At 44.0% G+C, this 51,362-nt stretch overlaps 2 protein-coding genes and 2 non-coding genes across 8 annotated transcripts; 2 read left to right on the forward strand and 2 right to left on the reverse strand.

The window, feature by feature from the left end:
• Nucleotides 1–9,854: 9,854 nt before the first annotated feature.
• On the forward strand, nt 9,855–9,926 carry trnae-cuc (transfer RNA glutamic acid (anticodon CUC)). The gene has a single exon. It is a non-coding gene; the product is annotated as a tRNA-Glu (tRNA).
• Nucleotides 9,927–10,749: 823 nt separating this feature from the next.
• On the forward strand, nt 10,750–10,821 carry trnae-cuc (transfer RNA glutamic acid (anticodon CUC)). Its single transcript has one exon. It is a non-coding gene; the product is annotated as a tRNA-Glu (tRNA).
• Nucleotides 10,822–23,964: 13,143 nt separating this feature from the next.
• Nucleotides 23,965–42,803, reverse strand: cyld (cylindromatosis (turban tumor syndrome)). Of its 5 annotated transcripts, none has more exons than XM_086174620.1 (17): nt 42,398–42,803; nt 41,024–41,566; nt 38,725–39,015; nt 36,764–36,869; nt 35,596–35,697; nt 34,902–35,018; nt 32,130–32,431; nt 31,172–31,337; nt 30,950–31,091; nt 29,859–29,981; nt 28,858–28,949; nt 28,666–28,732; nt 27,646–27,778; nt 26,194–26,302; nt 25,928–26,046; nt 24,899–25,115; nt 23,965–24,254 (listed from the first exon to the last, which is right to left on the reverse strand). In XM_086174620.1, exons 2-17 carry the CDS (start codon nt 41,513–41,515, stop codon nt 24,070–24,072), a joined length of 2,763 nt encoding a protein of 920 aa, XP_086030746.1. In that variant the 5' UTR covers nt 41,516–41,566; nt 42,398–42,803; the 3' UTR covers nt 23,965–24,069. The 5 variants fall into 5 exon arrangements, with proteins under 5 accessions (XP_086030746.1, XP_086030745.1, XP_086030747.1 ...); XM_086174619.1 differs by having other exon boundaries at nt 32,043–32,431; XM_086174621.1 differs by lacking the exon at nt 34,902–35,018 and having other exon boundaries at nt 32,043–32,431.
• Nucleotides 42,804–43,346: 543 nt separating this feature from the next.
• nod2 (nucleotide-binding oligomerization domain containing 2) lies at nt 43,347–49,168 on the reverse strand. Its single transcript, XM_086174624.1, has 10 exons — nt 48,576–49,168; nt 47,475–47,601; nt 45,571–47,347; nt 45,399–45,482; nt 45,235–45,318; nt 45,076–45,159; nt 44,907–44,990; nt 43,913–43,996; nt 43,688–43,771; nt 43,347–43,487 (listed from the first exon to the last, which is right to left on the reverse strand). Exons 1-10 carry the CDS (start codon nt 49,047–49,049, stop codon nt 43,415–43,417), a joined length of 2,955 nt encoding a protein of 984 aa, XP_086030750.1. The 5' UTR covers nt 49,050–49,168; the 3' UTR covers nt 43,347–43,414.
• Nucleotides 49,169–51,362: the final 2,194 nt, after the last annotated feature.

Here is a 51,362-nt window from a genome sequence, read left to right on the forward strand (position 1 = left end):
CGGCGGGAGAAGGAAGTCCTGACCGGATGACGTGCGGAGCACAAGGAACTCCCACGAAGAGTGTGTTTGCACGATGTAGCAGCGGAGGAGGCTTCAACGGAGGTTTTCATTAAATATTTGTTTGTTTTTTTTCAGTGGGGAAGCGTTCATTAACATGTGACCACCGCTGATGTTTGTCCAGCTCTTCCACAAAACACCGGAATCAACCCGCTCAGCGCCGGAGGAGGAAACGTGACATCACCCCGAACACAACTGGACACAGCGGGCGTCCTGCCTTCAGCTGCGCACAAAACATAACAACGTGTGTGTGTGTGTGTGTGTGTGTGTGTGTTGTCATGCAGGTCTTTGTGTCTCTCCTGGAGAACAGGAAACCTGAGTTGAGAGGCCTGAAAGTGACGGCGGAAGTCCTATGATGCTGTCATAGCGGCTCAGGCGGCGCTCCGGGTGAAGGCCTCCCTCCGCCCGAAGCGCTCGCCTGTTTGCGAAATTACATTTTACCTTTTTTTTTTTTTTTTTTTTTTTTTTTTGAAGAAAAAGCCCCGGTGAGGAATAACGGCGATAAGAACCAGACTTATTTTCTCCCGCCGTGTTCACGGCGGCGTCGCCAAATGAATCATCAATTGTCCGCTGTCTCCGCCGTCATCTAAATTGTATTATAAAGTCAAAACACAGTACAATACATCTTCAGCGGCGCCATTGTGGCAAGTAATTGAACATATCAGTTCACAGAAGCTAATAAGGCCTAGTTTTGTAATGTAGGAGTAGTACATTGACAAACGGATTGCATTTACTTCCCCCTGCCCTGCTTATTATCAGTAACTTGTAATATAAATATGCAAATCCGCTGCTTGAACTTTACAATCCTCTGCCGGGGCTATTCATCTCCGTTAAAGTGTTCATTTACATGTGGAGAGCCCTCATGCATCACGCCGTGTCATTTTGAAAGCAAATATTAATCAATTTTGCATTGTGGATTAGCCTCCGGCGCGGTGTGTAGTACACGCCGATGGATCTGTGCGCGGATACTCCAACTTTTGATGATAACGGAGGGGAGTCGGTTGCGTTAGCCTCATTTAGCGCTATCGTAGCACGGGGAGGAGGGGGACATGCCCCTCGAGCGCGCTCGGACTTTCAGAAAGTTTTGTTTTGTGCAGGACAACGCTAGCAAAATGTGCTAAACGCTAACAGGTGCAGTGTTGTCTGGGTGGGGTTCCTCAGGGTTCTCCGGGTTTCTCCCACAGTCCAAAAAGGTTCATTGTAGACCCGGCATTGTCCAGATGTGTCCTTCTAGGACGTGAATGAAAGAGTGAATGGTTGTGTCTCTTCATGACCCATGAATGAGTGAGTGAATGGCGATTTTCCTCAAAATCAGGAGTGTACAATTGAGAAATCTGGGCCAAACAAATAATTAAAGGGAAAGCAAAACACTTGTTTTTTCATTCATGTTGTGATTGACCTCACGGAGACAGGACAGGGAAGTCCAAAGGGCTAAATGTGGCCCCCGACTCTAAACAAATGAATGGTTGAGTCCAAAACCATGTAGGAAATGTTTGAATCGTCCAGACATGTGAATGAGTGGATGAATTGTTGTTTGTTATGGTCAATGCACATGTTTAACTTACTTATTTTAAGACAATCAGACCTTTTAAGACGTTCTTGCGGGCCACATAAAATGAGGTGGCGGGCCACATTCGGCCCGCGGGCCTCGAGTTTGTCACATGTGCTCGATGTCAGTGGTACCCAACTCAGGCAGGATCAATTGGTACCGGGCCACGCAAGAAATAATCAATTATTTCCGTTGGATTTATTATCTGAGTCTGAACAATCTTTATTTTGAAAAATCTTTTATTTCCAAAAATGACCGTAATCTCTTGGTTCCATCTCGGTCACTTGAGCGCCAAAAATGTAAAAACAGACGTCAGATGGAAAGTTTCTTTTCTTTACATGATGTGATGATGAGAGGGTGACTTTCTCTATATGAGAGAGAATGGTTGTATCTTTTTATGTTGAGTGAATGAGAGGGTGAATTGTATGTCTCCATATGATTTGTGAATGAGAGGGTGAATGGATGAATATGAACCCCACCTCTCGCCAAATGACAGCAGGGAGTGTTGCCAGCCTGAATTCAGGATAAGCAGTTTTGATAATGAATGAATGAATGAATGAATGAATGAATGAATGAATGAATGAATGAATGAAATACTTATGATGCTGTTTTTCACGTCTTTGACCTAGTAACCTTCTTGTTCCCCGCCTTTCGGTTTGGATCCTTCCAGGCTGGAGCAAATGACCCTGACGTTCTGTCAAAGATGACAATAACAAATATCTGAACCATCAGGGTCATGTGACCGGGGTCGGCCACGCCATCTTCTGGAAACACAGTGGGTGAGAGGAAGTACTGTGAAAGTTCTCTGCGCTTCTGTACATGGACAGGAAATGCAGGTACAAGAAAACACCTGGATGTTCTAAAGGGGGCGCAGGTGAGCACCCACTAATTACGTATGAAAAGATATTTATTTACTCTGAATTTACATATTTATGTATATATATGCATTGCTTTTATTCACCATTGTTCATTCTTCTATGGATGTTCGACTGGGTGCAGGACATGTATGCTTGCTGCGAGACAGTGAGGTGTGTTGTAGGTGTAACAGAGAAGTTCAAGGTGGAGGTGGAGCTTCATCAGGGATCAGCTCCGATGGACAGGCTGACAAATGAGGTTAGACAGGAATCTCCATGTTTGCAGATGACATTGTAGTGAGAGCAGAGAGCAGGTTGAGGAAAATCTAGAGAGGTGGAAGTATGCTCTGGAAAGGAGAGGAATGAAGGTTAATCGGAGAAAGATGCATGTAAGAATGCAAAGTATATGTGTGTGAATGAGAGGAACAATAGCAGTTAGCACATCATTTCTCGGCCTCTTTCCAGCGACCCGTTGATCACTTTTGGCTCGCGGCTCCGACAAGTGGCCGCATTTCTTAGCGGTGAGCGTGTTAATCCCCCCCGCTGTGGATGCATTCGGGTCCGGTAACACAGCTTAAAGCGGGGGAATTAATTTTAGCACATTTAACAAAGAAATCCCGCGGGTTTTAGACTTTTCTCGCACCGCCAGTAATCTCACGGCCAGCTGGCGAAGTCGGGCTTTACCGGCATCGGCATCACGTGACGCTGACTCATTCCGCGGCGGAGGACGGGCACCTCGCGTCCGTCCATCCGTCCGTCCGTCCGTCCGTCCGTCGCACAATGCCGCCGATTGTGGCGATAATCTGTGGAAAACAAGCCGGAGTGGGTGTGAGTCAGGCGAGCCGACACGCTCGGTTAACGTTAACTCATTAACCCCGATCTGCAGAGGGGCCGCGGCGCGTCTATTCAGTTTCACAGGAAGCTACCAAGACAAAAACAAAACAAAAAAAAAGCGATAATAATAATCACTGGTTTGGAATAATAGCGTGATTTCCTGCACGTGATTAGCATCTGGGGCTCCTGATGGCGTGTTTTGCTTTGGTGGATCCCGCCGTTACACCCTTTCCCTTAAACAAGGAAATAGTCGTGACTCTTCTAAATTTCACACAAGGATGTATATAAATTATTATAAATCCACGCCGTGTATTTTTATATGAACAATTATGTCATTGTATTTTCGAAGCTAATCCGACAAATTGCCCTTCATCATGTTGTTGATTGGCTTCCAATGAGGCGCGAAGATACAGTAACTCTGCTGCCGAGTTCCCCGAATCCTGAAGAGGTAGTTGGAGTTTGCAAAAGTGACGGGACGCTTTGCAGAGGACGTGAACTCACATAGATAGATATGTTTATGTATATAAAATGAAGTTAGTTAATATATACAGGACTGTCTCAGAAAATTAGAATATTGTGATAAAGTTCTTTATCTTCTGTAATGCAATTAAAACTACAAAAATTACTTTTTCATGATATTCTAATATTTTGAGATAGGATTTTTGAGTTTTCTTAAGATGTAAGCCATAATCAGCAATATTAAAATAATTAAAGGCTTGCAATATTTCAGTTGATTTGTAATGAATCCAGAATGTATGACATTTTTGTTTTTGTAATTGTATTACAGAAGATAAAGAACTTAATCACAATATTCTAATTTTCTGAGACAGTCCTGTATATATAATTTATATAATATACTATATACAAATATCATGTGTATAGTGTATATATGTATAATTATTACATATTTATGTATATATATCATTCATGTATATATAGTATATAATATATATATGCTATTTATAATATATATTCATTAATACATACACATATATAAAAGTATATAGAGATCTGTGTATCTGTGTATCCCCATATGGGAAATTCATATATATATATATATATATATATATATATATATATATATATATATATATATATATATGTATGTATATACACATATATACATATATACATATTTATAGCGATTAGTATATACATATACATATATTTATTATAATATATATGGTATATATAAAAAGTTGATATATAATACAATATAAATATATAAACATACATAGACACACATATGAATATATATCCTTCTGTTTGTGTATATATATATATACAGTAAATACCCATCTCATTCAGTGTACATAGAAATACATGTATGTACAGGTGTGCATATATGTATGCGTGTATATAAATCATATCTACATATATATCATTCCTTTTTTTACACCTCTGTTTAGGTTTTGCCGCCTTCACCTTCATACCTCGACTATCCATCCATCTATCTCGGGTATTTATTACCATTCGATTCCCCAGCAGAGGATGACGTTCTCCCCCCCGCGTTGCGTTGAACTTCCACAGGATCCGAAGCCTTTTGTCATATAATGTGATTGCGGGGCCTCGCGGGGCGGCTTCAACCGCATGACAGGCCGTCACGCAGATAGACCTCGGGAGGCCCCGGCGCCGACGCTTTTATGAGCCGTGCGGCGCGTCTTACTCTGACGAGTCGGGACAACGATTCTTGATATCGCCGAGCGAGTAAAAACCGAGCATTACAGCAAAGCCGGCGTCCGGCCCCCATTTCCCTAAGGGCCGCCGCCTACTCAATAGTGTCAGACACCGCCGACAAACGATGATAAAGTGATCCTCTCATGACTTTGACAGGCGCGACAGACGGCGGCAGGCCCGGCCCGCGCAATAACGCCAGTCACCCGGGCGCGTGTCAAACGGCGGCGGCGGTGAGACGCGAGTTGCACCCGCGGAGGGGAAAAAAAAACGCCACGCTCGCCGTAATTACTGTCTTGTTAATAGATACGAGCGCCTTCGCCACTTCAGCTGCGGCGAGGCCTGCAAACACGAACGCACCGGCCTGAGGACACTTTGGAGTTTATTATTTGGTCCTCAATCAGTCATGAACATGACACATATATATACATATATATATATGTACATATATATGTGTGTGTGTGTGTGTGTTTGTGCATGTATCATATGTAGTTTGCAAGTGTTAAACATTAAATGAATCAAGTAAATCAAAAACAAACAGGTTACAATCTTGAATATTCAAAAATACCAAAACATAAACATATATATATATATATGTATATAAATGATCACTGCAACAACATTAATTAAATAAAATACACAAAATATTGACAAAAATTTTAATATATGATAACATTATATGAATGAAAATAGACAAAAGAAATTGATTAAACATTTCTTATAATGTTAAACAATGCCTTATAATATAAATGTTTGGTAATACACTTTTGTCATATATATATATTTATATATATGATTTTCACAACATTCAATTAAAATACCAAAATGATATGGTTAAATTACTGGTGCACTTTCATCATATATATATTTTATATGCATGGTCCCCCCTGACAACAATAAATGAAAAAAACAAAACAAATTGCCAAAACAAATTGATGAGTTTTTTTAATTAATGTTCAACAATGCCTACCTGTATCCTGTATGAACTGTTTCCTATTTATTTTTTAGATTTTTATTACTTATGATGGCCTTGCAGATTGAAGGGTTGTATGTGAGTGAGTGAGTGAGTGAGTGAGTGAGTGAGTGAGTGAGTGAGTGAGTGAGTGAGTTATTGGGTGATCAGGGGGTTAAAGAGTGAGTGAGTGAGTGAGTGAGTGAGTGAGTGAATGAGTGAGTGAGTGAGTGAGTGAGTGAGTTAGTGGGTGAATGGGAGGGTGATTGGTGAGAGAGTGATTGAGTGAGTGAGTGAATGAGTGAATGTGTGTGAGTGTGAAAGAGTGGGTAAGTCAGTGAATGAAAGGAGTAGTGAGTGAGTAAGTTAATGAATGGGTGAGTGAGTTAGTGAGTGAGTGAATGAAAGATGGAGTGAGTGAGTGAGTGAGTGAGTGAGTGAGTGTGTGTCTCTGTCAGACCTCTGAGTGAGTAGGTGAATAATCCATGGCTCCATATGACGTGTGAATGTGTGTTTTTCTGGCATCTGAATGCCTGACTGAGTGAACCGTCGAATGTCTCAACCTGAGATGTGAATGAGAGGGCGGCTCCAGGTATTTTTCCGTGAATAATTGAAAATGTGGTCATGCCTGGAGCATCATTACCTTTTATTTTATTTTGAAAGTCCCCCGTACGCCGGCGACCGGATTAAAAAGAGCTTTCCGATCACGGTATCATTCACCAGTTCGCCATCGAGCACGCCGACGCTGGCCGTTTCTCCACAAAACACCGACGGCCATGTTAATCCCTCTCGATCCTATTAATCCTTCTTAAACAGCCTGTTTACATGGGGGGGGGCACAACATATTAAGCGTTTTTGACCCCGGAGAGAAGAAACACGGGGCGCGGGGGGTTCGGGGGGGTTCTGGGGGTTCGGGGTGGCAGGAATGTGTTGCAGCTGCTGCTCCGGCACAGCGGGAGCTGCAGAAGGTCACCCGGGAAAAATCAGGAAAGATGTGGAACAATAAAAGATGACGGCCCTGTTAAGTGGTTTTATGCAAATCATGAGTGGCTTTAAATACATAAAACATGTGCTGCCTCATGATCGACTGCCTGCAGGACTGCTATACTTCAACTATACATGCAGATATATATGCATAAATATATCCATAAACATATACTTATATATGTATGTATGTATATGTACATGTACATGTGTGTATAAATATATATATATATATATATATAAAAAATCAGCTACATTTACATGTAAATATATGTGTATGTGTATATATACATACATTAATATATGTTTACGTGTATATATATGGATATTTATGTGTGTGTATATACATACATAGTGTGTTTATGTATACATATATACATATGCATGTATTTATTTATGTACATGTATACTTGTGTGGTTGTATGTATATATGTTAATATGTGTGTGCATATACATATATACAATTATTTATATATGTATGTACATACATATGTACATGCGCATGTATCAGTGTGTACATATATATATGAGTGTGTATATTTAAATATATATATATATATATTTATCTATGTGTTCATGTATAAACATGTGTGAATGTATATACATATATTTATGTATGTGTTTCTATATGTTTGTATGAATTTATACATATATATGTACATATATATTTATCTATACTTACATGTGTATATGTGTGTTTTTGTAAGCATACAAACATATATTTATATATGTATGTATATATATACATATGTAAATGTGTTTATGCATTAAAATATGTATGTAATTACAAACATGTAAATAGGTGTGTATGTATAAATGTGTGTGTGTGTGTATGTATTTACATATATATTTATGTGTGTATGAATATATGTATACGTGTGTGTATGCATACATAAATACATTTATCTACGTATATATATATAGATGTATATATATATATGTGTGTGTGTGTGTGTGTGTGTGTGTATATACATATATTTACACATGTGTTTATGTATTTATATATAGGTATGTATTTACTTATGTATATATGTATGTATGTATGTGTGTATGTATGTTTGTGTGTTGCATGTTGCATGTTTATGGTTGTTTGTATACACATACATCTATTTATAAATGTATTTATATACAACGACAAACACACACACATACATACAAATATGTATGTATGTGTGTGTGTTTATGTTTTTGTGTACAAATGAATATCCATGTATGTGCATGTATATATGAGTTTATATATACGTATATAAATGTGTTTATGCATATAAATATGTATGTATATACAAACATGTATATATGTGTATATGTATATATGAGTGTGTATATATTTACATATATATTTATGTGTGTATGAATATATGTACACATGTATGTATGCATACATAAATACATTTATCTATGTGTGTATATAAATGTCTCTCTCTATATATATGTGTATGTATATACATATATTTATGCATGTGTTTATGTATATATATAGTGATATTTTTTATCTATGTATATCAGTATGTATGTGTCTATGTATGTATGTGTGTATATTAACACACATATATTTATCTATGTGTTTATGTATATATAAATGTGTGCGAGTGTATATACACATACATATATTTTATGTTATTTACACGTGTGTATGTATATATGTATACATGCATCCGTGTATATACATACATACAAATAATTTTAGATATATGTATCTATGTATGATTGTCTGTTGTATGTGTGTCTGTATGATACATACATCTATAAATATATTCATAGATATATGTATGTATATAAGTTTTTGTATATATGTATGTGTGAATATATATGTACATATATTTATGTAGGTACATATGTATATGTGTAGATTTACGTTCATAGGGTTAGGTTAACACGCATACATATAAACAAATTCATTTCTCTATGTATTTATGTATATGTATGTGTGTGTATAAACATACACATATTTATGTGTGTTTATGTTTATATATGTGTGTGCATATAATTCTACATATTTATATGGTTATATGTATATAAGTGTGTGTATATGTATGTATGAATATAAACATACATATACATATATATACATATGTTTATATTTGTTTATATATATATGTGTTTGTGTATATACACATACAGATATTCATATATGTGCTCATGTGTACATATTTACTCATATATATTGATATTTGTACATGTATATATGTGTGTGTATATATATATGTACATGTATATATGTGTGTGTATATATATGTATGTATATATGTGTGTGTATATATACATACAAATATTATATATGTATTTATTTATATACATGTATATATACATATATATATATATATATATACGCATGTATATATGTATATCTGTGTATGTATATATGTACATATGTATGTGTGTGTATTTACATACATATATTTATAAGTGTATTTATATATATATATATATACAATTATAAATATAGATGTGTGCGTGTGTATATACATATATTTTGTATATGTATGTATATATGTGTACATATATATGTATATATATGTACATAAATATATGTATATAGCCACATGTATATATATATAAATCCATGACAACATTACATTAAAATTAATTTCTTCGTATTCATTCGGCCTTTCTCTTCAGGGGTCTCCACAGCAAAGCCGACTTCCCCATCTCACCCTATTCTCTGGATCATCCTCTCTCACACCAACTTCCTTCATATCCTTTCTCACTACATCCATAAAGCTTAACTTTGGTCTTCCTCAAGACCTCCTGCCTGGAAGCTCCAATTCCAGCGTCCATCATCCAATATATCGACCATCTCTTCTCTGTCCATGACCCAAACATCTCAGCCTGGCTTCTTTGACCTTCTCTTTAAATCTAACATGTGCTGTTCCTCTGAAAGACCCATTCCTGATCCTGTCCATCCTGCTCGCTCCCCAAAACATTCTGCCCCAACAGACACTTGACATCATCCCTGGTGGTCTAGTGGTTAGGATTCGGCGCTCTCACCGCCGCGGCCCGGGTTCGATTCCCGGTCAGGGAACACTCATTTCTTTGGGTGGCATGAAGCACGGAGCACAAGGATTTGATATATGGTTCTTGGCACTGAATGTTCCAGGTTGGTCTCCTGGAATACCCTTCTCTCTGGAAGTGTTCTAGAGCAGAACACTGAACCTCTAACGCTTTCCTTGGTGCTACTCCTAAGCTGTCTTCTGCTCACTGTGGTGTATCAATGCAGTGGTCAAAACACTCATGTGTTCTATGTATGACTGTGAGACAATAAAGGATATATCATATATATAAATGATAAAAGCCCTTATTATCTATATGTGTATTCATTTTCACAACAGCATCAAGTTAAATGGGTAGAACACTTTCAACATATATGTATATATATACATATTATACAGTATGCGTGATCCCCATGACAACAATACATTTAAAAAAGGCAAAATAAAATTGAATCTTTTTTTTTTTTTACTGTTTAAGATATGTATGTTTTCAAATATATGTTCATATATATATGAATATGCATATTGGTATCTTTGAAGAGTGGTATCTTCAATATACAATATGAATAGGTTCGCAACATTAAATATGAATTCAAGAAATACATATATATATCCAAGACACCGAGTGGCCTCTGGTACACTTTTATTATATACATATATATAAATATATATCAATAAATATATTTCAAATATAAATTTAGTTATGTATATATACATACATATATTAATATATGTATGTGTATATATATATATGTATGTATGTATATATGTATGACACATGTATATGGAGGTATAGAGAATATAGATATGTATAATGGGATTCGTGAACTAATCATATATATATAACAACCAACATCCCTGGTGGTCTAGTGGTTAGGATTCGGCGCTCTCACTGCCGCGGCCCGGGTTCGATTCCCGGTCAGGGAACCTTTTCCTCATGGTTAAATATTGCTGAGGTGTTGGATTTTGCATCCAGTGTCATTTTTTCTTTTTTGTGTGTTTATGCGTCTACATCATCAAAATGAAAAAATTAAAAATAAAATAGTCCTAAAATAGTGATTCAAATTGTAAACTTATGTTAAAGTTTCCAAAAATGCCTGAGTCTCCTCTATAAATCACTTTACATATATATACCTACATATATATGTTCAAACATACCAAAATATATATTATATAAACTGTTTGCAGGGGAAAAAAAGGCAAAAACGTTATATATATATATATATATATATATATACGACCACCAGGGCAAACTTTTATTAAGAAAAAGTTTTAAAAAGAAATCGATAAAATATACATCTGAAATGTTCAGAAATACCTAAATATATCCAAAATAAAATACATTTTCACCGTTGCACTTTCATTTAATATACGTAAATATATTTTAGATATGTATGTCTATAAATTTGTGTATTTATATGTGTCCCTGCAACATTAAAATTATAAATGAAATAAAAATAAAATGATAAAATATATACCTATATACATAAAACAACTAAACATATCCTATATAAACTACATGTCTGCTGGTCCACTGTATGTATATAGACATATATTTATAGATATGGTTAGTGTGGCAACATTAAATAAATAAAAACAACCTAAAAAAAAATTGATACAAATTTGAAATATACATTTGAAATGTTCAAAATACCTAAATATATCCTATATAAACTCTACGTCCACCGACACTTTTGTTATTGATATATATATATATATATATATATATATATATATATATATACACATATATATCAATTCGTATATTTATATGTATATGATCAACGTGGCAACATTAAATAAATAAAAACAGCCCAAAAAATTTACAAATTTTGAAATGTAAATCTAAATATTCCAAAATAAGTAAATTAATTCCATATAAAGTGTACAGACAAAACGGAGAAAGTATAAAAGAAAATACAGAAGTCTGTGCGGATTAAATTTTGAAATATGCATTTAAAATATTCCACAGTAAAAAAAAATCAATCATATATGAACTAAAGTGTACAGATGAAACAAATAAAAACGAGAAAAGGAAATCAATAAATCTGTTCATTCGTCTATCTATCTATCTATCTATCTATCTATCTATCTATCTATCTATCTATCTATCTATCTATTTCTTTTTGTATCATCCAGCTTATAACACAATAACCCAATTTTTGCGCAGCAGCCAAACATGCCATGTTGCCCTCCGAGGTAATAACTGTATTTACTTCATATAACCATCCGATCACAGTGTTTTGTTTCTGTTTTGTTTTCTTGTGTTTTTTTTTTTTTTGTTGTTTTTTTTCCCCGTCCTTCGCCGAGGCGTTCTTTGACGTCAAGGATCCGGGGGTCGAGCGGCGCCCATCGATTCGCCGCTTAATTATAGTCATATCGCGGCGCCCCGGCGTTCCTTAACATATCCTTTGTTTTGAGTCCTTTGTGTCTTCAGGTAATGGCGCGTCAAGCCCGAGGTGACCCCCTGTCGCCGCCCCAACCAGCAAATCAATACAGTGGACGGGGCCCGTTAGGGAGGCAGCGACAACATATAATAAATGACAATTCATTCGAGGGGGCGGCCATTTTTCGCGCGATGCCAAGCTGTTATGTTCAAAGTGGGATTCATTTGCCAGGACTATCTTCACACAGATGCTGATATTACAAGGCTGACTTGTAAGCACCTCGCCCCCCCCCCCCCCCCCCAAAAAAAAACCCGCCCGTCCCGGCCAAGTGCTGACAGAGGTATTACAGTTGTATCTTTTTATTGTTGTTGTCTCTCAAAGGGACCTTATATTGAAGGCAATTTTCCTCTTAGAGGTGCAAAAAAAAAAAAAAAAAGAAAATTGTGACTGCCATTGCTTGGAGATGATTGGCCGCCGTGGCGGCGGCGGCGGCGGTAGCAGCCAAGAATGGAAGGATTTCATGCGCGGGGTTGGGGGAGAGAGAGGGGAGGGGGTTGAAAGGAGAAAGGCAAAAAGGAAAAAAGGGAGCAGTGCATATTAAACGACGTGTTGTGAACAATGAGTGTGAAATTTCACACGCTCCGGAGGATGGAAATGGCTGCTGTTCCGCCAGGTGGAGGGGAAATAGAAATCCGATGCGCTTTGTTGAAGTGCAAAGAGGTTGGTGGAGGTGGAGGGGGGGGGTCGGAGATGCTGTTTTTATTATAAACTACATGGCGGGGGCCCATCAGATCCACTGAGACCGGCAATTTGCCCCGGTGTTTGGCAGCTTTGCGGGGATCAGCGAGGGCCGGGGGGGTGTTTGTGTCTGCTGGCGGACTGCCCGTCACCCGGAAGGAGAGGGGAAAAAAAAAAAAAGGGAAGCGGGACTCCGCCGAATGTCCGCCTTGTAGCGCGGTTTAAGAATTACCGAAAGGAAAGATGGGTTCCTCCAGCGGCGGCTTCAGCACCTGACAGGTGGGATTTGCAGCTTCGCCCTCAAAGACGCTCCTTCACGTTTGCACTCGGACTCTCGGGGGTGTAAAGTTATCTGGAGGCCCCGAGAGGAGAGTGAGTTTGGCTTTGTTTTCTTTCATGTGTTCTTTCTGCAGAGCAAATACACTATCGTTTGAATGTTTTTGTTTTATTTTTCATGCCTTTTAGGGATAACATTTCTAACACTAAAGTTGTGATGAGATGTTACAACATTTTTAAAAAATGTATTTTATTTTCTTTCATTCAAATATTTTTCATAATCCTTTCAATTATTATTTTTTTATATTATTACATTTTATTCTGATTTAATATTTTAACTCAAATCTTTTTTCTTTATTATTAATTTGTTTTTTAATTTATTTTTTCATTTCATATTTTTTATTATTTTATTCATATTTTGCTTGACTTTATGTGTAATTTATTTTTAAATTTTATTTCATTTCACTATTTTTCATTATTAATTCGCTTTTATCATTTATGGTTTGTTTCCTTTCATATCATCATTTTTATAATATATTCAATTTTATTTATTATTTATTTTATTTCATTTAACGATACTGTAAATCGTGCACTTGATTTTATTTAATTATTTTTATTTTATCTATTTTATTTTATTTTTTTTACAACTTTAAATCTAGTTGATGCATATTAGGAAGTAATGCAGGGTTGATGTTCAGATCCGAGTCCCTGTGCTGATGTTCTGCCTAAAAGGGTGCAGGCATGCAGATGATCGGCGTCAACAGGAAACGCAGCGTTCCCAGCAACTTCCTGTATTTTCACCCCACTGCTGGCACACACACACACACACACACACCAACCAACAGGTGCCTGCAGCTGCTGCCAATTACCCCCACCCTGACATTTCTCTTTACTATGGACATGATGAATTATGAAAGCAGCGGGAGTAACCCCCCCCTCCCCCTATACACACACACACACACACACACACACACACTTGGTACCACACCTCCCAATAAACCTGTTTGTTGTGCGCGGACCTGCCCCATCCATTAGTTGTTATTGTTTTCCCCCCCAAACATGACATTGATTCAATTTAGCGGCAATCAATCCCGAGTGGTTCTGACATTCAGATATGACCTTAAAGCCGGGCAGGCCGAGAACTATGATTAGGATTAAACTTTTGTTAATGAGGTGATTTCTCTTCACGTGTGTGTGGGGGGGTGACACGATCCGAGAGGAAGGGTCACTAGAAATTAGATCAATTATTGTGAACGAAACCGCTTTAAGTTGATTACCTCTGTGCCCGCTAATTTGCGTAATTAATAACCTTCCCTGGACCGCGGCGAGCAGTTTATTAATAACAATCTATATCGCGGCCCTTGATGAAACAGCGCGGGCGCAACCATCCGTTCTCCAGGTAATGTCATAATCAATGGCGACCAACACGCGTTAATTACCGCACTTATTAATTGTTACAGTTGGATGCGAGCGCTACATGCTGTCAGCTCCTTTGTCCCGCCATGTAAAGCAATCAGCGGATTGAAAATGGCAAATCTAATTAGCCATTCAGCGCGCGGGCCGGGAATCCAAATGAGACGGTATCAGCCGTGACAGCTGGCAGCCGAGGCGCCGCACACACTGGGCCGCGAACAAAACCGGCATTATCCCGTGCCCCGGGAACAACAGGAAAAGACATGTATCGCAAACTAATAAATACATTGACAGCGGCGGCCTGCCATATCACACAATGGTCTAATGAAATGCCCGCTTGATGCCTTTGTTTGAGTACAAGGAGTGTTTATGCATTTATCAGCGCGGGCTGCGCCTCATCCATCCAGATACTGCTCTCACTGGCAGCCCTGCAGAAAATATTTAATAACAACACTACTTATCTCATTTCTCTTGATTATAAACCCATTTTCAATTACTAGTTAACCTTTTCAAAGTTTAAAGTGTCCCATGCAAACGTAGGCTAGCATCCCCCTCGCATTAGCTTGTTGTGACTCTTTGAATTTTGTGTCCAAAGTGGTATTGGATGAAAAAAAGAGAGAAATAAAAATTCAAATGTGAGCACAAATGATGTCGGAAAACGTGAAAAACATCTTTGTTTACAACTGACAGGTGTCGTTTACAGTTCCCACCACTAGCGGGTGCTAAAAACAATCTCTTCATATAAATGCAAGTCAATGCTAGGTTAAGTGCAGAGGATTCAAAATGTTTTACAGTGGAACCTTGACTTGAGTTTTCCGAGATTCAAAACATAACTGTGTTTTTTATGTTTGTGAGCGTTCGACATGGCTGCCGCTATACAGGAAGCGGCGTTTGAAAACAGTCGGACGTGCCGCCCAAAGCTAGGCAGGGAAAAACATGAACGAGGAGTGTGTGTGTCGTGGACTCCGTGAAGAGACGTTTATGGGGGTTTGGTGCGGGGGACGATCGTTTAAAGCCGGGCGGAGACGGTTCCACGGTTTTAAAAAGAGGAGCAGCTTCACTCCAGCACTAACGTGTAGCAAAGTGTGCAAGTTCCATCTAGCAACACATTTTAGCATTAAGGGTATTGCCAGTAAGTTAAGGTAAACAATAAAGCACCAAATGAAAAATTCCTAAAACCGCCTCCACAGAAAAACCTCTCCATTTCTTTCCATTCTCTTCTAATTTAATTTAAATTGTTTTAAATACAATTTAAAATACAATAAAAAATAATTTTTATTGTAACTTGGGGAAATTTCTTCTCTGCAATTAACCCATCATGGCTGAACCATGAGCAGTACGCTGCCATCCATCAGCGCCAGGGGAGCAGCTAGAAATATTGAATTCTATTATTCGTATTATTTTTTTCTACATTACCTGTTATTTATAAATTACATTTCCTGTTCAAAACATGTAGCGAAGGCTGGGACGGATTAATAGCCCTTCAGTTAATACAATGGGGAAATTTGTTTTGCCATGCGTTACTGCAGTCCAGGCAGAAGGTCGCCAGCCTGGTGCTGAATGGCGGTTCGGATACTCTCTAGGTGGAAAGTGTCATCGTATGTCAACTGTGACGAACATCTGACGTGACTGATCTCCTCTTATGAGGACTCGAGGTCGTTTGAGGTCAAATCCGACATATTTCATGGTCTTCTGAAGTTGTTGGTCGGGGATGGGATGCAGAGACCAAGCCCGTCAGGTCAAACCGGAACATCCGCACATGAGGACTCTTGAGGTTTGAAGGCATGCGGTCATAAATATTCCATCCTCGCCACAATAAAAGTCACTAATATGATACATGGCCGTGTAATATCGTCATTTCTAACCTAATTTCACGGGAATTATAGTCATTATGTTAACGGTCCAGTGATTCGACGACGTAATTCCCTGTTTATGTAGCAAAATGTTATTACAGTCAGAGGAGAAATATTTGTACATGATCGGCGGTTATCGGATTATCGCCAGTTATTACTTTATTGGCCCGAACGAGCTTCAAGTCTCTCCTTCCGAGCGCTGAAACAACCGTCTGCTTGCAGATTAGCTTCAGCAATTCGGATCCAGCCTTGGAATATACAAAAACATGACACGCTTTTTTGGACACACTACAGCTCCAGGAAGTAGCCTCCTCCAGAGGAACGTTTTAGATTTGCATTTCCGGAGGCCGTCAGGGGCCGCGGTAGGGAGCGGTGCGACGCTAAAAAAAGAAACCACCGAAGAATTAGAAGGAGACGACACGGACAACATGGAGGTGGAAGCTGCCACAGCGTTCTTGATTAACAACCACGGACTATCAGCTGGGTTGAGGTGTTTTTATCTTCTCCATGCGCTGCTTCACCGTGTGAAAAACCCCGTGAACATTAGCTAACTCAGGACCCTGGAAACCCCTCTGTTAGCTCGGACCTCTCCGTCGTTCCATTTCTTGCTAGTTCTGTCCATTTTGTTGCAAAAAAATCATCCAACCGGTCACCACAAGTTTTAAAAATGGCACTCCTGCATCTGAGCAGGAGCTTAAATGGTCCCACGAACTGAAGGTCTGTGGCTCCTCTCCTGTCCCAATGCAGGGGAAAAAAGACTGAAAAGCTTCTAAGAACAGCAAAGAGTTCCCACAGCTCCAAAACAACTCCCGATGTTTGCAAAGACACCGTGATCTTTAGCAAGAGCAGGGAGGAGGAGGAATGAGGGTCAGCCGCAGCAGATCTGCATGAGAGGAACCAGGTGAAGGTTCTAGGAACTGCAGTGCGAAAGCGGCAGCAATTTGTTTAAGGAAACAAACTTTTTTGGATTGATTATCTGCATTTCGACGTGGTTCAAAGCTGAAATCGGTACGATCACCGTCTCGCACAGCCTCCGCCCAGTGAGCACCTGCGAAGGATAACCGCATCACCGGGCAGCTATGGACCGACGCCTCCGCCCGCACGTCCGCCCGCACGTCCGCCCACGCCGCGCTCTCCCTCCTCGTGCCCGCCGGCCAGCGATGGGCAATAAAAACACTTCACACCTTAAGTGAAAGATACGACTTTAAATATTTTACGCACATTCTGCATATGCAATTTATCCACACCTGGCTGTTTGGAGCAACAACATCTGGTAGCTGTTGCTTTAGAGGCAATTAATTCGTCATCCAAGTGGCCAGGGTCCTTTCTGGAAATATAGGCGAAGGACTTATGTGTTAATGGGCACAAATACCTACTGGTGAATCTAATATTGTTGCAGTTTCTTGGGCATTTACATACATTTTATTGGGCCCCGACACCTAGGGAAACCCTGCAATATGGGATCGGATCGTAATAAAAAGCCGCGTGTAGCTCGCCTTCTCTGCATTTTAACAAAACCAGGAGGTTCTTCTGCTAAAAAAAAAAAAAAAAAAAAAAAAAAAAAAAAACTAGTGGGAAAAGTTCTCTTAGTTAATGAACTATGAATTGAATTAAAATGCATTAAAAAGAATTATAAACCGAGGGAGCGGAGACCACACCTAAGTGGTATATTGAGTTAGGAATGATTGGTTTAAAACGGACGAGTTTGTCTTTGGTGTCGGAAATCGCCGCTGCCCTCCTCCGTCTCGCCGCCGTCCTTCCTCGTCTTTTCCCGTGGGAATGAAGAGAGGATTGGCGGTTGGACGCCAAGCGGGAAATACTGCAGAACAACAGCGAGCCGTGAATTATCTCGTGAGATGGTGTTTACTGTGACCCGAACTTTTCTTTTCTTTCTTTTTTCTCGTTCCTCCTCCCAAGGCCCCGTGTCCGTGGCACCGATGTGAGAAACTGCGGCAACGAAACACCGGCAAGGTTATGAAAGAACACAACAGTCCTCCTCAAAAAAACAGGGAAGTCAGATATTTCAAAATCGGCACCAAAATATTGAGCCGCTGTTGTGGGAAAATTTTGCTGTTTAAGGTCGTGGCGCGGAAAAAAATAAGGGAGAGAAAAGTACTCCAGAATCCAGCGGGAGATCCATAGGATGCAGGAAAGCACGTCGTACTTCCTGTCTGCGCCTGTTTGGGTTTGCCAGCTGTTTCAGTGAACGGCGGAGTAACAGGTAAAAGCTGAAACTAATCTAATCTCACTCCCTGCGTGTTTGTGTGCAGGGCGGGCCGAGGCGCTGGACGGACACTGGTTGTACTGGCTGTTTATCATAAATACAGCCTAGCCCAGAGAGGTCCATCTGCTTTGATTTTATTTAGTGACTCCCCCCAGGGGCCCTGAGCTGGAGCGAGAATAACAATACTTGAGCCCATCTGTTCTCGCAGAACCGGCCCCGGCTAAATTACCACGCGCTACGAGCACTGGGCATATGCTGTGGCATAAAGCTACAAGAGGGCATTGTGTACCAGCTGTTCTGTTGACAAATACTTATCAGGCACTTCTGAAGTCAGCTTGCTAAGCTGGTTTCAAGTCTGACTAACATCTAAACAGGGCAACATGTAGACAAGGGTTCCTGTGGGGGAGATGCATGTATAATACAAGCTAATTTATCCCGGAGTGTCACTTCACCGGGCGATTGTCAGCAGAAGTGGGTCACTGGATGTGGAATTAATCCCAACATATAGGGCAGATAAGTATTGTCTGACCAGACAATACTTAATCTTTCTTATCCCCCGGTAAGCATAATAATCTGCGGTCGTATTGTTGATTAGGCTGATTACACCGACTGTGATTTCATCAGAAACTGACCTTTGAGCGCGTCTAAATAAAACAGGTTATCATGATGGACTTGAAGCGACACCTAAGTGGAATATTGAGTTAGAACTGATTGGCTTAAAGAGGACTTTTTCATCTGTGGTGGCGGAAATCACTCCTTTCCTGTCGTCTCATCAAGCAAAAAAATTTACCTTCTTTCCATCCCTGTTAGAATCTCTTTGTCTTTGGTCGCCGGTTCCCATGGGAAGCAGGGATCTGGAGGCGAAAGCGAAGTGAGAACTGATCTGCAGCCGCGTTGATTATTTTTACAGGCCGGTGTTTACTACGTCCATAATGTCCACACATTTTTCCATGCAAAAGCTGCGGCAATGAAATCAAAACAGACTAATCTGCCTTATCCTCCGTTGGGCAAAACAATCTGCAGCCATATTGGCGCAGCATGTTTACAAGTCGGCGGATGATCAGTGTTTCTGACATCTAAATTGAACCCGATCGGCGTAATCCTATCAGAGAAGATCTTCTCGAGGTGGTGAAGACAAACTCAAAAGCACAAAAAAAAAAGTACAATCAAATAACAGTTTGGAGGATTTGCTGCAACTGATAGGGGAATCAATCTTTTTCTGCCAATATTTTACAAAAATCACCAGTAAACTGTTTTAGTAACCCTTAAAACAGCATAAGTATTTCGCAAAATACTCATTGACAGAAATTAATCTAATCATCGACACATAATTCATTTAAACAGAACACATCCAAACGGGCTGCAAAGCAAAAAGTAGGAAACACTGGTTCCTGCAGCCGCACAAAAATGCATCGCAACAGATTATCAAACCAAAAGGTTTATCGGACTTGACAGTTAGAAAATCCTTTTTTTCCCCTTTAAAAGCTTTAGATGGAGACTGGTTTTATTTGATAACATTGCACTTTATTACAAACAATATAATTTTGCAACACTACTTCTCATGCTACATATACATTTATTTATTTAAGAAAACAAGTTAAAGGCTGTTTTTTGTTTTGTCTCCACAAATTTAATTTTAAATATTGCTTTTATAATAGGCTATTGTCACAGCTAGCTTAGTTACATCGTTAGCTAAACAAGGAGTAAATAATGGCGGACGGCGTAGTCGAGCGACGTCATACCATGCTAAATGTTAGCCATGTTTCGATACGGCGGCGACATCGTACGGACTACTGGGTTTTCTATCATGCCGGATTGTTTTACCCGGAGGCCACATGATACCGGAGGATCACCGAAGATTTGACTCACGTTATTTGGTCGACTTATAATCCAATTATCGTTGTTCATCGGTATACATGCTAACGACTTTAGCTCGCTAGCAGCACAGCTTCCGGCAAAACCGGAAGTGTCCGACCGGGACTAAGCGAGATTATTTTCGTTGCGTCATTTAATTTAAAATCAAATCATCATTTTCTGCTTAAACCTTTCGTGCAAGCCACGAGGGATACTGTAAAATTATGAATTTGAAATAGATTTGAATTTTTGCGCGGAAAAAAAGGAAACCCCCTTTACTGTGATGTCACACATCATGATCTTTCTGATTGGTTGGCTGTGCGTATTTACGTCTGTGGACGTTCTCAGTCATGCAGGTCATGGTGAATTCTTGTCAAAATGTTCTTGTCGTGGCAACTGCACTTGAAATTTCTCCATTTTAATACATTTCACCCCTCATCCGGGAGGCTTCTTCAGTTCCGAGAACATCCAGAAGCGAAGAAGCCTCTCTAAGCGGCAAGTCAGGTCTGAGAGCTTCTAGGACTGAATTTTGTTCCAATGGCGCGACATATCACAATTTCCAACAATAATTCAAAACTCGCATTTGGTACAAAAGTACCTCTGTAACTCATCCATGCTCCATGCAACTCATCATAGTTGATTTCATCGGAGTCTATCCTTTCACGTTCGCTTTTTATCGCCCATGATCATCCAGTTGTACAACTTTGTAACCAAGAAACCGTCCAATGTTTGTTTGGGCGAAACACCCGACAAACATCGGCTGAACGTTTTACTATATCTAATTTCGCTTCACTGTAGATGGATTTCCTTTACTTCAGAGCACTTACACTTAGGAGCCATAATGAAGTTCTCAAAGAAAACACAAATAAAAACAAAAAACAAAAGTAGATCCAGCGAATGTAAACAAAGCATTCTTCCGTGACGATATACTGAATTCGCTAAAATTTGCTTTGACGTCACAAACCGCGTACGTCGGATGATGGAAAAAGTCCTTCTCAATAAATCTATGGGATATGGCTAAATAACCACAAAACACCGTAGGTCAAAATGTCGCAAATCGACATCTGCGTATTCATGACATTTGATCTTAAAGTATGCTCATTTTTAGGGAGGCAGAAGCTAATGGACTTGAGCATGACTCGCATTGGTGCTAGGAAACAGGGACAGTCTTTACCCTCCAAAAATGGCATTTATTTTTGTTAAGATTTACAGGAACATCACTTGACATTAATTTCCACCTGTTACACATCTCTTCTGTACAGATGCAACAGAAAAAAAGACCCCGGCTCTGAGATTCAACAGTGCAGAGGAGGGTCCACACAACAACAGTCCCTGGGACAGTGACAACGACCACAGAGCAAAAAGGAAGTTGGTGACGGGAAACCTTAGTTATCTTAAAAAAAAATAATAATAAAATAAAAAAAAAAGACACCTGTTAAGACATTTTTGTTTATCCACAAAGGTGTGGATGATTTACGGAAAATTATGAACAATGCCAACGCCAACAGCTGCTGTTTATTTTCCAGCCAGTTTTTGTTTGATATATAAAAAGAAAAAAAAAAACAACACATCCCGATCCAAGGTGTGATTGAAACACTTTCAAGTATTCTTCAAAGTCGGAATACAGTGGAATCAAGGATCACATTTTTCGATTCATTTGTTTTTCTGAAATGCGTGTCCGCGTATACCGGCCTCATGACTCCTTGTTGCCCGGCGTGTCACTATAAACATTCAGTAGTTGCAAGGAGACAGCGTGGACGACAATATCTAGTACGCAGACCTTACAGTATCTGTAACCCTGTTTTCGTTTTCTTTAAAAAAAAAGGGGACAAATATGAGTATCTATGTAGATTAGAATATAATAAATAATTATATAGAAGCCCAAATGTTTTGCTATCCGGTATCTGGAAATGTCGCATGTTGCGTCTTCATGCAAGGCGGCGGGAGTCAACGCTCGCTCCTCCTCGCCCCCTGGAAATGTGTTCCCGCTGCCACGCGGGGCAGAGAAACAGGCTTTGTAAACATACAATATCATTTAGATTTAGTCGACGACACGACGGGTCAGAGAGCGGCGACCGCTCCGTGCGAAATCCTTCACGTCACACTTTGAATAATATACCTTAAAGGAGAGGGGCCGACTGGTCGCTCCGAGTATTTCACCTCATTGACCCTGTGAGTGTGCGGGCAGCTTTACAACAGGAGCCCATTGTACAAATCTCCCTTCACACATTTATCTGGCATCTACCCTGCATTAGCGATGCAGAGCTTTCCTTACAGCTACAGAGGAGAAGCAAATTTGTATTCCGTAACACAAAACGATGTCTCCCAACCAACAAATTAGCACTCACGGCGACTTCCAATGGCGGTGGCGGTGGTGGGGAGCAAAACCTAAAGGTTTCCTGATAGGTCCACTTGGGGGGAAAAGCAAAAGTGCAGCATTAATTTTTTTTTTCCTCTTTTTTTTTTTTTGGAGCAAATAAGCAGTAAAACATGAGACTTTTACAGTGGCTACATCTGTTTCTGCCAAACATATACTCTAAAAAGACTCTTACACAGTGTGATGGAGAAATAATGCGGACCGGCTCTGGTCAGTTGCACAGTAGGTTGACATCAATACTGTCCATGTTACTACCTGGGAAAAACTCTATGCTACCAAGAGATTTGACACGAGGTTCTTTTTTTTTTTGGTATGTTTTTGTTTTTTTAGAAATAGCACGCACGCACACACACACACGCACGCACGCACGCACACACACACACACACACACACACGCACGTCGGATGAGGATTTGCGCGCTGCATTCATTACATCCTTAATGAGGCGTTATGAAAAGCTCCCGTCTTTTACAGTGATTAAGAATAGCAGGACTCCTCTTTTCTTAAGGTAAATGAGGTGGTGGCCGAGGTCCTCCCGCCAGCTCAGCTTGTTTTTCCTTTCTGTGACATGAAAATGCGCCACCTCCTCCTCCTCCTCCTCCTCCTCCACTCCCACTGTCCAAACCCTCCATAAACGGGGAGTGTGTCTTCATGAGGCCGGGCTTAGCTTCGACGTCCGACCGCAAACACTCCGTCGGGAGACATGGGAAAAAAAAAAAAAAAAAAAAGCTACATACGACTACATGAAGAGCACGACACTTCAACAAACGCACAGTGCAAATAGGCTTCTCCCCCCCACCCGCCCGCCCAGCCCCGTCCCCTCTCTTCCAACCCCACCACCACCACCACCACCACCTTAGGGGGGGGAGGAGGGCCGGGGCAGAGAGGGGTTAACTCTGGACAGTACCTCCCCCGCCCCCCTGCTGGCAGCCAGCCTTTCTTCTTTCAGTTTATTTTTCATTTTTGGTCTTTCTGGGAATCTCCTGCCCTGAGGGAAGGGACGGCGGCGTGGCTGCGGGGCAGGGGAAGGCTGCTTTTAGGGAGGGGGGGGGTTCTACTTGTACAGGCTCATGGTGGGGCTCTGGTACATGCACATGTAGGCGTCGCACAGCAGACGTCGAGCCTGCCCTTGGATGCTCTTGGGGTCCAAGGTGTGCAGCTCCTCGGGGGTCATTTTCAGGTAGGCCTCCACCTCGGGACAGGCGGACACCTGGGGGATGTTGAATCCGTTCTGCCCTCCTGCGGAGACACATTTACAGCTGTGAGGAAAAACACACCGTCGAAGGGCAAAGCAAAAAGAACACCATCTCACACAAACGCACATGTTGTGAAACAAAGGAGATAAAAGCGGCAAATGCCGGGTTTTTTATTTTTAAGAACTCTCAAGTGTTTTGTTTTTTTTGGTTCCTACACATTAAACTGACTTAGTCACAATGTGACATATGGAAATAAGTTTTGCAAAGGTTTTTATTATCATCTGGAATATTATCAGAAATTCTTTATTGGCCAAGTGGTTTTCACGCAGTGAAGCGGCACCTAATGGACAATGAAAAATAAAAATAAAGTTTAAGTGAAAAACAAACCAAAAGAAAATTAGAATTAACAAATGCTAATTTGTATATACCTGTCCAAAAAAGAAGTTAATAGCATTTATATAATAAAGTACATAAACAAACTACAAAATTTACAGTACAATCCATGAAATAATAGATTTGATGACTGTTTCTGACTGAATATTTTTTCAAGTAATAAATAGCCCATTCATTTACACAAGATCTCGTACCACTGAACAACAGTGAATGCGGTATTCGTAAACCCCTGTCACGGATTAGTGCGTGTGTGTGGGAACTCATCACGAAACGTAAGAAATCCGTGACACCGACCGTCGCGGTCCGCCATGCTGTCGAAGAAGAGCCAGGCGGAGTCTGCGGTGCCGTACTTGACGAAGGCCACGTAGTGACTGGTTTCAATGCACAGCACCGCGAACAGCTCCATCCTCTGGCGGGGGAAGCTGGCCTGCCGCCCCGTACCGTCTTGCAGCTCCTTTGGGACGGACAGTTTGCCGTGTCGATGGGCTTTTCTTCTCGGGTGGAGGTGGACCTAAATCAAGTCCGGGCGAACACAAATTATTTTATACCGGGGGGCTTTATACTTCACGTATACTCGGTAAAAGTACTAATAGCACTGGAGGGAAACGTACGCGGCGGCTCGTGTTCAAGTCAAATCTCCTGCATTTAGACCTCGTAATGTCTTTGGATTTGGCGCCACCAAATGGATCTTCCAGACTGGCACTTCTTTTCCTGAACATTCTCAAATCGCAGCCAAAAGCGTGACCTCGGTGACGCTGCCTGTTCTACCCTGAAGGGATTCCACGCTCCCAGCTAAGACTCTCTTCAATATACTTAATACTGTCGAGTCTATGCATTACCTCTACATTCCTATTGCTATTATATTGCGTACTTAGCTCACAATAACTTCATTTATCATGTCTTGCTTGAGATGAGATGAGAACAACTTTATTTATCCCGAAGGAAATTGTTGAAAAGAAAAACAATTGTTGAAATTGTTGCTTGTGCATATGAATATATACGCACACCTTTTAATTACTTTACAAACTGTATGCCTTTATGTTTTATTGATATAAATTGGTTCCTGTTTTCCAGGCGTGTAAAGGTGAAGGAAAAGTGCAGCCCTAATTCATTAAGTGTCACATTTTTTTCTCCAAAAAGCTTAAACAATCAACGTCCTCACGCTTGTTCAAAACGATCACGTCTATAGCTGGTTTAGGCTTTTTTCGCCTGCAAATAAATCGCATCCCCCCGTCGAAAGCGACATATGTTAACATGTGATGGGTTGCTCGTACGTTCGGTTTTTGTCAAAGTAGCGTTGCGCCGGTGCACTCTAGTGGTTACCTGTGTATTGCACTTGTCACAGAACTGTTTGATTTTCCCAGCCGTGATGTCTCCGTCCTCGTAGCAGTCTCGGCACTCGTAGAGGGCCAGGCCGCCGCAGATGCGGCACTCCCTGGGAGCTGAATCATAAAACACACCGTCGCCATTGATGAGATAATTGGGGAACGAGGACAAGCGCTCACGGAGCTGCACTGACAACCGCGACGGAGCTTTTGGGCAGGCACACAATGCAAACTGGAAGCAACGGCTATTAGCCGCGAACTCACTGTCTTCCAGGAGGTCTGTGATGTCTAACTCCAGCGAGGGGAAAATCTTGTTGAACATTTTGAAGTCCTTGCCAAAGCGCGGCATCTGGATGATAAGGCAGGAGGGAGCCTGGGGGGGAACGGAAAGAAAAATATGATGTGGTCATCAGCAAAACAATACAGACGTATCAGCATGCTTGGTGGTCATGGGATCGTGCTTGAGGCGAGATGGTGGCCAGAAGTGGATGAATGATGTAGATGATTAAAAAAAAAAAATGGCAAAGTAACAAGGATCTGGCGTTCTGGGTGCGGGGCATGAGCCGCCGTCCACTGGGATCTGTGTTAAAGGTGTTGTTTACAAGGTGTCTGATCTGCAGTGGAAGCTGCTTCACATCCTGGGAAGTGTGTGTGTGTGTGTGTGTGTGTTTGGTCATGTGTTTAGAGCCAGCAGCTCCACAGCTGCGGGGCTGCTGGCTCTGGTTACGAAGGCAGGACATGGACTCGGACAAGTTTATCTGTTTCAAAACATTTCTGCTCTCAACCAAACTCCCCTCCTCATCCCCTTCTGCTCGGCTGCATGTGGAGATATTGTGGGGGGAAAAAAAAACAAATCACGTTTGTTTTTGTTATCAAGCCCCCCAGAGGACCTGGATAGGCAAAGTGTCTAGTCAGCATTTATTAGTGATTTCAATCTGAACTAAGAATGCAAGATTTTCTGTTCATAAAGAATGGAAAGAAAATAACACATCTTCAACTATGACCTAATTTTCATATCATTTCTCTTTAACATTGCCCGATATTAATAAAAATAAGTATATTACTGCTCTGACACTGCTACTGCAGTGCGATACCAGATGTTACACTGCTGATGTCACCATGTGGTTATAAGAGGTAAATCTTGCTAATTTAGCTTGTAGCATCACAATGTGTTCTCTACGTCATCCCGAGACAGATGATCTATCAATCCCTGCCAAAACCTCTCGGTCATTCTACGGCCGACTAGTCAAAAGAAGCGGAACTAGTCAACATTTACACGGTCTAGCTGCTGTTGAATGAATGGCGCCTCCCCCTAGGTAGCTAGTGTGATTCCGGTTAAGCAGCACCAAGTTAGCTAGTTCACATGGACTCAGCTCACTGACCCCGTTGGTTAACTGTGAACTTGTTTGTTGCCAGTTGAGTCGAAAATACCCACTATTTAAATTTGTGGAAGATACTAGTTGAAGTAGTATCAGAGTAGTACTTCGAGCCGTTATAGGTAACTAGTTGGACCTGAAATGCTCACTTATTAAAAATGACAGCTTCAATGTCGCCCTCGCCTTTCATTGGTAAAGCAGGTTCTCCATGGGTCACTGTTTAACAGATGTTTACCTCACCGGTTAAACGGTTGAGGACATTTGGGAAAGAGAGGGGTCTTCTCCCCCGATCACCGGACAGTTCCAGTTCAGACGAACACTATCAAAAGGAAATGATTACCTCTGCAAACTTGAGGTCACTGTTGATGAAGGACCACTCCAGGAGCTGCTGGATGGTGGGAACGCCAACCTTGTCTTTCTTGTCCATGAAGATCTGGTAAAAGTAGCAGTCCTGGACCTTCTGGCCGGCTGACCTACAGGGACAACATTTATTACGTATCATTTTTTTTTTTCTATTCACATATATTGAGGACTTCCTGTCCATTATATCTACTCTGTTTTTAATAAGAACATGGATTTTATGCGTCATGTAAAGGAAATTCTTTTCAAATATAAAAATAAAAAAAACAGATTTTTAGCTATCCTGAACATTAATTTATTCTTAGGTTCTTTCATTCATTCATTCATTGTCTAAATGGCTTATTCTTTCCCGGATCAGGACTCGTAACTTGAATAATTAGACATACGCTGCTGGTTTAGCAGATATTCCTTTTACTTATTAACCAACAGTTTCTGATAAAACCAGGATAGAAAATGTAGGAGAGAAAAAAAAAAAAACAGACTGTGGAGGAAGTTCAGCAAAGTTATTTTGGCATTATAAGTAAAACCTGAAACCAAAAGCTCCGGCCCTCGGGCCCAACGCATTTACAACTTTGAGGATTAAACCCAACAGCCTCTCATTTTAAAATCACAGCGGATATCTCGGAGCGGAGAGAGCCCTAAATCTCTCAACCGTGAGTTCTGTTAAACAAAAAAAAAAAAAATGTTCGCACTGTTTGAGAGCTGCGGTGCAAACAGGCTACAGACGTGAGACTTAATCTGACAGAATAAATCTACATGTGATTTAAAAAGCAGCTCGGTGGTGGTTTAGCTGTGACCCAGCTGGGTCTGGTGCCAGGGCTCTGTGGAGATAAACAAAAATACATTTCCCCCCGTGTTTTTGCAGCTCAGCGAATAAATGAATAAAGCAAATGAAGTGCGTCGAACTGTCAACATTGCACCTCCGCATTCGGCCACTGAGCGTCACCAAAGAAACCTCCTGAAGTTTTGGTTAGTCTTTTAAAGAAAGAGCAGCGCTCACCTTAGCTTAAGTAAGGGATCCACCCTCAGTATGTGATGGAAAAGGATGTTGAGGAACTCCTCGGGATCTGCAGCAGTAGGTGGGACTTAGTTATGTGTTAAAAAGCTGCCAAACAATGAACGGTGACCACGTTTAACGCGGGTAAAATCGGTAGCCACCTCTGCGGATGGCACGATCAGGCGTGGGCCTCACCTTTCTCCTCAGAGGTGAATCCGGAGGCGGCTTCCACCTTCTCCAGTATCCTCCTCAGCTTCATCACTTTGGTGGCGCACACGTATCCGTGTCTGCAGAGGAAGAAAGGTGACACCCAGAGGTGGATAAACCTGTGCAATCATTTGCATCATAATTCACATTCGGTTTGGGAGGGAAGGGTGCCTTGACTTACGAGTTTAATTCTTTCTGTGACCGAACTCTATTAGCTTTATCAGATGGAATTAGAAAATAAATAAAATGTTCCCGTTGAAATCAAAAGCTATTAATCCGCATGGGCTGTCTTTTTTTGTTACATGAGTTTAAATAAGAAAAAAATATTTTATGAAGAACAAATAATGTAAAAAATAAGAATAATACATGATAAAAGAGAATGGAAAGAAATAAACTGGTTCTTTAAGTATATTTACCTTGAAGATCGGATGAAGATACCTGCAGTTTTTCATTGGGTGCTCCGTCCTTAACTTACTGGCTACAAACTTAACGCTACAATGCTATGTTAAATGTAACGTGCACACCTTGCTACACTTTCGGTCTAAATTTCATTTATGGACTGAGTGAAGCCGCTCCTCTTTTTAAAACCATCAAACCGGGTGTGAATAACAACATGCAAACCTCACTTGTGTTTTTCCATGTTTTTTTCCGGGCTACCTAGTAGCAGGTAGCTCGTCTGCTCGCACCTCAATCAGAGCTTAGCTCATATCATAACGCAAAAAAAAAAAAAAAAAAGCGAATGAGCGACTGCTCGTATTTCGGAAAACTCAAAAGTTGACGCACGCATAAGTGAAGGCTCCGCTGTGCAGAACGTTATAGTTTCATAGCGAAGTTCTCCATTGTGAATAATAAAATGACTTGCGTGTGAAATTCTGCCATCATGACTGCGTCAAAGAAACTACAGCGGTTTCCGAGAGTGTGTCACCGGTCTCAATGGAAACATTCGGAATTCATGAATGTAAAATGGCGTCGTCGGCCCGCGGACTCACATGCGCAGCGGGTTGACGATCTCGGTGCGCAGCAGCTCCTGGGTCTCCCTGTAATACTCCACGTCGGTCTTGGAACGCGGCCGGAGCAGAACTGTGTCCAGGACGGAGCTGAAAGAAAAGAGGCTGCGGAGAAGAACGCGCATCATTCCAGACGCAGCACATGTAACGACAGACATGAGGAAAATGGGTGCGTGTGTGTGATTTGCATGTATTCAAATTAAATCGGATGAAATAAGGAGATTGTTCACACACTACATGCAAATACAGCAGCTTGGTCCGTTTAATCCTTTGACTATTATTGTAAATTTTTTAAAATAAGACCGCATCCTGTGTTTTTAAAGCACATGACTGAGAGGGGAGATCAGATCCTGAGACTGCACAGGTCTGTCACAGTCCCGCCTGTTTTACATAATGAGCAAACTTCACATAGAACCACAAAGACCTGGCCGTTAGCAGAAAGCACTGACCATGAAGCGAGTGTGTGTTTGTGCGTGTGTGTAACACTTGGTAAAACTCTAAACCCACGGATGGATGATAGGTCTCACAGCCGAGAAGAAGAGGTCTGGTTTTGTCATCTTAACCCCTCAGATGTGCAATCGGTGTCTCCAGGTTCTGCCCCGACACGTTTCAGCTTTTAGCGCTCAAATCCAATATTCAGATTCTTTCAGGGCATTTCTGGGCTCTGCATGCTTTGGAGTCCCAGCTCCTACATTACAGCTGTTTTTTTTTTTTTTTTTTGGATTCAGTTGCCGGGTTTTCGGACGCTCGGTTGGAAAGGCCCTGTGGCGGTGCTGGAAGAAGTCGCGAACACCGCGCAGCAGCTGCCGGCTCACAGCTGGAACACACCCTCCTGTCGGAGCCCACGGTCAAACAGTTCACTAATGAGCCTCCGCCTCTGGGCAAACACACCACTGCCGGCTGAGGACACACGACGGTGGTCGCGGCGTGCATTAAACCAGATCCAGCTCGGCTGCGAGACCAGAAAAGTAGACCGGTCGAGTCAGAGGTTATTTCCTCCGCGCCGAATCTCAGCCCGGTCGTCTGATGACGCTTTCCATGCGGCGGGCGGGATAGGAAACAAGAGTACTGACCAGAAGAGGGTGGAGTCCAGGTAGCAGGAGTTATAGTGGCCCTGGATGCCTTTCTTTTTTCCCACCATGACATCCAGGCCGTCACTCTCTGTGCGGGGCGGCGTGTTTTCGTGCACGATCTCGCTCAAATATCCGCCGAACGCTGCGCGAACACAGAAGGGCGACAACCGTGAACCCCGCGGCAGACGGTCGCCCCGGAGTGGGGAAAAACCGCGGACTCACCGATGGAGTTGCAACGCTCTATGGGGTTGGAGGAGTGATGCAGCGACGGGAAGCGCGAGTCGGGCCGGCAGCACTTGAGTTTCACGAAGAGGGCTTTCTTGGGCGGGCAGGTGAAGTACCGCGTACCTTTGAAGGTGCCGTCGGTGCAGCCCGGGCACTCTTCTTCCTGGAGGAGAATGTCAGCGTGAGCACAAGAGGAGAAAGGAAAAGCCCCGGGCGTTTTTCAAAAACCTTCCCCGCCCCTCCATCTTCTTCTTTTTGCGGTTTTACCTCCTCATCGTTTTGACTTGGCGTTCTTACCTGAACCGCGGCTAACGCCCCAGCTACGCTACATGTTAGCGGATGGAAAAAGGAGCAATGTTATAAAACTGTTAAGAAAAAAAAAAAAAAAAAAAAAAAGAGTAGCACCGGAACAGAACAGATATATATTCAACACACGTTTTAAATATTAACACAGCTGTTTGTGTGAGTATAAAACAAAGTCACAGCATCACCAATTAAAATTCAAAATCATGGAGTTAGAATTTTTTTTTGTTTTTTCTTGCTATTTTTGTCCTCCATGAGTTTACTCAGGGATATAGTGACCTGGAGGAGGACAATTTTCATTGTTTCAAGAAACCCGTAATTTACAGTTAAGATGAATATCCTGAGAATCCTGCTTTTGGTGAACTTTAAATTACTTGAATATCCAACCAACACAGTCCAATAAAGGGCTGTATTGGATGTTTCTCCTGATTAAACACTAAATATTCAACACACCGTCTCCTGCTCGTGATTAAAGCTTCAAAACCTACGGGTGTTTCGTTGTCCCCCCCCCCCCCCACATGACTCTTGACGGCAAAACGTGAATCTGACCGCCGTGTCGCCTCACCAGCTCCAGCCCTGCCAGGGGCTCCGGCAGGCCGGGAGGCAGACCCACCCACCGGATGACACCGCACAGAGGGGGGTTCTCTTTCACCTCCACCAGAGAGCCCACCTCCAGGCCCGGCTGTCCTCTGGGCGGCGTCGGCGGCCTCGGGGAGGGAGGGGCGGCGGGTGACGGGGGCTCTGGCTGCTCTCCCATCACTGACTGGACAGACAGGGAGAGAGGCCCATGACTCATGCTGTCATTCGGCCCGGTCTTGCGGTTCAAGCTGAAGGGCAGAGAGTGGAACTTGTTGTCACTGGACAACGAGGTGGAGGGCGGGGCCCGGGAGGGCGGGGAGGACTGGTTGAAGTCGGGGGGTGTGTCAGTAAGGGACTTGGCAGGGTCCTCCCCAACTGCAGGAGAGAAACCAGACACCAAAACATCATGTACTTTCCGTCGTAAGAAAACAACAACAGACATTTACTACTCTCAATGTTTCTGACGCGGAAGGGTAACTTGACACCGAGCTGAACGTCCTCCTCTGGAAACGCCTGGCGGGGCGTATCTGCGAAGGCACGGCAGGTGATCTTCAGATATCTGAGATCGTGAGTCATTCAGCTGGCGTCAAGCTGCTCTTCCGTAGGTCACCGTCCGGCGGAAAAGAGCGGCACACAGATTAAATTCCTACATCTCGTGGCTCCTGGTTTAAAAATCGGGTATTTTTAAACTGCATCTGAACAGGGAGTTTTCTTCTGGGTAGTTTTTTTGATAAATCCCAAAATGGTTGTGTGCCGCTTTTATTTCTCTGTAAGTTACTGATATAAATGCTGATTATTCTCATTATTAATGTTTTTCTGCCTGGAGTCTGGGCCTGCGTCTGCAAGGAGACCCCTGGATGAGCATCTGTGTGCAAGCTCGTCTTCCCACCAGATGGTGCTGTAGAATATTCCAACCTGTGTTTTTTATCCCCCCCACCTTATTCACACAAACACAACAGAATGTACAAGTTGTTTTTTTTTTTTTTTTCAGTTTTATGATCAAATAACATGAGGACCCACTGGACCTTTTGTTTGTTTTGGGGAAGCACCGTCCGTTTGAGAATTCAGGAGGAGACGAATGAATTCGCGTGAATGAAATCATTTTTAATTCTTAGTCGAAGCAGATTATTGGATTCATTTATGATTTGCATCAGTCCGTCACCTTTAAAAGAGCAGAGACTCTGAAGCAAACCCTGAATTCTTGCACCGGATGGCGTTCCCCTTTCTCAGGCCGCAAAAACAAACAAGACACAGCCGGCTGCCGCACCGACAGCCGGGCCACCTCACGAGCGAACGGGGAAATCCCTCCGACATCGATGAGAATGTGAAACACGGACGCCAGGCAGATGGAAGTGATCACACAGATGGGTAACCAGTTGTGAAAGTTCCACTTTGACAGACCTTCCCTAATTTCTGTGAGGCAAACATTAAAACATTTGCTCTGGCAGATGGCCGGGGCCAGAATTTTTCCGCAACGGCGCCAGAATGCGGCACACGCGAAAAACGTCCCTATCTCGAGCGGCTTCTCTCGGTTTTGAAAATTTTCGTGATGGTTTCATTGGTTGCAGGTGAGAAAAAAAAAAAAAAAAAAAAAAAAAAAAGTTCACGCTAGCATGATGTTACTCAAAAGTTTGGCGACAAGTCAAAGAAAAGCTGGAATATTAACAGATATATAAGATAATTGTGGTCACACTATTCCTTTCTGCCATCCTTCCCAAGCACCTGCAGCACCAGCAGCTATAATCTGCCGCTCGAATTTAATTTTCTTCACAACTGACACGTCGATGACGGTGATGATAACACCAGAGATGGTACATCCTGGAGAGGTAAAAACAAACAACAAAAAAAACAACCCTGACACCAGATGGAAACATGAAAATAACAACCACGTGACAGAGTGAGTAGTCAGTCCTTAGCTGAGTCCCGACACCAAGGTGTTTAACTAATGCTTTTACTGACACTTTGAGCGAATAACGCGCAGAGCATGACGTCCCTGACTGCGTCCCATCAGCCTGGTTCAGGGCTTCTATTTAAAGATCTGTGCGTTAATAAAAGCATTAGTCATTTCGATCCATGCAGGTGGAATTTCACACTGAAATGGTGATGAGCGGGACCGCCGGAGGTCTTTGTGGCAAGTTACTGCAACAAATTACTGGGGTGCGTTTGTTTTTGCAAAATCCCATTCGTGACGCGTGTTTACTTCTCCTAGCGCCGAGACAAGGGGGTCTTTTTGCCACCTTGCATCGGTTGCAGGCGATGACCTACTTACTGTAAACATGATTAAAACAGTATTTGCTCGCGTCAGTGCAGAACTCCGTTTCCGAGATGCGATTAAGAAATACAAGATCCAGTGAACGCCGTTTCATTTTGCGTTCAATTCATTTCAGCTTCACTTGTCATTTTGACCGACGCGTCTTACGGGCAATTTGAGATTCTATAAATAAGGACGTTTTTCCAGTCGATTCTGGTGGATCCGGAATTACGATCCCCTTTAAACGTGAGGTTTTACATTTTCTATTCATGAGTTCTTTGGGAAGCGCCGGAGAACTTGTGAAAAGATACAGATGAAAACTTCAAATCTAGATCACCTAATAACGATTCGACGAAAGGCAGAATAAGTGCATTTCACTGGATCATCAGCAGGACAAAACAGATTCCTGCGCATGACTTTTTCCATCTAGAACGGCTACGATGACACGGCGTGCCATACAGGGTCTGCGACTAACCCCAGCTTCTCCCTTCAAAACCAGGAGGGGAACAACTGGGTGAGCCAGATCCGCAAGCAGCTTGTCAACAGTAACTTGCCAGTGAGATCGGTCACGTCCCATGAGTAGCCGCATTTTACCTTCGTCAATGTACCATGTGCTTTTGGATTTGGACTGGACGGGTGGATCGACAGAGCTGCCATTTAAAGTATAGTAAAATTCAGACTTGCTCCTACTGCCACACTGATGACCTAAGCCTGGAAATAACACAAGTACATGAAAACAAGGACACAGAGATAATAAAATAAAAATAGATATAGATATATGTGTTTGTGAGTGTGTGCGAGCAACCCACAATAAGAAAAAAAAAAAAAATACACTTTGGGAAAAAAAAAGGAAATCACCATAAAGACCCCACCATTTATTTAGAAAACCATCATCAACAACAGATTTTTTTTTTTTCCTGGACAAAAAAAAATAAAGCCAGTGATAGTGGGACATTCCAGGACTGTGTGTTAAGTATTAGAGCATGCGCTCTTACTATTATTATCATTATTATTATTATTATATAGTTAATATTATTATTCTTGCTGTGCCTTCTAAAGGGACTTTCCACCTGATGTATTTTGAAGGTTGTTGTCATTCTTCTCACTACTAGCAACTCCGTAAGCGAACGGCTTGTACGTCCTTATTCGTCACCTACGGCGTTGCAGAGGGAGTCTAGGGGACAACAACCAGAAAACCTGATGGAAAGCCCCTCGGCGATTCAGCCTCACCGTCAGACCAGGTTAAGGGTGAGTCTGTTAGCTTTGCATCACAACAGCCATGCGGTACCTTTGCTCTTTGGTTTGCTTTGGCCAGAGGACGACTTGTCACTGTTGGTGCCCCTGGGAGCAAAACTGTGCTTTTGCAGCCTTTGGTCCTGCATGGAGTACTCTGTGCAGCCCAGAAATACATGAGAGTTAGAGGTGCAGAGCTACTGCCAGCAACCGCCTCACTACAACGCACGATTATTCCTCGTACGCCAGCTTGCGGTTCGATCTCCGAATTCGTGTCGTGCGTCTCCGGTCGACCTTTCAAGGTTCCTTTCCAACAACGTCACGTTCACGCGTTCATTAATTGTTGGCAGAGGCCGCCTCGCAAGGCGCCAGACGACTCGTACGTCGGTACGCCGATGACGCAGCATCGGGACGCTCGGGTGCGCTCTCGCCGAGGACCAAATCAGTTCGCCCGAGATCGTGTTTAGTGAATCCTTTTGTGTTGTTTCCTGATTCGGCGACAGCTAAAGCTAAACGGAGCGGTTGAGGCATCGCACAAGCAACATGTAATGGTCTTGAAACAGGAAAAGAAAACAAAAAAGGAGACGACAACCGTATTTCTGCTGGAAGGCTCTAGATTTAACATACTACATTTAGCCGCATGCAAACACCGCCACTATCTCTATGCGCAAGTAACATGTTGCGGTTTTCTTCGGCTCCGTTATTGCAAACAGATTTACGGCCACAAATGACATTTTTGGAATATTTATCATGGAGAGCATGACAAATGGGGAGATTATCAATTACTAAGTCTGGGTGGGTTAGCGCCGCGGAGGCTACGCTTCACGACAAAAGTACAAATCATAGGTTTTGAATAAAGGGAAGTATGCGAAATGACCAATCCTGAGTCTCTAAGCGTTCCCGATGCGAGTGTGGGGAAGGCAGAGAGGCGGCTGTAGCGCGCACAAACAAATCAATATGCCAGTGTGGCAAACAAAAGCCCGAGTATCTCACTTGATTTTCAAAACAAGTGAGCCTTTGACACAAAAGGCTCTCTGTTCCCACTGCAAGCGAAATACAAACTGGGAACGCTCGGAGGGAGCCCAGAGCGGTGGCCGGGGGGGGGTTGGAACACTGAATGCTTATGGGGGAAGAAAAAAAGAAAAGGGGGGGAAAATAATAATAATAAAAGAGTAAGATTAGATGATGCCGGAGAAGATACGGAGCTGCGGTGGGTGGCTCACCTGGCATTAAGTCACAGATGGGGACAAGTCGCGTGTGCTCCGAACTGGCAAAATTGCACAGTAGCTTCCCATCAAACACACCGTCCCAATCCCCGATAGGATTGTCCTGAAAGAGTCGGAGGCATGACAACCAGGTAACCTTGGCAGGTGTTCAACTCCTGACCCCACCCCCTCCGAGTGTCCTCACTCCAGTCCCAAGTTAGAGGTCCTGGCACTTTTATGCGAAAAAACAACAAAAACACACACACTTGAGCTCGATTCTCCGTGCAGCGATAACCCCGACCGCTTGTCATCGCCACATCAACGGACTCCCCGAATTTCTCCGCCGGCACAATCGCGCCATTCTTCTTCTTCTTCTTCTTCTTCTTCTCTGGTCGTCCTGCTTCGGAGGGGATGAGCGAGGAGGCAGGCAGGGCGAGGCTGGACGCAGAGTGAGGCAGAACGGCGGGCTCTCCTCAGCTGCCTGCTGGCCCCGAGCCACGCTGTTGGGTCATACAGCGCTAAGTCTCTACCTCATTCCCCGCGTGACCGCCGTGCCATTCGTGTGGGCGGCTCAGATGCACTGAGTGGGCCTCGGCTGCCGTTCCCGGAGCCGCCGCCAAGCGATCGGCGGGCGGAACGCCTCAGTTGCGCGTTTTCAGGCCTCCCGGTGACTATGATACACTCGCTCTTGACAACAGTAGTCATAGATACGGGCTGCAGTGAGCCCGAGCGAAACCGGGACCGGACGCACGGACCCACGAATGAGTTGTCGCGGGGGAAAAAAAAAAAGTGTTGGCAAGGGGAGGCACAGAGGTGTCAGGACGAACTCCGACGTCCTTGCCGCCTCTGATTAATCCGACCCCCTGCTTTCTGCTGGTGACTGAATCATCAAACATCAGGGCAGAGAGTCCTGGATCCTACAGATGTGTGTGTGACATCACTGTCCTCTTTTTTTTTCCCCCCCGTCTTAATGCGACACACCACAGTATTCACAAGAAAACAACGAGTGCGACTATTAAAGTCTGAATGACTGAACTGGTCCGTGAAAGCGACGTGGAGTTATTAATTCTGGCTCTTTTCCTGTCACTGTTTTTGACAGTCGGAGCATCAGAGAGGCGTCAAACTCGAGATTAGGAACCTGAACATCATCAAACTGTGTAGACGTTACACAACAACGCCGAGAGCTATTATATAATTTCTGATTTTGCTTTTTGAGAGGGTTTTATGTCTTCCTTGTTTGCACAAATGTGATCAAACGCTGTGAGAAATGTGCTGATTATAGCTATACTGTGGGATAAGAGGAAATGATAAGGCTAAGAATTTATTTATATTCTATTTCCTACGAGGAGCGATGTTAATGCAAGATTATATTGTGTTTTTTTTTTTTAATTGTGGCCCAAATATGTGGCCCAAAATAGGGCCACATCTCTGTACGGTTGACATCCCAAGCCAAATTCATCAATTTGCGCTCCTATTTATAGCTAAACAACATGAGTAAATTGGCAATTAGCCCGCATTACAAAAAAATTAAACCGGCAAATTGCCAAATTAATTGGCACAAAGCAAGAAATTAAAATAAAATGAAAAACCAAAGCACTTGCTTGGAATTATTTTAAATAATAGTAACCAAATAATTATCTGAAAATCAACGAGAAGTTGCACCCAAAATGAGCAGAAATCGAATCCAATTCGCACAATATCTAAAAAAGAAATAATCGAACTTGAATATAACACCAGATGTGATCAGTATTCACATTTCCGCTGTTGAAATACTTTGTACTGGGTACAATTTAAGCACGAAGCCCAGTTTGATATGCATGCCCTGTACTTTTGAACAAAAGTCCAGTTTGATCATTTGAAATAATTAGCCTGTGCAAAAAAACAAGTGCAATAATATGAAATCAAAAGACAAAACAAATCCTCAAGGCATTTTTGCGGGCTCACAGATAAACATATCCATTAGAGTGACGTGTACTCACCATGTCAACTCCCACGTAGTAGCCCAGGCTCTCGTTGCCCGGCAGGAAGTCACAAAAAATGATGGTGCCTCTCTCGGGCCCCTCCCGCGTCTGCACGATGACCCGGGAGTTGATCTCCAGCCGGGGGACGTCCGGGTCGTCTTCCTCCAGCTTGCCCAGGTCGTCCTCGTCCTCGTCCTCCCACAGCTCCAGCTTGTCCAGAGCCACAAACACGCCGCACTCATCCTCGCAGCGGAACAGCTGGCGGCCCTGGTAGGAGCCGTCGGTGAAGCCCTGGCCCCGGCCCTCCTCCTGGGAAGAAGATGCGGAGCATTAAAAAAACAAAAAAAAAAAAAACACAGGTGTAGCAGGAAAGACAGGAGAGGAGCAATATATCATCACGACAAAGAGGGAAGGCAGGTAGAGCTAAGCTCAGCATTCTTCGGGGAGGAGACGTCGACATCATAGAGCGGCTGATCGATCGCTGCAGCGAGGTCACAATGAGACATACTGCGACAATACGGCCGCACTTTTCAAGCACCGACGGCGCCGTCCTCGCTTAATGCGCACGCATTGGCGCTGTTCCTTCGAAGCCGCGCGTTTGCGCAATCGCGCACTGATCCAGTATTATCCACGCACGGCAAATTTATGCTGCGCACAAAATAAAATCCAAGCTGAAGTGTAAATAGAATAAATGTGTTTAATTGATTTACGGTTCAGCTTTGTTGTGCGCGGAGAACGCTGGAGCAGTGCGCGATAGCGCAAACTCGCGGCTCAGAGGGAACAGTGCAGATTGGCAATCATGAGCTTCCTCTTTTTTTTTTTCCACTTTTCACTTTTTTACTTGTTTACATTTTCCTTTCTATATCTATTTATTATTTTAGATGTGACTTATATTTTTGTCTTATACATTTTCCGTCTTATACCTCTAACTGAGAGATGCTTCAATTGTTGTATTGTTTTGTGGTGTCCTGCTTTTTAAGGTCGTTTGTGTCTGTTTTGATTCCACTGAACCTGAGAGCTGCTATCTCAAAATTTTGTTACACTCTGTGTGATGACAATAAAAGTCTTGCATCTTCCTCGCCGTGATGAAAGTGCATCCATTCCCGCTGCACAAAAAGGACAAGTAAAGATATTTATATTGTTTGACTGATTAAGCTAGCTCCATCAGTCCACCCACAAAGAGGACGGCTGAGTCCCTCTGAGGTATGACCACCTAATAATCAGATTAATGCTACATTTAAAGGACTCATTAAGGACAATGAAAAGAGCCTGCTGTTATTATTAAATGTATATATATATTCATTACCAGCGTGGGTCAAAAAAAAAGCATATAAAAAGGCGCAAATCAACCATCAATGCAACCCGGCACAAATGAACTCAGTCTAAGAAGGTAAACAGAGCAGAACGCCAAGACAAAGACACTGGGCAAATCTTGCGTGGGCTGAAAAAGAAAAAAGAAAAAAAAAAAAAGGAAGAAATCGGCTTTTCATTCTGCCTTTGAAAAGCTTGTTCGTGACAAATAGTCATCAAAATAGCGTCACACCTGTCAGCGAAAAACAAAAAGCAATTGCGTTCCTTCCAAGGTCCTGTCTGTTCCTGACTCGCAGCGACTTCTCGGGTTTGCGCGTTTCTAAGTCAGTGCACGAGCTCCGACCTGACAGGGCGCACATGAAAGCGGCACAACACTTGAATCTGTCAGCGGGGCCACGAACGGACGGGTCCGCCGTCTATCTATCTGTCAGGCTCGCGAGAGAATCGATCGAGCCCAAAAATAGCTCTGAAAAAAAGTTTCACTCCGGCAACTTCGTCTTACCGCAAAATAACTTTCCTCTTTCGGCCTTGCTTATTCAAGAATAGGCGTGGAAAATTAATTGATCCATATCAGTCCTGAGAGCTTCCTCTGCTCAAGATAATGCTGATAATTCTGCGGCACTGTTCCTAATCACTCACCGGGAACATTTTCTTTTTTTTAGGTTTCTGAACACTCAGCATAATGCTTTCATTATACCCCGGAGAATCTCTTCCTCAGTTTGAAAGAAGCTTTAGCTACCTACAGCGCTTGAAATCAGTTCAGTATATCAGCCAAAGATGTACCTGCTCCCGCCTTTCGACGTATTCGAGCACAAGCTTTAGTAAAATCAACTTTGTTTGACTTGAGTCAAAGGTTTCAGTCTTGGTTCTCGAAGAAAATTAAACTTAGCGCCTCCTTCTCTCTCCTGCTCCTTAAGAAAACAGTGGTATGTGCCGAGAAGCTAGCGAGATGAAAAACACGGGCGAAGCGTCGACACCATCGGCGATTTGAAGAAACGTGTCTCACCAGCAGCTCCACTCCGAACCAGATTCCAGAGAGGGCTCTGTCTGGCAGGAGCGAGCCCTTGAACCGGACCACGCCCGGCAAAGGTTCGTCCCCCGAGCGAAGCTGGACGCGCACCTTGGAGCCACAGTCAATGTCGCGGATGCGTTCTAGCCGTATCTTGTTACACAGCAGGGCGTATCGCTCCTCGCAGTTGGTAATGGGGAACAACAGCTCGGCCAGCTTCTCATCGATCTCCAGCACATCTTGCTCATCCAGGCTGAGGACCACGTTGGTCTGGTCCAGTATGCGGAGGCTCTTCTTGCCCTTGCAGGGGGGGAGCGTTCGCCCCAAGCTGTTTCGCTCCTGGCAGGCCTGGCCGAGACTTCCGCGGGGGATCCTTAGGGTCTTCTGAGGAGGCTTCTCCACCGTGCACTCCTTCACCACCATATAGAAGCGCCAGTCCTCCCTGAAGCCCCCGCTGGACTTCTCCTGGCTCCACAGCGTAGAGCTCATGGCTGCACGCTAGGAAGGAGGGGCACCATCGAGGCAGGCTTGACCGGCTGTCTGCGGAAAACAGCAGCACATTGATTATTTCACAAAAGTCGTACGCTTCGAAGAGATACGCAGGAGTGGCTGTGGTAATATACCTGTTTACATGTTTGTTAGGCATTTTTAAAACAGCCTTTAAAGTTAAACTTTGTGTAAAACAATGCATTGGGGCGAATATACGGCAATGCAATGACGAAGTGAACATCATTACCGGATCCCTGAAAGAACCTGAGTGTCCTGCAGACTATTTAATGCCGTATTTATCTATGTCTTTGCATTAATATTAAATTTCGTGGAGTCACGGTGGTCTGTTTGTTTTCGCTTACGTTGCCCACGGTTCTCCGTGCAGCCTGATTTTTTAAGCGACCTTCTGCGAAAATTACTCATCGCCGCTGATTTGAATATGCTAAAAATACACACGCGGCTGACTTGTGCTAGCACCCGAGGCAAACTCGACACACACACACACACACACACACATGCACACACACACAAAAGAGATCCCCCACTACGTCCATCACCTGTTCAGGGACTAAGGTCGCCGTTGCAGCGCAACAACATTCGGGCGACGGCGACCGTCTCCAACTAGCACAGGTGACCACAGGTAGATGAGAGTCGTTTCCCTCCCTCGGCGTTCAACGACGGGATACAACGCAAATATTTTAGGGGTGGTTGTTGGTGGGGGAGCGACGGTCCTGAGCCCTGACAGCGGTTACTCGGCGGCGGTGTCACGTCAAAGCTGTCAGTGACGGGGCCCGCTGACAGCCGGAAGTGGCTAACGGCTCATCTGCTAAAATGCATCCCGTTCGCCTTTTATGCTACATGCTAACGGCGTGAACGCCTTACCTTTGTGGCGCGTCAGTCCAGACGAAGATTACACACGACTGTCATCCCGAATATCCATCTCCCCGTTAGATTCAGGTTAAAAACAAACTGGGACCCCCACCACCACCACCACCACCCACCCCCCTCCTCCGGATAGCCGCTTATTAGCTAAGTGGCTAGCTTAACGCTGGCGTCCTTAACCAGCCGAGTATCACCGTAAACTTAGCTTAACAATTTCACTCCCCGGGAAGCAGGCTGGCCAGGCAGGCGGGCAGGGCGACTGCCACCCACCGCGGAACGCTAACAGCATTTAGATAAATCTGTTCTCCGCCGGAGGTACATAAGACAAGGCGGTGTAACGTTACAGCTATGATTTATAATATTTACAGGAGACGAGCCTTCAAAATAAATAAATAAATAAAGTAAAGGGGCGTGGAGGGGGAAAAAAAAAACTCCACGTTCTACGTCATCATATTCCAGGCCAGACATTGGCCACGGGGTTTGTTCTTGAGTGCTGATTGGCTGTAGAGCCTGTCAGTCATCAAGACCCACTCTGTGGGGTTTTCCCATGGAGGGCAGCTGTGTAGTTCGGTTGAAGTGTAGCTTCCAGGGCGACTAAATGTAATATATTTGTTAATAATTGTTAATATTTGTATCAATATACGTAGATATGAATATAGAGAGAGCAAGAAACAGAGAGATTTTTAAATAATAAGTACTGACTTTTCGACTTTATTCAACAAAGGAACAACTATAATGGTCAAATAACTCCACCTCAGTCATAAAAAACAAAGTAATTAAAAATAATGTCTTCTGTCTAATGTCTAATGTCTCAGTACTTTCTTCAAAAGCACAATATATTTAATGAGCAGACTGTGCTTCCTACCATCCTTTCATTTTGTTAGTTAATACTGATTTATGGTATTGCGAGACTATTATTTCTAGTGTAGGTAGAAACACCAGACCAACCTTTGGTGAACAAGATAGATTTTAATAAGAGCCGTATATTTGTGCTCATGGGTGGGAATTTAAAATAAATCAGAAGATCAGTCTGGCCTCACGCTGCTTCATCTCTTCGACCTCCCCCGATGTTAGAGCGTTGTTCCTCAACCTGCAGAGGACCAGGAAAGTCTGGCATCAATCACTGACAACATCCAAATTTGGCAACCGGGACTTTTTTTGTTCATTTTTCATCACCGACTTTCACAGTAACTGCGACAGGGAACACGAAAAACACACATTAATGTGAAAGAATTCAAAAAGCAATGTATTTTTCTACTGGAGGCCTATGACGGGGTGTTTACCACCTACCATACTGACTTCATATGAGTGTTATGTTCCAGAGCTTGAATCAGATATTCAACCCCTTGTCGGGTTATGCAGTTTTCAGTCAGCCTTGTACAGGAAGTAAGAAAGGGGGGGCGAGAGAGAGAGGGCGGCATTTCTGTGAGGGCTCAAATGTTAAATCAGACCCCTGCTGAATTATAATAAAGTGCAACAACAATACAGCGGTTGAAGGTCGGCCCCGTGACTCACCACAGGTGTTCTAGCGATGTGCAGTTCTGGATCATCTTGGCGAGAGCGCCGGCTCCCGGGTCCCCGATGCCGTTTTCCACCAAACTGCCACAACACACGCGACAGTGTTTTAACTGTGCGGCAATGATGGCTGAGTAAATGGCAGAGGTCGTTGTGCAACACAACACACACACACACACTCACACACTTTGACTCTTTTAACCGCTTTGTTCACATAAACACTTTTTTAACACAGGTATCTTAACATTTAGCTTTTTTTTTAGCATTTTGTTGCTTTCCTGGACCCCTCTTCAAATGTTTGTACTTTTTAGACGTTAAAACACTTGATAGCCTTAACTTGACACTTTATATTTTATTGTATTTCTTATTCTCCCTCCTTCCTACTATTATCTATTATTTTTATGTTTTGCTTGAAACTCTGGCACAACAATTTCCTTCGGGATAAATAAAGTTGTTCTTATCTTATCTTATCTTATCTTATCTTATCTTATCTTATCTTATCTTATCTTATCTTATCTTATCTTATCTTATCTTATCTTATCTTATCTTCCAGTGGACCTCTGTACCTAATATTATGATCCACTGGCTAATGCAGGAGTTTAAGGGATTACCTAACTCTCCTAATTCTAATAATTGTGTATTTTAGGAATTTAAAGTTTTATTTGCTTTAAAAGATTTTTTTTATCATGCCAGTTGGCATAATATTACAGACTATTTTCTTTTCCTTTGAGCTACTCCCTTAAGGGGTCGTCAGAACCAATCACCTTCCTCCATCTAACCCACAACCAATCACTTTCCTCCATCTAACCCACAACCAATCACCTTCCTCCTTTCACATGCATGTATTCTGTCTGGCTGCAGCTGACCTCCATACCTCCGCCCCTCTAGTCGTTCCTCCACCTGCTCTCATTCACATCACAACATCATCTGCAAAATGACAAACGTACATTGATTGTTTTTGCACATATTTAACTCTCCGGCGCCAGATTTTTACCTAAACCAAGTCAAAGTTTTGCTCCCCTCCAGGGCACCAGCGAGCACCTCCGCCCCTGCGTCACCTATCTTATTGCCCCAAAGCCTGAAAATAAAAAAAATAAAAAATTACAAATTAGAACGCGTAATTGAGAAAAGACGCGATACTGGAGGAGGTGCCGTGAACCGACCCCAGATATTCCAGGGAGCGGTTGCATCTCAGACCCTCTGCCAGCTGCTTTGCTCCCTCTGACGTGATGTTGTTGTTGCCCAGCCTGGGAGGACATTTCAGTAAGAATGACAGTGTACGGCGAAAAGCGGGCGTTTTATACTCCACGCTGCCACGTTACCTCAGAGCGCAGAAATTCTGCTTGGTCTTCAAAAGCCGGGCGAAGTCCTTCGTACAAGCATCCGTCAGTTTGTTGTTGAAAAGCCTGAGGAGAAGCGGGAACCGGCTTGTGATGAAAAATTCCCCGCCACTCCCCGGCGAGATTAGGAATCTTGTAAATCTCACGCGATTTTCCGGAAGCCGTCGCACTGGACAACCCTGGAAATCAGTTTGCGAATCCCCTCGTCGGTGATGTCGTTGTTCCTGAGGCTGACGGGGGTGAACATGAGAACACAGAACTCGAGCGCACGTCATTTCTGAACCGAACGTGCAAATAATCCACCGTTTCCACACTCACTGCAAGGAATCGCAGACATGCATGCAGGGGAGGAGCTGCTCCACGCCCACGTCGCCCACGGAGTTGTTGTCAAGCTGGAGCCCGACCGGATTCCTTAGATGCAAGAGCACGTAGGCGAGCGCCGTGCACTCCACGGGGCCGATGTTGCAGTACGTCAGTTTCAGATGGTCCACGTCCAGCTTCATCACAGCGTCCCTGGCGATCCCGCTCTCCTGCATCTCATAGATGCATTTGATGAGCCAGACGAAGCTCGGCATTGCATGCATGCTCTTCTTCTCGCCCTTTACGGGCGGAGGGATTGATTTGAAGTGTTTCTGCATGCCTTTGGAGAGGTGCCGCGCCGCCTGTCGTGTTTTCTTCCTGATCATGGCGCCGGGGCAGCACCGGAGCCACAGGCTTCGATGTCTCCGGGAGAGCAGCCCGGACACGAACGTGGCCGCGATTTGCAGATTGGGCGTTTCGGGCGTCACGGGCTCCCACTCCGGAGCCTGCGAGTGTTGGTTGACGCAGAGCAAACAGGCCCGGGATCCGACGGAGTTCGTCTCCGTCATGTCCTTCAGCTCGAAAAGCTTAGGGACGGTGGAGCGGTCGGTCTTCTTGGATAACACGATGTACAGCGCGGCGAAAAAACACTGTATCATCACATGAAGGAATTCGTAGCGTTTTTCCTGGCTGCGGGAAATATCTTTGCTCTCGATGAGAAATCCCACCGACATTTCCTCTTCGGTTATGTTGCATCTCTGCAGGTCGGCGACGCTGAAGACGTAGCAGGACGTTCCTATCCCCTGGAAGGCGAGCCGGCCCAGGTGCAGGACGGTTTCCAGGTGCTCCCGCAGCCAGCCTGTGCTCACCCTGGTCTTCGGGGGGCTTTGGTGCTGCAGAAAGTGCTGCAGGATCATCAGGTAAACGTCCGTCGAGGTGGCCGGGGTGCCGTCTCCGCAGCCCAGCAGCTCCTTGTGGCACCGCGACACGATCCAGCAGAGGACCGGACTGTGGCAGAGCCCGAGCAGAGCCTTGTTGGACTGCAAGGAGCCGAGAACCCTGGCAGCCACCGCGGGGTCGGCGTGCTGCTTCTTCACGAACCCCTCGATCCCGCTTTGAGAGAAGCCTTTCAGGAGAACCTCCTTGCGGAGGTGCTTCCTCAGAAGGTGCCCCGCCGCCTCCGGGCGGCTGGTTATCACTTTCCGCACACCCTTCAGCAGAGAACCCTGGAGTAGGTTGAACAGCAGCGTATGGACCGGCGCTCCCTCGGTGGGGCAGCAGAGCCTGTGCTCGTCGGAGAAACCCTGCTTGAGCTCATCCAGGCCGTCGAAAGTGAAGATGATGAGATCCGGGTGGTCCAGAATGAACTGGAAGATCCGGTCCTGCTCCCTGTCGGGCCAGCAGCAGTGCCGGAACAGCAGCTCCCGGACCGACACCTCCCGTTCCTCCGAGTTCAACCTGCGGCAGCTGAACGGGAACAGGAGGAGGAACTCCGTCAGGGCTTCTTCTCGAGCCCAGAGCAGGTGCAGCCTCTGGAGCAGGGTGCTCTTCCCGCTCCCCGCCGCCCCGGACACCAGCACCGTGTCGGCGTTCTCGTTCGCCGCGCCCGCTGCGCCGGCCACGTCCTCCAGGGTCAGGGGAGCCCCGTGGACACCGATGCAGTCTTGCGGGAGCTCCAGCTGGCCCTCGGTGTAGATGTCATCCAGCGCCATGAGGCCGGTCCCTCCGTAGGAGCTGAGAAAGCAGGACTGGGCCAAAATAGAACTGCGGAGCTTCGTCTGGTACTTTATGAACTCTGTGCCAGAGAGCGCAAACAGCAGATACACGACAAAAGGTGAAAGACGTGTCTTCGGCACCGAACTTTTCCTTCCCAGTTACATTTCACATCTGCGGACCGTCTGGACAGGCGGACGTCTACGTACCCTTCGAGAGGGTCCCCTTGTTCCCGTTGGGTGCGGAGGGCGGTTCTGGATCCTGCTGGATGTACCGCAGGATAACGTCTGCCGCCGACTCGCCTTTGGATCTGACGAGGTCGAGCAAACGTCGGGCCTGATCGGGACGGAAGGCAAAAAACACATCACTGATGAAGTATCTGGAGCGGCAGAGAAGAATGTCAGGGTGGTGCAAGACATGTATGCAAGGCGTGAGGTGTGACTTAGGTGTTACGGAGGAGTTAAAGGTGGTGAAGAAAGCGTACGGAAGGACAAGCGTACAAGATGGAGCTGAGATGAACCTTGCTGTCTGGTTTAGAGACACTGAGGACAAGACAGGAGGCAGAGCCGGAGGCAGCAGAGATGAAGATGCTGAGGTTCTCTTTGGGAGTGAGGAGGATGGAGAGGATCAGATAGGAGTCCATCAGAGGGACAGCACATGTTAGATGTTCTGGAGATGAAGACACACTGAGACAGTTTGAACATGGACAGCGGGAGGATGGCAAAGATCTGGAGATCAGGAGATCTAGAGCAGTGTCTCCAAACCACTGTGCCGTGCCAAAATGCCCACATTATTCGCGTTGAGTAAATAATGTTTGGACCAAACAGGTGAAAGTAAAAAAGGTGAGCTCGGGACAAAACAATGAAAGTTGGGAACCCGCTTAGTTGACCCTGGAAAAGGGCCGTAGATCCAAGCGAACTTAAACACCGTCTCCAAACTAAACGCCCTTGAAGAAAACCACCGTGGAGGAGACATTAATACTACCTGCATGCAAAATCATCGTAGAAGAAATGCTGTAGAAGAAACAGCCCAAGACTACAGCGTCATTGGATTTCGTTAAAAACCTTCTTGACATATTCATTTGGCGGTGTGCCGTGCGATTCCGCAAATGTAAAATGCTGAAGCTCGAAAAAGGTTGGGAAGCACTGAGATAGAGGAAGACCAGAGAGGAGGTCGGTTGTTGTGAGAGGAGAGGAAGCAGAGATTTCGGCCAAAAGTTACGTCGGTGTAGACGCTAATCTCTTAGCACCTCGCTGTCACACACACACACCCGCACGCACATGTTCTTCAGAGAGCAGTGTTAGCAGTACCTGCTGGGCAGGAGTGTGCACAGGTACGCGCACGTCATCCACGTCCCGCACGGTGAAGACTCCTGCTTCCACCAGAACCTCCAGGGCACCTTCAACACGGCCTTGCAACCTTCTGACCAGACTCGGCCTCCGGGCCAGGAGGACCTGAGCGGACGCACCGCCCGGTTCCTCGTTCCCGGAGGAGCCGGCGGAGAGCTGCGCTCCGGCCCATCGCCCGTCCGGCTGGACCTTGGAGAGAGCGTCCAGGAAGATCTCGCAGGTCCTCGCGCCCTTGCTGTGCACCACGTCCAGCAGCCGTCTGGCGTTGGCGTACAGCGTCCTGCCCGGCACCCGGACCTCCTGGTACTCCTCCCACAGGAGCTCCCCTCGAGCCAGCAGGATGTCCAGAACCCTGTCCAGACTCTCGGTCGACCCCCCGATGCAGAGGGCGTCCAGTATCTCCGTCCGCCGCTTCAGCACGAGCTCGACACACATGGCGCAAAACACCCGGGTTCCATAATCCGAGACACCGGAGTGTCACGCGTCATGGTTTAGAAGCGGCATTTTGCAGGAATATTACACGATAACTTACAGGTGGCGGGGCCTTCGTATGTTTCCACGCCGACATTTCCACGACAGCTCGCCTGCCGCTCAAATGTAAAACCGGTTCTCCGTTGCCTAACCTGTCCTGACGGAGAGACGGGGGAATTCGGAAGGAGAAAAACAGTCCGTCGTTGGTGTTTCATTCACTGGCAGCTGTGCGGGTCCCGAGTCCTCGAGAGCATGGCGGTTATGGCGGCGATCTTCGCCCCTTTTTTTGTAAAAGGAAAAATAAAGAATTTAGGTCAGAAAAGCAGAAGTTCTCAAGTCACGTAAATGTATTGCTATCAGAGGAAACAGGCAGGAGGAAGTCTGCAAAGTTTTCATTTTGTCTGATGTAATACCGACAGTTGACCACTAGAGGGCGCCATTGCACAAGTGAATTGGGATCTGCAGCGGGCAAAAGTGTGTCTGAAGACTAAAATGCACATTTTACTTCATTTTCCTTTCCCTTTCTTTCCTGTTGAGATTAAGAAAAAAGCAGAATGCCCTCTTTAGGGCAGGCATTTGTTTTCACAGTTTTTTCCCAACTCAGACTTTACTCTTTAAAACCAAAACGACAGGTGACATAAGTGAATGAGAACAGCTTTACATATCTATTTTCTTTTTATTAGCCGAGGGGAAACGAGGCGACATCGTCACCCACGAAGTTTATGGGAAAGATCAGGAAATGCAAATGCTGATTTAGACCGTTGCAAATACTCAGACCTGCAACGGGGCTGCATGTTTTTAAATCACGAATGTACGTGGCTGCATATATTAAGATTTAATTTACTCTTCACTCCAGCCGGCAGATAAAGGCCCGAGCCAATCACATTCACTTGAACCACTTTGAGTCCTTGAATGATAGCTCACGCACACACACACACACACACACACACGCACACACACACCCAAAGCCCCGGAAAGACCAAAATTCTTTGGCTCTCGGTGGATCCGAGCGCCGTGCATCACTGCGCAGACATCAAATGCAGATGTGGTGAGCTCAGCGCCGGGGTCCAGGTGCGCCGCGGCCCCGGCGTGTCCGCCGCTTTGTTTGCCAGACGCGGAGCTCCCACGCATAAATCACAACATCCCATCTTGTCCGCATTTACCGAGGCGGTGCGTGGATGAAGCACGGCGATCCCGGGTGTTGATATATATATTTATACATATGAGCGAACCATCAATTAATCAGGCCACCGCTGACACAGTGGGACTCTTCTCCAGGTCATAAATCATGAGAAATGTGTCGGGGAATCTCTGGTCTAACTAGAAATAAAGATAATAACGATTAAAAAAAAGCTTTTCTGGTGATTTTTGCTATTCATTTACCGTCTCTCGGGTCATTTCTGGTCAATGTGCACGTAGGTTGGGTTGTCCCTGCGGCGCCCCCTGCTGGCCTGGAGGCCCCTGAGCGAGGCGTGCATGTGCGGTCCGGTCAGATCGCTCAACGCCGCGACCTTGGCGGGATAGAAAGATGCCAAAACATTTAGCCTCGTCACGTCGGGCCGATGAAATTACCGTGAGAGCGTTCAATTCCGACACCGAAGAAGACGACTTTAACGGTTTTAGTGCGCAGGAGGAAGACCGAGATAGCGATCAGCCGGAGTAGGACATGGATGGATGGATGGATGGATTTTCCCTTGTCCTATTTATTTTTATCAGCTGTGTTACAGACACTGTTCGGAAAAAAAAAGACATTTCCAGTATGTATTTGTGTATGTTAGCGGTATGTATTTAATTAAAAGTAAAAATAAATAAATATATGCAGCTTATAGACAAGTGCAGCCTGTTTATGTACACAAAGATTTATTTAGTTATTTTTGCGTCTTTTATTCAGGTGCACCCGATCGTTCGGAAATTGCAATTATTTTTTTTTTACAATTTTACATTTCATTTCCATTTTTTTGTCCCTTCATTTTTTTCATATCATTTACATTGATTTTTTTTTTCTTATTTTAATTTCATTGTATCAGAGGCAGGTTTCACCCCGGATCGGTCACTCACCCCGGTGACTTTTGGACCGTCAGAGGAACCCGGAGAACCTTGAGGAACCCCATGGAGATGTGTGGAGAACATGGAGACTGTTGGAATCCAACAAGGGACCTTCTGGCTGTGAGGCAGAAGCGCTAACCGTTGCGCCGCCATGACGCCCCCTCACTAAAATCGCCCTTTTAAATGTTTTTATTTCCTTTCTTCCCGCGAGTCTCAAAGAGACTTTCCCAA

This window comes from Fistularia commersonii, chromosome 27 (genome assembly GCF_037954325.1).
Source record: "Fistularia commersonii isolate RoL2024-O1a breed Wild chromosome 27, RoL_Fcom_v1.0, whole genome shotgun sequence".
NCBI classification, from domain to species: domain Eukaryota; kingdom Metazoa; phylum Chordata; class Actinopteri; order Syngnathiformes; family Fistulariidae; genus Fistularia; species Fistularia commersonii.

What these genes read in the sequence shown, in the direction of transcription:
- nod2 (XM_086174624.1), bottom strand. Translation starts at nt 49,049, where the DNA reads ATGTGTGTCGAGCTCGTGCTGAAGCGGCGGACGGAGATACTGGACGCC. An exon ending in CAAGGGGACCCTCTCGAAGG is followed by an intron (nt 47,348 to 47,474) that starts GTACGTAGACGT and finishes TCTCTGGCACAG; the next exon opens with AGTTCATAAAGTACCAGACG. An exon ending in GACGGCTTCCGGAAAATCGC is followed by an intron (nt 45,319 to 45,398) that starts GTGAGATTTACA and finishes GCTTCTCCTCAG; the next exon opens with GCTTTTCAACAACAAACTGA.
- cyld (XM_086174619.1), bottom strand. Translation starts at nt 41,515, where the DNA reads ATGAGCTCTACGCTGTGGAGCCAGGAGAAGTCCAGCGGGGGCTTCAGG. An exon ending in ATCGTCAACCCGCTGCGCAT is followed by an intron (nt 28,950 to 29,858) that starts GTGAGTCCGCGG and finishes CTTCCTCTGCAG; the next exon opens with ACACGGATACGTGTGCGCCA. An exon ending in CAGCATGGCGGACCGCGACG is followed by an intron (nt 24,255 to 24,898) that starts GTCGGTGTCACG and finishes GTGTCTCCGCAG; the next exon opens with GAGGGCAGAACGGATTCAAC.